The following is a 72,089-nucleotide window of genomic DNA, read 5'->3' as shown; positions in this document are numbered from 1 at the left end:
ATCTGACTGACTTATTTCACTTAACATTATACCCTCTAGAATTATCCATGTTGCAAAGGGTAAAATTTCATTCTTTTTATAGCTGAGTAATATTTTATATATATATATATATATATATGCAATATGCCATATATATATGTTTATTGCAGCATATTTTTTACATTTATTACATAAAAAATCTTCTTTATCCATTCATTTATTGATGGGTATTTGCATTGCTTCTGTATCTTATTTACTGTAAATAGTGCTGCAATAAAAATAGGGATGCAGGTATTTTTTTCAAATTACTGTTCTCATTTTCCTTGGGTAAATACCCAGCTGTGGAACTATTGGGTCACATGGTATTTCTGTTTTTAATTTTTTGAGGAACTTCCATACTGTTTTCCACAGTAGCTGTACCAGCATGCAGTGCTGCCAACAGTGTTTGAGGGTTCCTTTTTTCCCACATCTTCATCAACATTTGTTGTTTCTTGTCTTTTTGATTCTAGTCATGCTGACAGGTGTGAGGTGATAGCTCTTTGTGCTTTTTATTGGCATTTCCCTGAGATTAGTGATGCTGAACATCTTTTCATGTGTTCATTGGCCATCTGTACATCTTCTTTAAAAAACTCTCTCTTCAGGTTCTCTGCCCATTTTTAATTGGAGTATTTGTGGGTTTTTTGGCATTGAGTTGGATAATTTCTTTATATGTTTTGGATATTAACCCCTTATCAGATATGCCATTTGTAAATATCTTCTCCCATTCCATGGGTTTCCTTTTTGTTTTCTTTTTTTTTTTTTTTTTTTTTTTTTTAAAGATTCCATTTATTTATTTGACAGAGAGAGATCACAAGTAGGCAGAGAGGCAGGCAGAGAGGCAGGCAGAGAGGCAGGCAGAGAGGCAGGCAGAGAGAAGTGGAGGGAGAAGCAGGCTCCCTGCCGAGCAGAGAGCCCGATGCGGGACTCGATCCCAGGACCCTGAGATCATGACCTGAGCCGAAGGCAGCGGCTTAACCCACTGAGCCACCCAGGCGCCCCTCCTTTTTGTTTTCTTGATGGTTTCCTTCACTCTGTAAAAACTTTTTATTTTGGTACGTGTTGCAGTGAGCACTGGTATTACATGAGTGATGAATCACAGACCTGCACCCCTGAAGCAAATAATGCATTATATGTTAATTAACTGAATTTAAATGAAAAAATAAAAAAAAAACCTTTGTATTTTGGTGTAATCTCAATATTTTATTTTTTATTTTCTTACCAAAAAAGACATATCTAGAAGAATGCTGCTAAGGCTGATATCAAAGAAATTAATACCTGTGTTTTCTTCTAGGAATTTTATGGTTTCAGGTCTCACATTTGAATCTTTAATCCATTTTGAGTTTATTTTGTGTATGGTTCAAGAAGGTGGTCCTGTTCCATTCTTTTGTATGTTGCTGTCCAGTTTTCCCAACACCATTTGTTGGAGAGATGATCATTTTCCCATTGCATGTTCTTGCCTCCTTTGTCATAGATTAACTGACCATGTAATTGTGGATTAATTTCTGGGCTCTCTGTTCTGTTCCACTTTATCTGTGTCTATTTTTGTGCCAGTACCATGCTGTTTGGATTACAACAGCTCTGTAGTGAATCTTGAAACCTGGGATTGTGATACCTTCAGGTTTGCTCTTTTTCAAGATTGCTTTGGCTATTCAAGGTCTTTTGTGGCTCCATTCAAATTTTAGGATTATTTGTTCTAGTTCTGTGAAAAATGCTGTGGGTATTTTGATAGGGATGGCATTAAATCTGTAGATTGATTTGGGAAGTATAGACGTTTTAACATTTATTCTTCCAATCAAGCATGAACTATCTTTCCATTTGTCTATGTCATCTCCAGTTGCTTTCATCATGGCTTCTTAGTTGTCAGGATATCGGTCTTTCACCTCCTTAAGTTTATTCCCAGCTATTTTATTATTTTTGGTATACATGTAAATGGGATTGTTTTCTTAATTTCTTTTTTGGCTACTTCATTATTAGTGTATAGAAATGCAAAGATTTCTGCATATTGATTTTGTATTCTGCTACTTTATTGAATTTATTTATCAGTTCTAGCAATTTTTTGGTGGCGTCTCCAGGGTTTTCTGTATGTAATACGTCATCTGCAAATAGTGAAAGTTTCACTTCTTCCTTACAATTTGTATGATTTTTATTATTTATTTTTTCTTTTCTGATTGCTGTGGCTAGGACTTCTAGTACTATGTTGGATAAAAGTGTGTGAGTGGACATCCTTGTCCTGTTCCCATTCTTAGAGGAAAAGCTGTCAAGTTTTTCCCCATTGAGTATGACAGCAGCTGTGGGTTTTCCATAAATGGACTTTTATTATGTGAAGCATGTTCTCTCTAAACCTACTTTGTTGAGAATTTTAATCTCAAAAGGATACTTCATCAAACTGTGCATTTTCTGCATGTCTTGAGATGATCACATAGTTTTTATCCTTTCTCTCACTGACATGATGTATCATATTCACAAATCAATGTACCATATTGATTGATTTGTGAATATTGAACATTCCTAGAAATAAATCCCACCTGATTATGGTGAATGATATGGTTGGATTTGGTTTGCTACTATTGAGGATGTTTGTAAAATAGGATGAGGATGTTATATAAACATCTATATTTATCAGAGATACTGGCCTATAGTTTTCCCTTTTTGTAGTGTCTTTCTGATTTTGGTGTCAGAGTAATGCTGACCTTATAGAATAAATTTGGAAGGGTTCCTTCCTCTTAAAAGGGAAATGAGTCCTTTATTTTCCCTTCTGTTGTGCTTTTTCGTTTTGATTCTCTCATTTCATGTGTACACTACCCTCACATCTTTGGGAAAAGTGCCATTCCCAACCACAAAGTCTGGATCTGCCCATAACCTTCATTTAGGTCCCCAAGAGACATGTCCTTGCAGAGTGGCTCTCTTCTCACACATTCAGCCTAAACCACCCAATTTCTTCATGATATAGGATTTCACTCTTTGGCCTCCTCCTACTTATCAAGTGCCTTGACAGTGTTCTTGAACTCAGGAGGGTCTTTATAGTCCATCAACAACAGATGCATACTTTTAACAAAATCAGAACTCATAACTCAATCTTCAAAATTGGTCTACCAGAGAGTAACTGTATTTACTAGATAACTTTCTCACCTATCTATTGGAAACCAAACCTTTGATACATTCTCTTCCCTCACTAATGTGTTCAAGGAAAGGATGAAATATATGTAGATCCTAAGGAAAACATACCAGTAGGCAACTATACTGGAATAGCAAGTTCATTTATTCTTGCTAATTATTTTAAATTACCTAAACTTCCCAATAGTAACAAAATTCTATCGTCATTATCCATCACTTGTTCTTGTCCCTTACAATTTGATGTACGTGTCTTTTTTTATCAGAAATAGACATGCTTACATTAACCTTATGAAGAAGCCCATTTATTTGAAACAGGTCTTGGTACCCATTCCCTAAAGCAGTTGCATTCACCAGCTAAAGAGCATATGTGCAGTTTGGGTTTGAAAAGATTGAGGCTAAGTTGCTGATGTGGGCAAGTCACACAGTCATCTCATAAAGCCTTAATTAAATAAACATTGTGCTTTCTTAATTCTGGTATAGTAAAATCTACAGCATCCCTTAGGAACATTTAAAATACCCAACAGAGCCTTAGCACCTCATTTAGCAACCATTGACTTAGGCCAGTGATTTGGATGGATAGTGTTTGGATTCAATTACTTTGAAATAAGGGAACAAATAGAAGTCAAGTTAATTATCATATTGCCTTAGTTGGGATGCTTTCTTTAATTTAGAAAAAAGGGATGGGAGAACAACCTATGATCAGCTCTATTCAGTAGGCTCTCAGATACCAGAGCCTTAACATTGTAAACAATAATTTTGTTGCTGGTGTCATCTCTGTTCCCTGGGAACAATGGCCTCATCATTCCTAGCACCAGCATCATTCCTCCTAAAGACTTCCCGGAGTGAAGACGCTGCTGTGATTTTCATACAATCCTGTCTAGTAATAGCATGGAGATTGAAATACCTGTTGACACAACAAGCTTTTGTATATGAATTTAATTGCCTTATTTACTTATGTACTGGAAGTGCTCAGTTTCCAGACAAATAGACCAGTTCAAATTCCAGCTCTGCCCCTTCCTATTTATACACTGAAAAAATTACTGGACATCTATATCCTTCTGAGTTTTTTTTTTTCCTGTAAATTGGGTTAATCAGACCTTAGGGATATTTTTATAGTGATTAATATAATGAAAACAATCTTGGCAATATAATTGGCACTCAATAAATCATAGCTTTTGAGGTTAGAATAGTGAGGAGTGAGAAGGAGAGATCTAAATCCTAGTGTAACTTGCCAAACACACACAAGCGCACGCATTCAGCTATGTACTCAGAGTTGGTGAGATAAAGCAGGAAATGAGCTAATCATTTACACAGTTAAGAACTTGGGGATCATGTGCCATTGGAGGCAAATTGGAGGTTAGTATTGCAAACAACCATCTTGATAAATAGGACATGGAGCTGAAATCAATAAAAAGGGATTCAATAAAAACAAATGTAAACTACACAAACAACCGTTCCGTGGGGATGGAGAGGTAAGCTATAATGAATGATAAATTGAGTGTAAGTCAACAATATGATGGTGCCATATAAAATCCCAGACACTGCTTTGGGGTTCATTAATAGGGAGAGCATGAATGCAATGAGAGGTAATTATTTTGCTCTACCAGCACTCTTTCGGCCTCAATTGGATAACGGTGTTCAGTATTTGTTCCTCTGGTGAAAGAGAATCATAGATAAATTTGAATGAGTTCAGAAGAGAGTAACAAAAATGATAAAAGCCCTGGAAAATGAGCTCTGTATAGCAACATTAAGGGAACCGGGCATGTTCAGACTAGAAGAAAGATAACGGAGGAGCAGGGTAACTACTAACACGTAGGAAAGATACTGTAAATGAGAGAAGGGATCGCTTATTCCCGCCAGTCACTCCGAGTTAAGTAAGGGTTGGGCTGCAGGAGATAAAACCTAGCTTAAATGTTAGACATAATTTTGTGAGTAAAGAGCGGTTGAACATGGAAACAAGGTGCTGTTTGTGATTATGAAACTTACTTATTAAATGATTTCAAAGTGTCAAACCTGGAATTCTCCCCTGATAATTTTGAGTCCGTGAAAAGGGCCCGATTCAGCTTATCCCCAACCCTATTTTATATGACAGTTCTACAAATAGGCCTTATCACACAGCGCCTCTGCTGACACAATGACAAACAGGCTCATGATCAATCTGTCTTTTAAAAGGTGTTCTTTATTATTTAAACATTTTACTTTGTTGGATGTTTTGCCTTAATTTAGGTGGTAGAAGTGATTTTTTTCCCCTTTAATATTTTCCTGCTGATTCCTCTTCTTTATAACCTTCCTTTTGTTAGATTGAGTTTCTGATAAAAATATAATGGTACTAAATGATGTGAGCAAGCGTTCTGAGTCAAAAAACTGTATAATGAGGCTTGCTTTATTTTTATAACTTCCTGGTTGAGCAGGTTCAGTGAACTAAGGTAAGTAAAGTACTCATTAAGGGCAGGTCGTGGGCTTCCAAATGCAAGACAATTAGGCCTTTTGTATTAGCCTTCGCTATACTTATGATCAATGTAGAATTAAATAAGCACCACCATGTACGATGTGAACTTAGACATTACTTCAGCAAGTTGAAAGGCAATTGCCTTTTTTTTTCTAATAAAAGGAGAACGACACCTGCATTTAATGAGACTATTTAGAGTTCCTGGCATAGAGTCGAGATTTAATAAACAACTATCCTTTCTGCTTATCCTTCTTTAAAAGCATTTTGAGTGTCACCTCTCTGCACAAACTCAGCAGTGGCCTCTGTCTCCCATGTTAATTTCAGTCTCATTGGAGCCACTTCCAGGAGCTCCATAACCTGACTCTGCTTCTCCTTTCCAGTCTTTGTTTATTTGCTTCTTAGTTGAATAGTTTTGTTGTCGATGTAGAGGCCATATTTGAAATAGTCAAAACCTAGAACTCTCTGGAGAGCAGGTCGCTGAGGAACGACCAACAGGATAAGATGTAGTTGTGCATACAGATGGTACACGGGAAGCTTAGACACGGGACTTAGGTGGCATTTTTAGGTCACTTACTTAATTTTTCCATCACCGTGCTTATACACATTCTCTTAGAGACATTAACTTCGGTATTCCACCAAGCTCCTTCACTGGGTACAGCTAGCAGGAGCAGTGGGAATGCACATTTATGATTGTAGGCTTTATGAGGCTTAAATACCGACACCTCTGATCTCTGAAATTGGTGTTTGGACTTTGTCTTTCTTATATTCCAGTTTGATTTCCCAGCAGATGTTGACTGGCTGCCTCAGTTACTGAGTTTCCCGTGAGTCGGTTCAGTATTTACTGACAGGATATCCTCTTTGTTGTCTGCCTCTTCTGCTAGGCTGTAAACTAAAAGGAGGAGGTCTCTGTCCTTCTGTTGCAACACTGTATGTAGAGAGCCTTGACCAGTGTCTGGTTATCAGTAACAAGTACAGAATATGTGTCTTGATTACTGAAGACTCTCTGACACTCAGCCTCACAAGCTGAGCCCTTGGCTCTAGCCTGTTTGCTGTGCCTAAACCGTTATCAACTGGCTGTTAAGACTTGTTTTATTCTTTGCTCACACGGGGCTTTTTCATTTCTGGTTTCACTGGGCTTTCTCTAGCACAGTTGACCCAAACCAAGAGTAAGAAACTCTATGTCTCACCTAGTTTCAAAAATTCGTTACTAACTAATTAAGGATGTACTCCTTTACTACAGAGCTTTCAACTTAATTGTAAAGTGGAGGTGACTTATGTAACCTAGTTTCAGTAAATAATTCAACTTCTCCAAACATTTTTTTTTTTTTAATTACAACTCATGTTACTATCCTCATTAGTTTTTCAGGTTCTTTCTGATTGGCTCATAATTCACAAATTGCAGTAAGTATAAGCGATGCAATTTCTTTTATTTATTTATTTATTTATTTATTTATTTATTTTGACAGAGACAGAGATCACAAGTAGGCAGAGAGGCAGGCAGAGAGAGAGAGAAGGAAGCAGGCTCCCCGCTGAGCAGAGAGCCCGATGCGGGGCTCAATCCCAGGTCTCTGGGATCATGACCTGAGCCGAAGGCAAAGGCTTTAACCCACTGAGCCACCCAGGCACCCCCAATTTCTTTTGTAGTAAGAACACATTCTCACTAGAAACCCCCAAATTTAGCTGTAGATATGAAATGTTTAATATCAATGCTAATAAGAACTGATGCCATAGGAGTTTCCTTATCATGTAGGGAGGATTATGAAACTTTAAAGATGGAATTTGCAAGTCACTTTCTCCCCCCATTCTCCCAGTTCATACATAAACATTTCTTATGTCATTCACTTTATATAGAAAACTGTAGCTTAAACCACCACCACCACCACCACAACAACAAAAAAAACCAAGACCGCTGAAGTACTCTGATAATTCTTGGCATAAGGGATGATATGGTACATGCAATAGTGAAAATAGGCGTATTTTACTCTCTAACATAGCAATTGAGAACTAAAATGCAGATAATGAAACTATTTGTTAAATAAAATGACATATGTGATTTATGAAGGTCTAAATTTATGCATGTCGCCAAAATTTAACTTGTACTTCAGTAAATTTCGGAATAATATTTGTTCCGTAGAATGTAATTATGGATTTTAATGGAATTTTGACATGCTAAGATTTTAATATGGTTTTAGATCCAGCCTAAATTCCTTTAGCCTGGAGGAATGTGTCCATTTAAATTATGGTTTTTATCTTCTTATGAGGGATAATTATTTTATTGATCCCCTGCGATATCCTATTTCATATTCAGTATGAAAGAATAAATATTTTTGTGATCAAAGTATTCCATTATTTTTAGAAAACCATGATTCCATTCTGTAATTCACTTCTGACATCAAAACCTGGAATATTAAATCAGTGCTTTTGTTTAAACATGATAAGAGCTTATTGGAATCCTAAACTCTAGTGTCTGTGTAGATAATTGTGCTTTTTTTTTTAGCCCTGGAGTTTAGTAAGCTTTTGATGAAAAATACAGCATGTAATTCATCAAAACATTGTATAGTGGTGATTTTCACCCCAAACAATAGTGATAGGAATATTAACTTGTATCTGTATATACTATATGTATTCGTTATGTATTAATTGCACACACACATACACACACACACAAATGCCTTGAGATAGTTAAGTATTCTCTCAGGTTGAGGGCTAAAGGTATAGAGGAACAGAGTTCCTGACTAATTCTCTTAATTCACACAGCAACGTAGTAAAGAAGGATAACTTAGAATGTTTTTGTTTTGTTTTGTTTTCCGCACACTATGGTCTTTTCTCTGGTATGAAGACAATTCAGCCTAATATTTAACAAGGTTTCATTGGTACAAACTCTGTTACAAAAATTTGATTGGTAACTTGGCCTATAATATTTGATACATACTCTTTATATATCATAGTTTACAGCTGAACTAAGACTGTGCTTTTTAGGATAATAGGTTGAATTGTGTAGATTGTGCTCTCAGAGAAGAGAACACAAATGCATCTGTAGTCATATAGTAAGCCTACCTTATTCAAATGTAAAATAAAATAAAATAGAAAAACAGAGCCAATTTATTAAAAAGGGATGATGCTCTATAAACCGACTAATTGGACATGGAAAGTTATTTGTTTAAAACTGCTAGAAATAGGCTTACTTTCTATTCCGTTTTAGAGTCATTGGATTCAGGGGAAGGGGGGCAGAGGTTGTCAGCACAACTAGCATTTGTGTGAGAAAAAACCAGGAATGAAGTGATCATCCTGGCCAGTGACCACTGTCACTAGCATTACTCTCATTTACCATTTCTGCTGCACTCTGTATTAGCAAAATGCTTTCCAGCTGTAACTCCTTTTGGCTATAAGAGATCATAAAAATGTGCAGTTCCAGCCCCACTCCATGAGGTAGGCCGTGGTAGTCATCTCCCTGCTGGTGTCCGTTTGATGGGCCAGTGGTTGAGGATGAAGACGAAGAAGAGTAAGAAAAGAACCTGGGAAAACAGAAATAAGACTTTTTAAAAAATGAAGCAGACAGTTGCAGAATAAAGCAACTCAAATGAGAACAAAATCCCATCAAAGAAAAGTATCTGGTGAAGAAATCTAATAAACTGTTGACACATACACACACACACACACACACACACACACACACACACACACAACCTGGGAATGTATTTGTATAGTAAGTCAGATGACACATAGTATTTTATTAAAGATTATTTATTTTAGAGAGAGTGTGTGTGCAGGAGTTGGGGGAAGCCAGAGGGAGAGAATCTTCAAGTGACTCCCCTTTGAGCATGGAGCCCACACTTGCCTAGCTGATCACACAACCCATGAGATTGTGACCTGAGTCAGGCCAAAACCAAGAGTCAGAGGCTAATCAACCAGCTGAGACACCCAGGCGCCCCACATAATATTTTAAAGTAGATATCCTTCCAAGGACAGCTAAAATGTTATCACTTACTTGAGTTTAAATTATCAGCCATTCATTAGAAGGATCAGGGGAATCTTTAAAAAAATAATTTGGGACCTATGTCTTTCTCTGCTGTAAGGTCATCAACCAGCATTGTCTGGTTAAGCCATTACTAAGTCTTTTATCCCAACACAGTGTATAAAAATTTTATAGTTACATTTGACTTTTTGTTTTCTTCATATGGCCTCTGTTTTAAGACTTTTCCTATTCTCAGGTAGATAATAAAGGTGTGATATCATATGAAATTAATTGCTTCCATCGTAAGTGAATAAAACGGGATCCTCTGGGTGAAGAGAGCAGGCCTAGCATTGCGAACAGTTGGGTTTCAGTTCTGCCTGAGTCACTTCTTAGCCCTGTGACTGCCAATGAGACTAACAACAGACTTAACACTTACAGGCCTCAGTTTGCCCATCTTTGAAACTGATGGCCTTTAAGATTTTTTTTTTTTTTTCTCTTACAAGACTTTCTTCTTCTAAACCCTAGTATATCATCATGACCCCAGTCTTGTGTTTGGATATGAATAATCTGCTTGTCTCTCTCTCCAGTTTACTTCCTGGACATTCAGCACAATGTGTCGATGTTTTAAGTACATGTATACTAGAACATGTGAAAGTTCGAATACTTAGTGTGTGCCTTAGTCCATTTGGACTGCTGTAACAGAAATATCATAGACTGGGGGGCTTAAACAACAAACATTTCTCACAGTTCTGGGAGCGGCCCAAGATCAAAGCAGTGACAGATTTAATGTCTGCTGAGGGCCTACTTCCTGATTCAGAGATGGTCATCTTCTTGTAGTGTCTTTTTTTTTTTTTTTAAGATTTTATTTATTTATGAGAGAGGGAGAGAGCGAGAGGAGAGCATAGTGGGGTGGGGGGAGGGCTAGACTCCCTACTGAGCAAGGAACCTGATGGGGGGCTCAATCCCAGGACCCTGAGATCATGCCCCAAGCCAAAGGCAACTGAGCCACCCAGGCGCCCCTTCTTGTAGGCTCCATAGGTGGTAGAAGGGATGAGGGAGCTCTCTCGGCATCTTTTTCCTAAGGATATTAATCTCATTAATGTGGTCTCCACCTTCCTGACCTAGTCACCTTCCGAAGACCCAACCGCTTAATACCATCACATTGGCAATTAGATTTCAAAATCGGAATTTCCCAGGGGCCCAAACGTTCTGCCCGTTGCAGTGGAGACTCCAGCTTTTCCCCCAGGGACGCATGACCATGCCATGACAATAAACCACAAGATGAAAGAGTTATTCTCTTTTCATGGCATTTCAACTATTTGATTATACCAAGCTGAGTCTTGGTTTGGTGCTAATAAGGCCTTAATACCTTTATAAACACTTAGGTGGTTTCCTCTTAGAAGGGGAAACGGACAAATGCAGCGTAGTCCTCAAGCTCAGAGCTTTCAACAGAACCTAAGCTGATGATAATACCGTTATTCTGTTTGTGGAGTACTTTCATGTTTGTTTATGTGTAACAAGTGATACTTATCTTCTGTGAATAGTTATAATATTTTCCAATTAAATATAGTTAGGTAAAAACGTATGTATTTAAAAGAAAATATTAAATAGTGCAGATGGTGTGCGAAAGTTGCAAGAATTGTGGAAAATAGGACGAAATTTGAGAAAAACTGGGCTACTCTGCATGTTCTCAAAATAGCCCGTTGTGTTACTCCTTGGCAAACATGTTGGACATTTTGAAATCCTGCTCGATAAATTTAACGAGGATATTCTTTCAAAATCTGAAGTGTTTTAACTCACTTTGGCTGTGAAATCATTGAGTCAGTGTTAAATAAGCTAAGTTTCTCGGAGCTCATGAAATTTGTAATCTTATTCTGATGACAACCATTTACATTCCGAAATCTATAACTGTATTTCAAACTGTGACAGCTTTACACCACACAATTTCGGCACAAACTGTCTCTTCCTTATAATTTCAAAAGCCTTTACAGCCTGGAAAGTTGATGTCTGTAAATTACTTTATAAGCAATGGATTCTGCTAGACATGAGAGAATTATGTAAATTAATAGTCTAATAGTAAACAGACTAAAAGGGCTTACATATTTTTGCTTGTGATAGCCAACTGTTTTTAGAAATAGACTTGCTTTAAATGTATATTGTATTATATTTAAATGATACCTTAAGTCAATGTTTTGTTTTGTTTTATTGTGGCCTTAAACTTTTCATTACAAATTATTATAGCCAAGGTGGAATTGAGCGAGACTGCAGTATTTATTCAAATATTAATGCATTCAAAAGACAGACAGATGCTAAAATATAGGGCGATCAACATATAGTCCTCGTTGTCATAAGTGCTTCCCATGAAGTGAAGGAACCAAATAAACAAGTGATAAAAAACAGTTAAGAAAATGCTTAGCAGTGCGTAATGGGGATACCCACATTTATCCATGAATTATGAGGTCCTGAAATACTTTTGATGTACTTAATGTTTATTCTAGGTCAGACTCTGAGTTTATAAAAACATAATGAAGTGATACACCCAGGCAAAATATAACTTTCTGAACAAGTCTGTTGGAACCTGATAGGGAACTCTGCAACATTTATCCTCTACCATGTGGGATGGGAAAGGACGTTGTAATATTATACAATGTTACCTTACTACTTTATGTTTAGCTTCTTTAATACACTTTAGAGTTTATAACAGGTTCCCATGTATGTTATTCATCTCATCCTTGTAATGCCCTAGTGAAAGAGATATCATCCCCATTTCCAATTTTATAAATGAGTAAACAAATTCCACTAAAGCTAAGTAACTTGACCACTATTATGTAGAAACTGACAGCAGCTGTACTTGAATCTAGGTCTTTTCACTACACTGATGTTGATTCTATTAGTGCAGAATGTCAAAAGTAGATTATCCAGTGAATTTTCCCTTGATTTTATAAATGAGGAAACTCATATCTAGAAAAGATGTGCAATTCATCCAAAGCCACGTTCCTGGGTATTGGAGAAGACACATGCATTTAGGGAATGGATACTTATTCTAAAATCTGATATGCTATGAGTAATTTGAGAGGAGTTACCTGAAGTCCTAATTCAAATATGAAATAGAAGCAATGCCTTGGAAAGATCACTGGATGGGACATCAAAAGACCTGGATTAAGTTATGCCATATTTTATACTATCTGTGGATACTTTGGAAACAATTATTGCTTTCCCTTTTGCAGGATCTCTATTAACTTCACTTGCTAGAAGAGAGGAAAAGGCACCAAGTGGTGATACGTAGCTTTTCCTCTAAGTGAAGGATTATAGAGCTACCTTCCACAAGGTCACACATAGAGGGATGAATGGTTATGGATGGTTCCGTAACATCCAGTATCCAAAAGGAGACCACAGTGCTGGAATGAACAGAAGGACTATATTCATAAATTGCTGGAACATTTGTGCATCTCTGTGACTGTCAGTTTCCTTACCCAGGTTTCATCCTGAGTGGATATTGGCAGTAAAAATAGTTAAGTATAAGAAAGAATTAACTTGTATTTTGAAGACATTAAGGAAATGGAACTTTCTGTACTTTTCAGAATTAACTTTGTCCTTTCCTTAACTTTCCGCAATTGAGTTCCCTTAGTTTCCCTGGTAGTACATTGTGTTCGTTTTCTAGGGCTGCTCTAAGAAAGTACTGCAAACCAAGTGGCTTAAACAATGGACTTTTATTGTCTCACAGTCCTGAGGCTAGAAGTATTGGATCAAGGTGTGTGCAGGTTTGCTTCCTTCTGGGAGCTCTGAAAGAGAATCTGTTCCATTCCTCTCGCCAAACATCTTGTGGTTTGCTGGCAATCTTTGGCATTCCTTGGCTTATGAAAGCATCACTCTGATTTCTGCCTTCATCTTGTCCTGCCATTCTCTTTGTGTGCATGTCTGTGTCCAAACTTCCCATCTTTATAAGGACACCATTCGTATTGGGTAAGGGTTCACCCTAATGGGCTTCATCCTAACAAAAATTACATTAGTAATGACCCCGTTTCCAAATGAGGTTACACTCTGAGGTACTGGGGGTTAAGAGGTCAATATATGAATTTGGGGGTATTATAATTCATCCCAAATTCAACCCCTTATATGCCCACTTTGCTAAGCAAATCATTGCATGTGTACTTGATAAGTCTAACAGGGTTACAGTAGAGAAACCAGAACCAGTAGGCTCTGTGTGTGTGTGTGTGTATGTGTGTATACATACACATATACACAGAGATGAAAGGGGAGGGGAAAGATTAATTCATAATACAGTTATAAGAACTGTATTAAGTTATGTTAATACAGTTAATTGTATTAACCTATAAGTTAAGTGTCATAAGTTAATACAGTTAAGTTATAACTGTATTAAGTTAACTGTATTACAGTTATAAGAGCTGTATCTGTGAGTCTGAAATCCTTAGAATAGGCCATCACAGGGAACAGTTTGGAAACTCTAGGTCATGAGCTGATGCTATCATCTACAGGGAGTTCCTTCCCCAGGAAAACCTCAGTTGTACTGTCAAGGTCTTCAACTGAATGAGTCAGGCCCACCTCGATTATCCAAGATAATCTCCTGTGCATACAACCAACTGATTGTAGATACTGATCACATCCACAAAATACCCACACACCAACGCCTGGAGTACTGTTTGATAAATAATTGAGTATGATAGCATAGCCGAGTTGACCCGAAATCTGTCCATCACAGTACCTAACAGGAAGGGAGGCAAGAGGCAACTGCATTATTCCTCAGACCCAAATGAACTGAGGGCAATAATCTCAGACACGGTATCAAATAATGTGGACTGACTGGCCCCTGTTTGGGAGGTGGGGTGTGCACAAGGTGTGTGTGCTGTTTTGTCACAGTTCAGGACCGTTGGTGTGTTTTTCTTTTCTAACACAGCCTCACAACAACCTCTTCTCTTCCAGTGTATATCATGAAGCTCTAGCTTCATCCTTCCAATTCAATCTTGTGTTCTCTGAAGAAAAAATGCCCAAAGCAATTTTCACCCCATCACACACTGGTAATCATTTTATTTTTCTGATTATGTTTCCTTCTCTCTTCTAGCCCTTTGGTAAATTACGCAGGGACCCTTTATTCTCATTCTCTCTTTTTCTGTCTCTCTGTGTCTCTATGCTAAGTGCCAGCTGTCATTGCTTGGCAGATAATTACCATTTTACAAACAGTATTTAGGGAAATGACATCAGTTTCTGAATGTACGGCTGTCATGGCTTATTCACAGGGCTTTCCTCTGTTAACCACCTTCTCTGTGTGCAGGCTGAGTGGGAGCGGTGGGGATTAAGGGGAGGGGAAAAGGGAAGACCCCTTGGCTCCAACGTGGTGGAGAACAATTGCATCCCATTTGTCACTGTTAGTCTGACAACCCTCATTTCACTCCTCCCAAATTCCCCCTGCCATATTCTGTTGTTCATGGATAAATAAATGATTGCTTATACGAGTTCAGGGGACTGGCTCCCCCATTTGCAGTTTTTACAGCTTGAAGAAGCAGGTGGGTTGAAAGGCAGGAAGTTCTTGTTCCCGTCCCTGATGATAGTATCTCCTGAGTGACGCAGGTCTCTCTTTTATTGATGTTCTTGGTCGTGCTGCTGGATGAAGAAAAAAAAAAATCCTAAAATATTATAAAATAGAAAATGTGTTTGTTCAAATCTCTTAAATTAGTTTAGTGATCTGCCTCCCAGCCAATGTTGGTTTAAGATTCTGTTAAGTGCATAAGATTGAATAAGAAACGGACTAAAAACATAAACGACACTGATTAGCTTCACTTTAGGGGTCAACTGGTGTCGTGAAAATAGCACTAAATTTCAAGGAAGGTCCCTGCATTCTGTTCTGGATTCATTATTAAGAAAGGTAAGCCATTTGGTCTACACAGTCCTCGTTTTTCCAGTGTAAGTAATAATGATCCTTGATAATGACTTGTTTGTGTTAGGCACCATTCCAAGTACTTTATGCATGTTAATTACTTAACCTCTTAATCACCGTATGGATATATTATATATATACATATTCTAAAAAAGAGGAAATGGAGACACACAGAGGTTTCATTACTTGTTAAGTGGGTTTGAACTTACGTGGTGTGGTTCTAGAGATAGACTCCTGGCCACTGCAGGGGATGCTGATCTCAGCATTTTCAGCCAGGGTAGAGGCTGCAGTGGGGTTGGCCTCAGAGAGCATGGGTAATAATTATTCAGAAGCCTTTCAAACTGCGTCACCTCTGTTTTCCGCACTCTCTACCTCTGTGATCGAGGTTGTGATACTCTTCCCAAAGAGCAATATCACCAGAGGGGAGGGCTGTATAATTTGGAAAAGCTTACTCCTGCCAGGAGGTATAACTTAACTATCATAGTAGAGAGTTCCTAGTCCTTCTCAGGCCCGAGAGAAAAGGATGCTATAATGGCAGCAAACTGGGCTGAATAGCTGACACTTTGCAGATTTGAATTACAATTTTTATTGAGTCGGAAGTGATCAGAATGAACAAGTTTAGTGAGTTCAAGCCTATGGCAAATCATTTGGTGCCTTCTTACAGTAGGAAATAGAAGCGGTTTCCAATTCATGAATTGCCGAATTACCTAGAAAGATCTCTTTAATAGGAACGGTTCCTTAATCCCTAAGTCCCAGTCGGCTGGTTGCTACCCATCACAGATGGGTATGTTCTCATTTTTGATTCTACTGGAATTCCACATTGGCTTTCTTCTCCACCACAGCTATCCCTTTTCTTCCCTCCTTCTTCCTCTTCCTTCTCTGTGATGGAAGTGTAGCCAGGATTGCCCCAAAGGTAGATGTGCTTCTGTGCTTCACCTAGAAGAGAGAATGAGTTTGATATAGAATCAGTATGATACAATTGGCTTTAGAGTTTCTGTTTCCATGAACATTGTATCTCAGTGATATGACAGGAGGGTCTAAGTTGGATGCTATGGAGAGAACTTCAACCCCAAGAAAGCCAGTGAGTGGTTCGACAGACAATATATAAACCTGGGGACCTAGGAGGCTTCCTTTCCAATTCTGATCCTGCCACTTTCTGGTCTTACAACCTTGAGTAAGTCATTTAACATTGACTTTTCTCATCTGTTCACGTGGAGATAATTTCTATGGGGTATTGTTATGACAAAAAGAGGTAATATGCCTTGCTTATGTTGGAACTCAGTGAAGATTAACCATTATTATCAATCATGCTTTTATAAGACTAACTTCTATGGGAAAATATAGAGTCACTTTCCAAATAAACAACTTCCATCATAGTATTTATAAGAATTATTTTACAAACGGGATTATTCATACATTGTTGCAAAATATTCCTTTATTTAGTTTCTTTGTCCACGTGTATGTGGGTATGTGTGTGTGTGTTTGTGTGTATTTTTTTTTAAGATTTTATTTATTTATTCGACAGACAGAGATCACAAGTAAGCAGAGAGGCAGGCAGAGAGAGGAAGGAAGCAGGCTCCCTGCTGAGCAGAGAGCCCGATGCGGGGAGATCCCAGAACTCTGAGATCATGACCTGAGCCGAAGGCAGAGGCTTTAACCCACTGAGCCACCCAGGTGCCCTGTTTGTGTGTATTAAAGATATATGAAGTAGGGTACCTGAATGGCTCAGTCAGCTAAGAGTCTGCCTTCAGCTCAGGTCATGATCCCAGCAAGTCCTAAATCAGGTTCCTTGCTCAGCAGGGAGACCATTTCTCCCTCTCCCTCTGCCTGCTGCTCCCCATGTTTGTGCTTTTTTTCTCTCTCTCTATCAAATAAATAAATAAATAAAATCTTAAAAAATAAAAAAAGATGAAGCAAATAAATGACTCTGGTCCAAGCCACTGAGTTACATGTCATGATTCAGAGTTTATTTACATCCTACATGAAATTACTCATATTTGGGGCACCTGGGTGGCTCAGTCGGTTAAGCTTCTGCCTTCGGCTCAGGTCACGATCCCAGGGTCCTGGGACTAAGCCCCACATCGGGCTCCCTGCTAGGCGGGGAGCCTGCTTCTCCCTCTCTGACTCCTCCTGCTTGTGTTCCCTCTCTCACTGTGTCTCCCTCTGTCAAATAAATAAATAAAATCTTTAAAAAAGGGAGAAATTACTCACATTTGACACTGAGGTAGAGGATTGGTGAAAAGACCACATACACAGGTGTACACACACACAGACACACACAAACACACACACTGCTTCCATTTCTGAGCCATCTTAGTGTAACCTTTCTTTTGAGCTACAGTTCTCGTTTGGCATCTCTTTTCTGTCAGTGAAGAAAATGGCCCCACAACACACACACACCGAGGACCTCGAAAGACAGAGAGAGCCCCAAAATGGGCTTTTCTAGACTTTTTCCATTAACACATAAACAGGTATGGATTTATCAGATTAGCCAGTTATATGGAGGTGTTGAAATGTGAAGCAGAAATAAAAATGGCCGTTGGGCGTTGGGAAAAACAGCATTTGCATGAAAGACAAACTGCCTCTCTCAAACTTAGCCTGGGCTGGTGAGACTACAAGCCTAAATCTAATGCTTTAGGCATTCGTTATCCACAGATTCAAATTCTCTGTTTATAACATTCCATATTATTAATATATGACTCAATAACAAAAGGTCATAAGGTGTTTTGGCTAAAAAAAAATTCCCTCTGATAAAATAGGGTGTCTCCATTCTGATGAAATACTTCTCTGGGTAGATAGTTTTTACATTAATGCTGTGACTATAGGGGGGGAAATGAGATACAAAAATAAAGTTATTATTTATTTATACTCCATCTTGTTTTGAGGAAAATTTAGAGTAGAAACTAAGGTAATTATCTGATTATGCAAGCAAAACCAGAAAAGTAAACAATCCAGATCTTAAGAAAAGGAGACCTTCGCATGTATATATAATTTGTGTGTTTGTGTTTGTACATGTATATTATAGATTTCAATTTTGGCATTGTATTGCGTATACTTAAGTATAGAGAAACAAAATTGGATGAATACAAATTATGAATGACATGGTAAATTATCTTCTGCTGTGATCTGAAGTAGGTCATCTAGCGTAAAGTTGAGAGAAGACAAGGCTATGGTAGGGGGAGGCACTTTTAGGGAGAGGGGAATTTCCTTCCTTTCTCCTCTTCCTCTGGGAATCCATAGACCATCTCTCCTCACATACCCATCTGTGCTACCCAATCCAGCAGCCACTTGCCGCATGTGGCTACTAAGTACTTAAATATGGCTACTCTAAGATACTCTACAAAATGCACACCAGATTTCTAAAATTTCCTATGAAAATTTATACTACCTCATTGATACTTTTGTATTGAATATATATTAAAATAGTACTTGATATGTATTAGGTTAAATAAAATAGGCTTATGAAAATTAATTTACTTGAGTATATTTACTTTTAGTCTTACCACTAGGAAATTTAAAATTATATACCCGCCTCTCATTGGTTACGAGCTACATATTTCTATTTAAGAGTACTGGGCTAGATCTAGAACATCATGAAAGATTGTTAAGTGATGGTGTTAAAGAGCCAGAACATTTCTGTTGTGGATTTGATGGGAGTCAAGCTTCCATCTTGGTGGGAGAGGATAAAGGGATTTCTTCATCATTATCATACAGATCTAATTAGCTGAGATATACTTTTGCCAACTTCAGAGCCCATGGTTAGATATGTCGAGGAAAAGGGGAATGGATAATATGGAATTCTGCATGTTATCCATTTCACAGGGCATATCCATAAGTGAAAGAAAACTTAAGCAAATGATTTCACCTGCAGAATTTCCATTTCTTTCTTCAGAGAGAATTCATTGTGCCTAAATATTACTGCATTTGTTATTGCTGACTTTTCCATCCTAGACAGGGAGTGGTGATTCCGTTGGGCCAGTGTTCCTCAAAGAAGTTGTAGCTGCTGAAAAGAAATAGTACACCTTTTGCATTTGGAGCACAACTCTTTGATTTGGTGGCGAAGCTGACGTCGTTTATTTTCTGTCCCAGATGTGCCCTCTCTTGATGGCTTAGTTACTTCACTTCTCTCAGCCTTGTTTCCTCATGTGTTCCAAACTCTAATATTTGATAATCCTGTGCAATACACTGGAACACTTTTGTGCCCATTTGTAATTCACCTCTACCTCGTTCAGTAAAAAAAAAAAAAAAAAAGTACATGCAAATCTGCTCACCCACCTATCTTCTGCTTGTTGTACATCTTAAAACCACAAAAACAGTGGGAACCTAATTCGCTCAGAGGTTTTATGGTTAAAGAAAGCGTGTCTCGGTGGTCTCTTATTCACCCCTCATCCTCATCCTCTAAATTGGGTCTGAACTGGTAACTATGGCAACACAAGCCCTAGAAACTTGCTATGTCTTCTTTAATACATCCTACTTTGAGAAACCTATAAAAACAATATTTCTGTATGGTGCCAGGGTCCAACTCATTTTAATCTAAGATGGATGCCAGTTAGAAAAGAAAGATCCATCAAAATAAAATTTAAAATACATATGTATACCTAAACCTTTAGGAAACTAGGTCCTAGGTACAGTAAGGAGTAAGAAAGGAACTGCTGTATTAGAGAGAGACCCGCGGGGCTGTCAATCTACAAGTGTTTGGCAGTGGGAAATTTCCTTGGAAAAGAGAAAAATCTCCAAGAGATTTAAAGATCCTATTGAAATTCACACTGCAAATTGCCATTCCCCACAAAGGCCCTTTAAGCTGAGACAGTGAATGAACACAAGTCTCCGTAACTGGGCCAGTGCTGACAGCCTTGGCACCACTCTTCATATTCCAGCAGCCTCTCCTGTCAGCTGCAGAGCCTGTGGAACCGTCAGAGGCCCAGGGAGAGGCAGGCCGAAGGTTTTCTCAGGGCCTTGTGAACTCCTGGCTGAGCTACAAGCTAAGATGTCCCTTCAATCAGATTCCCTCTATATTTAAAATAAATAAATAAATAAAATTAAATTTAAAAAAATAGCTGATTTCAAATTCACTTTTGGATTTAAAATCTATTATGTCCTCCACTTGAGTTCTTTGCACACCTGAAACTCCCTTTAATCATCTTCTACCAGCATTCGAGTACCACTGGTGGATTGACCAGCAAGATTGCTCTTTATGGCTAAATGCCACCTGAGAGCGGCCTGCTTTTATTGCTTTCCTCATCAAGTCTTTCTGTTTTCAGCTCTCGGTCCATTCCCTTCACACACACCCCCTTTGAAGTTTCATCCCATTGGCCCTGGCATATGTCTTTATACTCCTTATTTCGTTGTTCAAAATGTATGTGGAAGCGCTAGATGGGGCCCCAAGAGAGGTGGCCTCAGTTCTGGGTTTTCTGCATTCTCTATCCATGACATTGAAAGGGAATGCTTTGTTCTTCTTTCCGTCTGACCAGGATCTGGTAAAAATTGTTGGGATATAATTGATCAGATCCTGGATGACAGTGCAGTTGACTAGGACTGAGCCCGTGGAGAGAGCCCTCAGTTAGGGATTAGGAGATCTGATGACTTGTGCTGGTTCCCAAACCTAAAAACAGACATGAAGCAAAAAATGGAGGACGCAGGAGTAGCTGAGATAACATAGGGCTGAACATACAAACTTTGCCGCAACAATCAAGGTTAAATACAAGGCAGATTTTTAAATTAAAATTATTTATATTTATCTAAAATAATTTGTTATGCATTTATGTATGATTCTACACATGCATCATGTGTAGATCTATTTTTTTTTTTTTTTTAAATGCAGTCACATTTCAGAGCCTCGCACCTGCCTGGCCAGAGTTCTTTCACTGAGGCCGCAGACTGGCAAGTATAATAATGCATGGTCCCAGGGAAAGGCCGATGTGGCAAGCGCTGGGGCTCGGGAGATCATTAGTCACTTAGTGAGATATTCCATGCAAACCTCTAAGGCAGTCTCCATTACGGATTTCTAAGCAACAGTCTCCAGCTACATATTAGGAATGACATCCCTAGGGACAAGCGAGTCTAATAGGTTATGGATATGTCAAGATGTCGGTAGCCCACCTAACAGTTGCTGCAGGGAGTGCCAGCCACCTTCCTCCATAAAGAACAAATTACTAACACTCTGGAGGCTTTTTTTTTTTTTTCCTCCCCCCTGTCATGCTTACTGGAGGGAAAGCAACATCCGGCTCAATACAAATGGTTCTGTGCAAAATCTCTCTCTTTTGAAGTCATTTTGGAAGTATAGAACTTAAGTTTGTGTGTATGGCAGACCTAATTATTTCCTTTTGCACTGTGATTGTTGAAGCATCTCATTTTTGGAATGGATACGACTCTAAACAGTTGTCTGTAAAGTGAGTTTTGCCAATTCTATATATGAAATATTATTTTCTCCATTATGTATCATTTAAATTAAGTTTAATTCAGCAAACATTTTCTGAGGGCCTATTACATGCCCAGCACTGTGCTGAATGTATGGGCTTCAGAGATGAATGAGATGCAGCTGTTGCCTTCAAGAAGCTAGCAATCTAGCTGGAGAATCAGACCTCTCAGAAATTAACTCTGGCAGAATGCGCCGCATGCTAGAACGGCTGTATGAAAAAAAATATAGAAACGAAAGGGAGAAAGTAATTAATTCCACTCCGATGGGTCAGGGAAACCTTCACAGAAATGAAATGGGGGCTGGACTTTTAAGGATGTTTTAAGATTTTTCCAAGAGTATAGAGTAGGATGAGGCAGTCCAGGCAAAAAGAATGCGGAGCGGAAGGCACAAAGACAAATCGCACAAGCGTTCATGCAGTGGGGGAGAAAAGAGAAAAAAACAGAAAAGTGCTGTCTCTGCAATGAATGGTAGAGGATTAGCAGCACAGGGGAGATTCTGAGCATCCTTGTCTGTGTCCTGTCACATGGCAACCAATGAGTCTCTTAAGACGGGGGGATGCCGTATTAGATTGCTTTCACAAATGTAACGCTGATGGCATATGGACAAAACCAGATTGAGGGAAAAGACTAAAACCAGAGAAACTAATCTGTAGAAATGATGTGGTTCTGAAAGAAGGGGATGGTAGTAGGGATGAAGACAGGAGGAAAAAAAAAAGGCCAGAGATGTTTGCAGCCTTGTGTGGAAATGACTTGGTTACTGAATGGATTGGTGAGAAAGGAAATCTAGATTTCCTGGCTAGGATAATTGGGTGCATGCAGATTTTTTTTTTAAGTTTTTTTTAAAAGATTTTATTTATTCATTTGACAGAGAGATACAGAGAGAACATAAGTAGAGCAGCAAGCAGAGGGTGAAGGAGAAGCAGGCTCTCTGCTGAGCGGAGCATGCAGGTGTTTTTGATGGAAATTTACAACACTAGAGGAAGGAATACTCACCTTTGGAGAGAAAAGACATTTCATTTAGTCGTGGATATTTGTAGTTTGAGATGTTTGTGAAATATCCAAGTAAGGGGGTCTGGTAGGAAGGTGTGGAAATCACGAGACGGGGCAGCACCAGAGGCACAAAGTTGGGAATCATCAGCTTATAGGTGGCAGTTGCAATTCTGGTAGAAAATGGCATTACCAAGGGTGAACTTCTCATGAGGTAAAAAGAGATAAGGACTTGGAGAACTCTGGTACACCCCACTATTTGAGGGGCAAATGGAGAAAGGGGATGAGTGGAATATGATGTCAAACAGGAATCAAATATAGAAGGAAAGCTCAAAAAAGTATGATTGGAGCCAGGTACAGAGAGCATATCACAAAACTAGAACACAAGGGAGGTGGGGTTCATTTTTTGTTACATCAGCTTAGGTAACTGAGGCAGTGTGGATTCAGGAGAGGGGAGTGGCTCAGAGGCAGACAGACCTCGACTTTGTTTCTCAACTTATCAGTTGTTCTCTGTAGAATCTTAGGAAATGGTTTATCTTCTCTGAACCTGTTTCTTCATCTGCAAAGAAGGGTTTATCATGAGGATGACTCGGGAAAAAAGTATATAAAGCACCAGGAAAAGGTGACATATGGAGTAGACAACTGGCAGTGGTAGTTCCTTCTAGCACCAAGGAGACAGCAGAGATTGTGTGAGAAACAAGTGAGTCTGAACATCAAGGTCAGAGAAGAACTGAGATAAGAATCCGGGTGAAGGAGCGCTAAGCCCTTGGGGCTTCAGGAAAATGCCCAGGAAGCCAGAAGGGTTGTTGCTTCTGCTTTTAGCAGCAGAGGGGACTCTCTATGATCAGTCTGTGTTCCCCAGTCTGAGATATTTGTTGACTATATGACCCCTAGCCCCTGGCCATGTCAGTATCCACCCAAAGTGTTGAGATATAACAAGTCAACAGGTGTGACTGAAATTCTTCTTGAGGTCCCAGTCTTGGGCTAGGTTCTGGGGGACACAGAGAACTTAAAGTGGGTCCTGTCCTGGAACTTAGAAGATAGTGGGAAAAAATACGGATATATAGACAACATTGAGGAAATTATACCAGGCTCAGGGATTTGTATATAATGGTGAATTAGGTATGAGGAGGAAGAGGGGAAGGCAGACAGAAAGACTTAAGGAAGTTAATTTTCAGAAGTTCAGAGGAGAAGGCAGATATACCTCTAGGTCAGAGACATTAAAATGGTAGACTGAATGGGAGAATTCAAAATTCATATTCTAGCTCCATGAACACAAATATTACGGCAAAAAGCCAAAAGTGAAGACTTCAAAAGACATCTAAATGGCTGCCTCCATCTTCCAAAGGAGCTACCAGGCATTGCCTTCCTTTGTCCTGATACAATGGTCAAGCTGCTTGGGCTCTTCCTCCTTATACCCCTCTCATATGTCTCCAACAGTTCAGGTTTTATCTGCTTCTTTTATTTATTTTTTTAAAGATTTTATTTATTATTTGACACAGAGAGAGAGAGATCACAGGCAGAGAGGCAGGCAGAGAGAGAGGGGGAAGCAGGTTCCCCGCTGAGCAGAGAGCCCGATGCGGGACTCGATCCCTGGACCCTGAGATCATGACCTGAGCCAAAGGCAGAGGCTTAACCCACTGAGCCACCCAGGCGCCCTTATCTGCTTCTTTTAATGGCAGTGTTTCCTTCTCAGTTCAAGAAACTTAAAAGAAAAAAAAAAAGGAAATTAAGGGGAAAAAAGAACAAGATCCAAAGCTCAAGAGAAAAGCCTGATGAGGAGCCATTTGCAGAAATACTGAGGCTCCAAAGCCTCAGAGGCCATGAGCTGCTTATAAGTCTGAAGTGAGCCTGAGTGGGTGCAGCTGAGGGAAATTAGTGTCTCCTGATGCACTTCATAGCACTTTGAGAACAAGCAGGCTATTTACATAAAATGGGAAGAGGCCCCTTATCCATGTCGCGGGGTGCTCAGGCACGCTGGAGGCAGAATGTTCCTGAGCCTTTGCCATTTACAGGGTCTTGAGGCTACATGGGGGTAGATTTAGTCCCCATGCCATGAAACAAATATCTGAGGGGCAAATGCCCAGAATTTATGAGCTTATTGCCGTTAACTATATATAAATATCCCCAGAGTGATATAAATAATGTGGTAGAACAAGCTCTGGTTTAAATCCTGGCTTTAGAGCCTACTGGCTTTGTTGTTTAGAATAGTTAGTCCCACGTTTTTAAGACCCCATTTCCTCATTTCTTATGCAAAACTTTGTCACAGGGTTTGTGTGAGGAATCTGTGGGATAATGTATTTGAAGGTGCCTAGCACAGATATTGGCATATAGTAGATGTTTAATAAATATTTGTTGGTATGATATAAAATAACTCTTCCAAGACCTTTCATGCTGACATTTGCTGACTCATGTGCCCCATCGAAAAGCCAGTGAATCCCAAATTACAATCTCTAATCTAAACTTCTTTCTGAAGTTCAGATTTGTATTTCACTGCCTACTTAATATCTTGCTAGAATATCTAATGAATACTTCAGAGTTAAAATACCAAAACCTCAACTACTCTTTTTCTCCATAGATCTTCTTCCATTTGGCTCTGTATCATAGTTGGTGGTAAATCCCTTCCAGTTGTATAATCCCAAATTTAAGATCTCTTGCCCTCCCCCACCCCATACAGCCTGTGAGAAATACCACCATATCTTGCAGCTCTGTCTTCAAAGTATGTCGAGAATTTGACCACCTTTCTGTATTGGTGCTGCTGCCATCTTTATCTGAGCTACTATCCGTACTTGTCTGCAGTACTCCAAGGGCTTCCTAATGGACTGCTCTGCTTTAACTCTAAACTCCCTAAGGTTACCCTCAACAGAGAAGTCAGTGATCTAGTTCAACATAGAAGAATATGCATTAATCATTCAAGTCCAAATGCAAACTCCTTATAGATGTGTGCTTTGCTTCCCACCCCCAACCCCCACTTTTGTTCTTTCTTTTGTGAAGGTCAGGAATGAGTGAATAGCGAGATATATAGAAAATCGAGGTATTAAAGGTTTTCATGAGAAGACCTGAGGAAAGAGGCACCATAAATTGAATGTTGCCAAAAAATAAAAAGGAACATGAAAACTAAGAAAGGATCACATAGTGTGACTACTATGGAACTACCAATGACTGAAAAATGCAGTCTCAAAGGAAAAGTGAAAGGACACAAGTTTATGAAGATTTCCAGATGATGTGACAAAGTTAAAAGAGAACCATCTATAAATTATTTTTCTGAAGTTTGGCATAAAGGGAGTGGCAGAAAAAAAAATGTCAGTTCAAGTACACCCTGTATACATTTGGACCAGTAGCATCTTCAAAAGAGAAATGTGCCTGTGGAAAATTGCCGGCAGGTTCAGAATTCTCTGAGCTTTCCTTCCTACCCTAAGCTCCAGAGCATTTTATCGTGTTTCATTCTGTCCTCTTTGTATGTTTTCATGGTTTAGCGGCACTGTCTGCATGTGGTCTGCTGGTCCCTTTGCCCTCAGAATTACCTTGGCTCCATTTTCTACAGCCTGTGTGCTATCCACCTGCCATCCCACATTCCATTCCACTCCACAACACCCATGACCAGTTTAGGCACCCCAGACCTCAGCCCTACTCACTGCCTTAGACTCCTGCTTGTGGAGGATTTCAGTCAGCTGTGAGTTGAGGGAATAATTTATATTCCATCTTTTGAGATGAGCACAGCCTGCAGGCGGAAGGAAGTAGCTGGCAGAACCCAGGAGACTGACAATGCAAGAGGGAGAGAGTTACCGATAGGAGAAGGTGATACAGGAAATGGGACATGGGATCAGGAATGCAGGTGGAAACTGAACATGAAACTCGGGCTACAAACCCAGGGCCTTTACAGCAGGTAACTCTTCAAGGCTCCTCAGCCAAATCTCTAGGGTCTCTCCAGCCACCAGAGCAATCCTTAAGCCCAGTCATTCGCTACTTTGACCTCTCTCCTCTCTCACTCCCCCTCCTCCTACCTACTCGCTGACTCAGGCTTATCTGGCTGGACCCTGGCTCAGCTTGTTCTTCCAATTAGAAGCTGGAGGTTAGCAAAGTCCCAGGTTCAGTGACACCAATGTTTTTTTTCCATTTCTGTTTGCCATGCCATTAGTGGCAGCTTCAAGCTGAGCTGAAGACATTCTAAAGAGTCATTGTTCTTCTCCTAGATATATTTTAAACGTGAGCAGAGGTGAGAGGATATCTTTTTTCCTCATCCCCAAGCCAATGACTTCCCTTTTCACATAAGCTGAGCTTCAGAAAACGAAACAAAGAGCAATAACAGTTTCCCTTTGCTTCTGCTGCTGGACCATTTTATGACCAGGACATTACCTAAAAGCCTTTTGTGATTATGAAATACATTTCTAGTTGGAGTTTTTTTTTTCTTTCATTTTCGACTCCCTTCATTAGCTGATTGTTGCTGCCAAAGCAATTTAGTCCTGGACACACTTTCACGGAAGACTCTTGAGTTTCCTTTTCCTCTCCTCTCAATGATCACTTCCAGTAAATGCCGTAATTAAAATGCACAAATTAGCTTCATCAGAAATCATCACATCTCAAGATTGAAGTTCAGAAGTGTCATGCTTTAGAATTGGAAATTGTTTCCCTACTGTTACACATTTTCAATCATATTTTTTGTGAGAATTGCACTTTACACCAAATATAAACTTCACCATACTGTAAGCAACAGTGAATGAAGTTGACATTTTTTGTTATTGTTTGTCCACGGTATTTTATATATGGCAAATTGCAAGTAATTAGATGGAATTTTTTAGCCGTAGGAATTATTTACTTCTCCTGGAAATCCCCTCAAGTCACTAGCTGTCCCATTGATAAAACTTGATTTTTTGTACTACCACTTTGAAGTCTAGTAACTCTAGGGAGGCAACTATTTATTCTTTCCCTGCACTGCTGTGCTTAATGGGTACGGAGGGCTCACTAATGTCATTGACAAAGGTACCCCACCTGACCAAGTACTGCATTATCTACATGAAGCTGGGCATTTTGCTGCTGTCTGTTGAGAGACGATGCCGTTGGCGTGAAACCTCATACAAAATTGAATCAATATAAGCTCTCTGCATTTGCTGAATTTATAGTGTCAGTTGTGTGTCTGTGATAATGACACTCAGCTCTTGGAAATACTGTAGACTCTTGAATCTGTTCTAATAGTTGTGAGGTGGATGATTACTGACAGAGACTCATTTTTCATTTTCTCTGTGAAAATGTAATAGGAGAAGGACGATTTTATGGAGATATACTATAGAATAAAGGCAGAAAAATTTCAAAGGCAATTAAGGCAGCGGGATATATACAAGGTGTGGCAAGGTGAAGAGTAAGAAATAGTGGGAGATTCTGCAGAAATAGTAACAGAGCTCTCAGTGGAGCCCAGACATTTACATATGGTGCATCTGGGGGGTCAAGAGGCTTTTTGTTTCATAAAGATTCCCAAACCTCATAAAGATCTAGAAGACATATACAAGGTTTGCCAAATGCATTTCTCACATTTCATTAATTCAGAGCTCTAGTTTGAAATTTGTGATCAGAGCATTAAGAAAAAGATTTCTTTAGAAAATTAATACTGTAAACAATATTATCATGGGGCCTCTTATAAGTTTTTCAAGATAATGGTTTTTAAGAATTTTTAGCATATTCATAATATGGAAATTCAACTCCTGATTATACATGAGCTTCCCTTATATAATAAGGTAAATTAAAGCAGCATCTCTGCTTTGGAAATACTTTGTCATTAAGTAGAATTATTATGACTTCTTATAGACCAAAGCTGTTTTTAATTTTTAAGGACATACCTAATATAGACCTTAACTGATTCTGATAGGCTTCCCCTGCTGAGGTTGACATCATAATTCTTAACTTTTTTTTATTGTCATCAATAATGTAATTATCAATTAATATTTATCAATTTCACTAATATCCATGTCATTGCTCATTTATTTAGCAAAGAAAACTTGATATGGCTTATCACACTTAAATTATTTCAGAGTGTTTACAGATATTAATTAAAGTTTCTTAATTGGTGTTGAGTATTGAATCCTTTTTTTTTTTTTTTAATACAGTTGGATTGTAAGTAGGTACATTTGTGGCTTCTCCCTAACCCCCTTGTGTTTAAAAATGAGATTTTAATTTTTAAAACATTTACATATTTGTATTATATTCAGGCACTTAGGGCCCCCTTTCAAAAATTTCTGGGCTCTTTTTTGCCAAATATATAAATTTAAAATGTATTCTTTAATAAATTAGGTTGTATTTACACTATAGAATACTGTGCAGGACTGAGAATGATCTAAAACTACATGCAATAATATGAATAAATTTTGCAACATAATACTGAACAAAAAAACACAGATTCCATTTATTTCAGTGTATAAAAGACAAATTTAAGCTATGCTCATAGAAGTCAGGGTGGGGCATAATGACTAGAAGGAAACATGAGGTAATAAACCAGAGTGGTGTTTCTTTTTTTTTCCAGATCTGGGAGTATTTACAAGTTTGTAAAGATGCATGAAGCTGTACAACTATGATCTTTGGAGCATTTGTGTCTGATATCCTGTAATGAAAACTTTTAAAACATAATATTAGTACAAATATAAAAATTTCTGACTTCATACTCCATATCAGCTCTCTTAGAACTCTGTTCAGATGCCATTAGGCTTCAGGAACAGAAGGAATAGGATAGCATTTTTTAAATGCCCTTTTTTCATGTGTCTGGAGACTTGTTAGAGAAAATAGTTTATACATCTAACACATACTGTGAAGCAAAAATAGAAATATATGCCACATGTCTCTTGCCATCAGACCTTGATTATTTTGACCTCTCTTATCTGAAATGAGGTTATATCCCCTCAAATGTGCATTTTTCCTATTAAAATATATTCACTAAGTAATTATTGGATTTAATTAATATCTCCTCACTGTTTTTGAAGAATTGAGACAGTTTACTGGTTTGAAAAGAAAAAAGTACCTTAAGTAAATAAAATTAACATCGTAATATATACATAGGTGTTTGATTTATAATCATGTCTCATATGTCTATAACCTATTCTATATCAAACTTGGCTTTGACTTAATTCCAGTCTTGGTTTGGTATTTGTTTTTAATCCTGAGCATCATAAATTATTCTTTTATATGTCCACATTTATTGAGTGCTCTTTGCTTAAGGAAAAAGGCTGGGGTGGGCAGTTCACAGACCAGAATCTTTGTGCAGAACCACATCAAGGACAACAGAGAAAATAGCTGCATTACGATCGTCACATACCTATCCCCGCTCTTGTTGTTTCCTCTAAGAGTCTCATTGAAGAAAGGCCTACCTAAGTTTATTAGAAATAAGTTTATTAGAAATAAGCATGCTCCACAAGAGCAGAATTGGCTGTTGCCAAACCTCCAAGTTTACTTGAACTCCCTAGTAGGACATAGAATACCAAACAGGGAATTTTCTACAGATTCTCCACTCTTCACCGTGCTAATTCTGAGGGGCTGCAGCACTGGCTACATAGCTTCCAGGGAAACTTCTTCCAGATTTGCTCCGCATGGTCGCCACAGGGTCTTTAACCAAAGCTCTAGTCAGGTTTCTACCTATGCACGAAGAGGATCAGTTACGAAATCAGCAAATAATCTATAATCATTAAATCCATCTATAATTACTGCATGCAGAACAGCCCACCTGTGATCACTACAAGATTTGAGATGCCTCCTTTCCTCCAGTAGTGTATTAATTTTGTTGGTTGGTTTTGTTTTGCATGAAGTCATCATATCAACAAATGTCTAACAAATAAAATGATTATGTTTTAGTTAAATGGCAGTCATTTGGAAGCGTGTTTCCAGATATAAATCTAAAATCTTGTGAACACATGAAGATGTCTTCCTAGAAAAAAAAAATTCTACAACTTTTAAATATGTTGTTATCAGTTTATTGTTATTGTTGTTGTTAAATTGTTTTAAATTTTAGCCTTTATCCTAATAGAAACAAATAAATGTACATGAGACATGTGACTTCCCAGTTCCGTTTCATAAATTACGGAAGCTGAGGGTCCTCTTCTGTCCTAGGCTTTCAGTCATCAGCTATCTTGCACTTACAGAGGCCTGTAATTAGATCTTGTGTAAGACTATGACAGAATTTAAGTGTTCTCTTTTATGCAAGTGAATCTTCACCACATTTAGGTCACCTGTATTGTTAATATCTAAAAGAAAAGCAAAATGAAAAGAGCAAGGGAAGAAAAGATGACTGTTGAAGAAACCATTTCTTATTTGTCAGTTTAGCACTGAGGCCAGCCTTGGAAAGGATTTGGAGGTAGATGCAGCCTACTGTAGGTGTGTTTCTTCTTCATCATAGCCTTTGTTCTTGGGTCTAAGTTGGTCCTCCGGGACTCCTGTCTAGGACTTAAGCAGTACCTCATGTTTTTCAGCATCCCCTGCTTGAAAAAACCAGTGTATGGTGTGAGAAGTCAATAAAAAAAGTACTAGCTACTAAAGTGCTACCTCATTATAGTGGTCCCTCCTTACCCATGGGGGGATACATTCCAAGACCCTCAGTGGATGCCTGAAACTGCAGATAATACTGAACCCTCTATATATCTTTTCCTATACATCTGTGCCTATGATAAAGCTTAATTTATAAATTAGGCATAGTAAGAGATTAACAACCATAACTAATAATAAAATAAAACAATTATGAGAATATACTATAATAAATGTAATATGTAAGAATATGAATGTGGTCTCTCAAATATCTTACTGTACTTGTATTTACCCTTCTTTTGAAGAGGTAAGATGATAAAATGCCTATGTAATGAGATGAGGTGAAGTGAATGACATAGGTATTATGACATAATGTTAGACTATTGCAGACCTTCTGATGGTATGTCAAAGGGATCATCACCTTCTGGGCCATGATTGACTGTGGATAACTGAAGCTGTGGAAAGCAAAACTGAGGATAAAGAGGGCTACTATACAGTCTCCTGATGGGTATTTTAATGTGATTTTATGAAACCAGTGGTTTAATGCAATAACTCTAAATAAAGTTTTGGGAACTGTAGCACATATTAGGAGAATATTTTTAATGCAGGAACATTTTCAGGCAACTCAGATCCTAGCATGTACATAGCTGGGTTAAGCCTAGGCTGGAGCGAATCCAGTTTATTAAAAATTTAATCCTGATTTCATTCATCATCATTACCTCTAGCAATTGGCCAACATATTTAAATGAAGCAAGTTTTGAAGATTTAGGAAGCAACCAGCAGCTCTTCCAAGACACCAAGAATAATATCCACAGTTAAAGAAAATTTGTGTCGACCCAAATTACAGGGAATAAAAATGTCATGAATCACATCATTTTGTGTAAAGTACTTTGTGTCATCCTCAACCCAAAGTCTTGCGTTGCTTAATGGTAAAAATGAATTAAGATTGATCATCAATAAATGAAAGCATTTTCTCAATCACTTAAATGACTCCTTCACACAAATTGAGATTTCAACGAGACCCCATATTTAATAATAGAAAATACATCTTTAAAATGCTCCCCTTTGGAATGTTTTTGTCATGCCTTCTGAGCAGGCTGATTGCTGGAGTAATGTCTCCGTGCGTGTGTGTGAAGAACAGCATGTGTTTCACATGTTTATTTCTCTGAGATTTCCATTTTGACTCTATCTCTTATGCTCTAGTTAATGGGTACTTAAAATAAAGTGGTACCCATTTTGCTTTATTACTTTAATTTCTTCAAAAGTGAGTTCTTTTCCTCCTCTATTTCCAGTTCAAAGGCAGCATGGAGTCTTAATAAACTTCGAATGTATTTGGATAGCTGATAAATTTAATGATCTCATCAACTTAAAAAATACCAAGTAAAAAGTAAGTGATCTTGAGAATAATTAACAAGGCAATGATGGGAGAGGAGAGTATTAGACAAAATAAATGGAGGTGCCCTTCTTTCTGTCATGAATTCCATGGGGAGAATGTAATCGTATTTTGCCTTTGTTATTTGTAACTTAAAACGTACTCTACATATATAGTACAATTCATTTTAGCAGTGGAAAACAATACACAAGGACAACGTTGCTTTATCTATCCTCTTTATATCTCTGTAAACCAAGAAGTGAATGTTTGCAACTAGAAGTAAATGTTCGCAACCAAAGCCAAAGATTGGCGCACGCAGTTTAGCGATAGCTGGGGGATAACTCCTATGAAAGAGATCGTGCATTTCCAAATGAGAGCAAAGCTGAGACTCTTCTATCTTTCTGCAAATGTCTATGGTTTTCTCCCCAAATATGTTAATATGATACATTAGAAAGGCTATATATTTCCTTTGTCTAATGCATTTTAATTCTTAGCGTATTCTTACCATAAGGCTTTATTCAGTGTTATGCTGAGAGAAAGAGGTTGGAAGCTTCTACTCCTGAGGCAGGAATTTTTTTTTTTTTTTTTTGGCTTTGTTGTGAATTGCCAAGCACATGGTTGTAATAAAGAGGAGAATGACTTTTAGTTGATTGTATTATGTTTTACAATTCTTTGCATTTGTGAAGTGTACTGCACCCCCTTACTGTCTGCCCTGGGAAAGCCCCCACTGTGCAGTTCTCAGTCCATCACTAATAAGGCGAGCATTGCTTGAGGCACAGGATAAGCCCGTGAGAAAGTGACTTTTGTCCTAACACTGAGGTGGAAAATGGTACTTTTTCACAACAACTCGTAACGTGTGGGTGGTGGAAGCCAGCATTCTGATCCAGACTGCCCTTGACGTGCTACCTGCTACTGTCCGTGTAAACATTTAGGGTGTTCACGCTGGGTTGTGGCTATTTAATCATAGTCATCTAATGCTAGTCCTACATTCCGTTTTCCTTCTGAATTGATATTATGCTAGAATTAGACTCATGTCAAAGTGAAGGCAAATTACAAATCCTGGTACGCTGGTATGAATTTGTACATTGGGTTTGGCTGATTTTCTGATCATTCTGTTACATGTTTAAATGTCGTTAGAGGAGATCCCTATCACCTTTCCACAGAATCGTGTAGCCCCCCCCCCCCACTAGTTTGTTAGTATACTTAGTTGGGTAGTTCATATAATCAAAATCGTCTGTCAGGTGACTCAGGTTGTCTTATGGCTTGAAATTACCCAACAAATACTCAGCGTTGCTGACAAGTAGGCATTTTATTGGGTAGAGGATTGCCATTCACTTGTAAGAGTTGTCAACTTGTCTTCTGAATCAGGCTTTAGGGCACATCCAGGGGAAGCAAAATGGTTTGTGTGAGCTTATGGTATATAGTAATTACACAGGTGTATTCAACTCTAATCTGAGTCTTTTCATTACTCCTGCAGCCATTACTGCAACTGGAGGGACTCTTGCTGAGGAGGTTTTGTGACAGGCTTAGTTTAGTGAGGCATAAATCTGGTCATGAGGCGATTGTCTTGGATTTGTGTGTAATATAAGAATGGCAGAAGTTTTAGAATTGTCGTTTTCCACTACAAACTTGGTTTCCTCCGACTTGTGTCAGTGCTACCATGCACCACTGTACATAATTTCAGCTGCTGTTTTTACATTCTTGTTATTATCAACGTCATTAATATGCTTTCTATGTTCTTTACATTTATATCATTTCTAATTTTTCTTTATATTACATGTCTTAAGATATCTTGAAAATCTTTTTAAGATTTTATTTACTAGAGAGAGAACATGCATGGGTGGGAGGAGGGGTAGAGGGAGAGGGGGAAGCAGACTCCCACTGGGTAGGGAGCCTGATGTGGGGCTCAATCCCAGGACCCTGAGATCATGACCTGAGCTGAAGGCAGACGCTTAACCAACTGAGCCACCCAGGCACTACTTGAAAATCTAAAATTAGATATATATATGCTTTAAATAAGATTTAAATTCCTGGTTTAGTTGATTATGTGGATGCTTAGGGGGTAAGAAATTTAGGGACTGACATTCAAATAGATACAAATTCATGATTTTAGCATTTATTATGCATTTCCTGTGACCCAGGTAATGTATTAGGTGTTGTAAGTACAAAACCAAAAATAAAGTCTTTTCACAAAGCTCGTGGAGAACAAAGTGGGGAGAGACCAATAAACAGAAAATAAATATGATATGACAAATGCTGTTATAAGGTCAAGAAGCAGACAGTTCCTACATACTAGGGCATGAGTTCAAAATGGTGCCCTGGATTATCTCTTGATATTATAATCATGTGAGAAATAAAAAGGGCAATTCAAATTTATCCATATGGTATATTCTCATGGTTTTCTTGCTACAAAGGCAGAGTACAGGGTCCTCCTGGCCCCACCTATAACCGAGTCTAAAGGCTGAGTGAGCAGAACGTTTATATTCCTCTCCAAACTCCTGATGCACTCGAGGACATGCTTTCAGTTGTCTAGAAGCTGAGTCCTGGAAGAGAGGAGTGTAAAAGTGTGGTAGAGTTGTCAAGCGAATGTTAGCCAAAGAGAGAGGAGGTTATGAGATCTTCATATAGTCTGACAATAATACCACAGTATATGGAAGAACAAATACCGTGCAGTGTCACTAGTGTCTATGCCTGTGTTTCCTTCCTTCTCTGTAGAAAGGGTAGATAGACTGTTGGCGTTCATAATCTAGGAGTTGAATAAATGAGAGCTTTCTTTTCCATCTGGATGACCATAGGACACTAAGGCAGGTATTCCTTTGTTGTTGTTGTTATTGCTGTTGTTTTAATGATATCTGCTTCTTGCCTGCAAGTAATACTTAAAAATCATCTTTGCCTATGTGGCAGACACCATGCAACACTTGGAGCCAGAGGCCTTGGACCATTAAGATGGCTGCCATCATTGCTTCCCTAAGCATTTTCTTCTGCTGACAGTGTTTTGTTTTGTTTTTTTTTCTTTCTTTCCTTTTTTCCCTTCCTCTGAAATTTTATCCCATCAGCAGGACTTGTCTGGGATTGTTTATGACAAAGACTACTTGTACAGCATCATTTCTACTTCAATTTTGGGCCCTTGGGGCTAAAATACGCCCTTTAAAATCTCATTGTCGAGATTAGAATTCTAGTTAATTTTAAATAGCTAAATAAGGTTTGTTTTTTTGTTTGTTTGTTTACCTCCTGGATGTCTCAAATCTGATTTAGATAGTATATTGTCTGCTTTTTTAGAAAAGAGCTTTGGTGCTTAGCTCATACCTTTTTTCAGACTTTGTGGGCACCTGCTTCTTCTTTATCGTTACCACCACTATAATAAAATAGGTAAGAAAAACGAGATTTCGATTTGGTCCTTGATAGCAAACATAATCAGTTTCTAAAATGATCCAGATGTTCTAATGATGTTGCACTGTCCATTTCCGCTTGGATTATAAGCATAGATCAGGTTTTATGCCTCAAACCTATGTTTTGTTACCTTACTTTAGCTTAAATTTCTTGACGTTTCATTATATGAAGTATTTTTTTTTTTTTTTTGTCACCATGGTTCCATTTCACAGTATTGGGATTCTAAGCAACTAGGGGAAAAGAGATATATCACCATGACAGTAGGCCATAAATAGGTTTGTGTTCATGGTGGACTATTACAAAAAGCAATTGTATAGATGTATGGCCCATATTGCTATTGTCATCATGTAACCAAGCCTCCTAATCTTCAATTTGAAATGCTTTTTCTTCTTTTCCTACTCCAAAGTCTTGCTGATATCAAGCTCACACAATACCTTCTTCCCTATTACTGAACACTGATGGTCTTAAAATTTTAACTGGAGGCTAAGTCACTTCACTTTTGGAATAGGCGATAGATAGAAAACATACAAGCTTCGTATGTTTGATGCCTGATGGATATTACTGCTTTGGCCATATAGCTATATTTTTTTTAGGATTTTATTTATGTGACAGAGAGAGCACAAGCAAGGGGGAGTGGCAAGCAGAGGGAGAGGGAGCCCTATGTGGAACTTGATCCTAGGACCCTGGGATCATTACCTGAGGTTACTTAACCAACTGAGCCACCCAGGAACTCGCCATGTAGCTATCATAGAGATGTAGTCATGCATAGGTTATCAGCAGAGGGTGCCCTGTAAGAAACCAGGGATACCAGAGTCAGAAATATGGGTCACTTCCGAGCATGATGTGAATGTATTACAAGCTGAGATGAATTTCCTTTTTTCATTTCTCAGTCACTACTGAATATTGATTTCTTCCCCTGCAGTTCTTCCCTATATCCTCTAATTTCCCCATAGCTCCTAACAACCTCCGATATTTAAGGGGAGAAAAAAGTACATTTGTATTTATATGTATGGATGAATGTGCCTACATATATTATATAAAATATATAGAGTTTTAATATTCATAGTTATACACACAGAGACATTTGCATATTCATTGCTGCAGCCTCTGTTAAACACTCTGGCTTACTTCAAAACCCAGTTGATGTGAGTCGGTATTACCTTATCATGTGGCAGGAATCTCAGCAGGCTGTTGGGAAATATTTGTTTAAAATGTTTTCCTTCTAGACGGGCTGAGGTACTATTCTCTTGCCCATTCTACACCATGCTGTTCTTTCACATTCTCCCAGTAGTACCCATTGGGTCAGTGTAGACACACAGATGAGTGCTGGAAAATAATTGTAATTTTACCATCTTCTCCTAACAGAGTACACCCTCAGGCCAAGTGGTAAAATACCACCTCCGCCAGCCCCGACATCCATCACTTTAATGAGCTACAAAATCAATCTGTAATTGACAAAAGCATTTTTAATCAAAGTATGAGGCATTTAGAGTCTCCAGACACTGCCTTTTTTTCTTACGTCAGTATTTACTTTATAGCAGGATGGGAGATGTTTGATTTTTTTCAAGAGCATGAGTTATTTCTGCAAAGGAACAAAGATATGCTTTTTAGAAACTCCCCTCACACCCCCCTCCAAAAAAAGTAAAATGACATAATCCTTGAGGTCTGTCATGAAACAGCAAGTCAGAAAGATCATGCTGTACTATTTTGGGGGTGGGGGGGGCGAATTTATTGTTTCTAATGATTGTTGATGCTTCCTACCATTTGCCTCTCTGCATGAAATTACTGTCCTTGGCCTCAAACTACCACCATGTATTTGAAAACTGTAATCCAAAAGCCTACCTTTTTTTTTTTTTTTTTTTTTGTATCTACCTCCTACTTACTTAGATCTGTTCTTAGGAATTTGCAGGTAACACACAACCTTCCTCTTATTAGTACTGCTCTTTCTTGGTCAGGTCAAACTCCCCAAAATGTAACAGCATGTGGACACATCAGATGACTACACATTGAAAGTTTTAATGTGTTTCCAAGTAGTGGGAGTTACAGCCAAAGACAAAATTTTTATAGGTACATTCAATGACTTTCTGGGCCTGAGTTCTTATATTTTTATGGAATGTGCTCTAGATATTTAGTACTAGGACATCTTAGTATCATCTGTTGGAAAACAAGGTTTTTGCAGACTGAGCTATGCTCAGAATCTCTTACATCCTTCAGCCTTGGTGTTTATGTGTGCGAGAGAAGCTCCATTACTATCTGACACTGGGCATAGAGTATTTTCAAAGGAAATTACCTAAAGGTTGCAGGAATAACTGAACAGTCTACACAGTCTGAGGTTCTCATTTGCAGACTTTATAGTTGATTATTTTGTGCATCTATATGTGTTTTATGAATCTGAGCTGGTTTTGCCTGTTTCAAATTAAGTCCTTGCAATTCTTATCTAAATGACTTTAACATTCCAGAACCTGAGTTTATTAAGTACTTTGAACATTTCTTCACTGCTCACTTGTTTAGAATATGTGATCTCTATGTAAATTAGTGGATATTACAATGTAATATTTAAGGAGTACTGAAGATGAAGTGCTATGCTAAGTACCTTATACATTTCGTCACATATAATTTTCTCAATTCTGTGTGCTGGATCCTATCATTACTGCCACTTTATAGGTGTAGAAATTGAGGGTTGGTGAGTTGATGTAATGTGTCCAAGGTCACATAGTTTATAAATAGTGGAAATATGATTGAACCCAGGTCATCTGACTCCCAGGCCTAAATTCTTAATCCCTTATACTGATGGAGCATTAGCACAAGTATCAACCCAGGTTATTTATCATGCTATACTTTATTACTACTTTCAGGCAAGGCCACTTTCAGTTATATATTTTCTTGACTTTTGCCAAGAAAGCACTACTCATTTTATTTAAATTTGTTTTTTAGGACATCAATAAAGAAACCATATTACATCCTTGGTTTTAGTTGGGTTTTACAATCTAGCTGAGTAGATATTAATTATTAAAATTGAAACTATGTTGCCAGTGCAAGTAAGTATACTAATGGTGCTGCTTTGGGTCTCTGGATGGTTTTTCCAAGAAGAAGAAAAATCACATTAATAAAAACTACATTAGCCCAAGAACGCTTAACTTTTTCTTAGAACACAGCAGCTGTTAAAGGAGATGATGGGTATGATAATAGAGTTGAAGTAAATACTTTGATTCTGGTAGCTAGCCCTTAACTTGTCTGGGGCAGTTTGGTGAGTTTTTAAATGAAGAAGTAGAGTCAGGATTTCCTTGGCTATGAGATGTGCTCCATGGCAAAGATACCTGGATGTTCGTTTTAGAAATCCTTGTTCTCACTATAAAGACATTGCTTCTTAGTACGTACTTGCTTTTCCAAAATATGTTTTTGTAACTAATATGTCTCTTGAGTACAGCATGGACAATTCACACATAGTTAACCACACTTAAAAATTCCTAATTCCGGGACATTCACCACAGTAGCAGATACCACATTCTCATGTTGGTGAAAATTTATTTACTAAGACATTGTGATAAAGACCAAATACATGCCTCTATAATGTATGTTGTGCATTTGAAAATGTATCGAACGGGGCGCCTGGGTGGCTCAGTCATTAGGTGTCTGCCTTTGGCTCAGGTCATCATCCCAGATGATGATCCCAGAGTCCTGGGATCGAGCCCTCCATCGGGCTCCCTGCTCAGTGGAAGCCTGCTTCTGCCTCTCTCACTCCCCCTCTCTCGCTCCGTCTCTCTCTGTCAAATAAATAAATAAAATCTTTAAAAAAAAAAAAAAGAACATGTATTGATCAACCCAAATACATATAACTTGCTAATTGCTATTTTAAAGACCAGGTTTTTAAAGAAATAAATTGCAGTTTGGATTGTTTATCCTCCTTCTCAGCTTTTAATTGGAAGAGTAGATGGCATCAAACTATAGATTATTACTTTTTCAACATATTTTAAAGGTCAGTAGTCGTTCTTCCTCCAGAACATCTGTCTTGTGTTTCTTTTAGAAATATATAATTTAATTGCATCTTCTTATTTTCTATTCCTATTATGTCATCTTAAAATATACTGAAATTATTAGGGGCTCCTGGGTGGCTCAGCCAGTTAATCTTCAGCCTTTGACTCAGGTTATGGTCCCAGGGTCCTGGGATGGAACCCCACAATGGACTCCCTGCTCAGCAGGGAGCCTGCTTCTCCCTCTCTCTCCTGTTCCAGCTCTCTCTCTCTCGCTCTCTCTCTCTCAAATAAATAAATAAAATCTTTAAAAATACATATATATTGGAATTATTTTAAAAAATTTATTTCATAAAGTCTTCTTATTTGTCTTAATTTTTTAAAATTTATATTCCAGGACACATAACCTACAGTGCTACACTAGTTTCAGGTGTTGTTTATTTTAATTTTGAAGATTCCATCAAAATAATACTCTTACCTTCTGACACCTAATCATTCTTTGATCATCCAGTTCCATTGATGCCTGGTCAATTTTCAGACAATTATAAACGTGTGTCAGTGTAACTGTATCTGAAGATAGCAATAGTTATTAATGGCCATGAATACAATTCCCTTAGCCTATATCCAGGTCCAAACTATTCCTCAGCTTCCCCTCACAGGCATACCCAGCTGCTGCAGAAGTACATACATAAGGTGATACACAAAGATTAAAGAAATGTGTCAAAATGCCTTGAAAATAAGAAGGGAAAAGTCCATATTTTCATTCCAGTCAAGATAAGTAGTACGTGGTCTCTATCTGAAGCCCTTATTGGAATTGACAAGAGTTAGAATTCATAGCCACCTATTGATGTGAACTAGACTCTCCTTAATGACATTCAGATCAGAATAACAATAAGAGTAAAGGGCACAGGCCTCTCCCATCAGTTCCAATGAAGACTGCACTAACTGGGATGTACATTACCTTCTCTCTTAATATTCTTCAGAGTTGATATGACATATTATGGTTCCCAACACCTTTGGCTGCTAATGAATTAATCACAAGTCCTCTGGGAATTGGCGAGTGTTTCACAGGCAATTCTTAATTATTCAAGTTGATGGAGGAAAGCTATCAAACTACAGTCCGTTGAAAATCATTACATAGCTCTATAATTCTCTCATGTCTCACCTCTCTCTTCCTTCAACTGTCCCGTCATTCCCAAGAATAGCTTGCAGTCAAACTGATGAAACTGATTTCCAAAAAATAAAAACACAGATTGGGAATGAAGTGAAAGGAGTCTTACGGCCCACCGTCGGTCTCACTACTGACACAGCTTTCTTGGACCTCAGCTTTAACAGTAGCCAAATGGTCAAATCACTTCCCCTGTGAGCATCAGTGGTATGCTGGAAAGTAAATAGCACATTAGCAAAGGTATTACAAGTACATTAACCAAACTCTTAAGACATGCCAGGCACTTTGAAGACTTTGTTTCAAGGCAACAATAAATAAAATGTATTATTTCATGTCTCTCATTATCATGCAGTTTTCATGAGTGGGATTCTCTACAAATCAAAAAGAATTAGCTGAGATCATCTTAGCTTTTATAATCTATGGTCTCTAGACCTAAACTTTCCTGCATTACACTCTGGGATTTTTTTGAGAAGTCCACCTAGTATGGTGCTGTGGGAGAAAGGACACTGATTTGGCATTTATAAGATCTGGGTTCTGATATGGCCTGAGTTACTAACTATCCATATGATCTTTGGCAGGTGTCTCTATTTATTTTAGTCTGTTTCTGCATTTATATAATTTGGCAGTTTGATTACATGGAACCCTGGCATATTCAACACAATAACTTATTTTATTTATTTCTGTGGACTTGACTTGGAAGTATTTTGTTTATCAAATTGCAGTGAGTAATTTACTTTCCTATTTTTATTCATCAATGATGTTTTGCTGGAATATATATTAAAAACAGGAGGAAAGACCATACACAAAAAAAGGTAGGATGATTGCTATTTTGGTGATTCTGTAGGACTATATGAAGATAAGTGCTAATTTCTACTAGCCTTCGAAATATTAGAATAGATCTGTGACTCTCTTGACTGCCCTAGTAGACCCTTGAATAGACAAGAGTCACTGAGGTCTGTACCATTGGACAGGACTATCTTTAAGGTCTCTTCTAGTTCAAATAACTCATAATTTTAAGTATCCAACTTTATCCATCCACCAGCTGTTTTTGTTCTGTGCTTGTTTTCTTCTGTCTTCTAAATGACCAGCATGGATCATTGGATACTCTGAACCCAGTTCCATAAAGTCAGCAACCTTCCCATTTGGTAGCTGAGTGTTCCTGTGTAGTTTAGAATCACAGACTAATTCATCCAGCTGGTAATAATGAAAAATACTGAGGTAGATGGTGAAGTCAGTTAAATGTTGTGTGTGGAAATAAATGCAAATAACAGCTCAAGGCACTTTCTATAACCACGACTACTGGCATTAGAAAATATTCCTGAAAAATATAATTCTAGCAATAAATGTTTAAAACTGTTGAAGTTTTCCTGGCAAGGCAGCAGGGGAAATGAAGCGTTCAGAGGTTGTCGCTTGCACGATAATGTGAATGGCCTTAGCGTTGGGTTGCCTAAATTAGAGAGTGGGTTATCTTTCTGCACTTCCAGGTCCAAAAAAATGTCAGGGTCTTAGCCCATCAGACCTCGCCTCATATTTGCCTTCATTTTTTCCACCCTGGATTCTCGGACCAAACTAAGTAGCCTGCTGTTTCTCAAAAGTACCAAAGACTTTCTTTCCTCAGTGCCTTTGCTCATACTGTTCCCTACACCTAGATATAACCATACACCCAAATTCAACCCACTCATCAAAGTCCTCCTCAAAAAATTGGTTCATCCATAAAGCCTTACTTTTTCTCTCATAATACAATAGTGCACCATGTCATACCATGCTCTGAATTCATAGCACTTTCTTGTAATTCTGCTTCATTCATCCCAGTTGACATTTCACTCACACCCCCGCACCTGTCTTCCTTCTCTTTCTCTTTCTTGCCAGGCGCCTATCTTCCCTCATACAAAAGCTACCTCATATTCATCTTCATATTCTTATACTATCTTGTGCTTTGAGTCACACAATTAATATTTGGTGAGTGACTAAACGAATGCCATTCAACCAGAAGGAGTTAACTGATTATGGTTAGAATTATTTAGAAAGGAATCACTCCAGAACCGTGTGTGTAGTTATTTTTTCCTGACGATAATTAAAGGAGACCCATCAATTCTCCTTCCTGTTAATCCTATTCCCCACTTGGGTAGTTTTGTTAACAAGAATTTGCCAGTGAAGCAACAGAGCAAATTTGAGAGATTAAGGAAAAAACACATCAGACATATAGCGCTTGGAAAAAAGAAAAAAGATGTTATCATTTATCCTCTAGTCTCTTGTCCTACTTGCCAATTGGGTATAAGGACAAGTCTTTTCTATCCATCCTGTACTAACACACCATATTATTTTCTTTGTAAATGAAAGGGGAAAGAAGGGAAAGAGTTCGCACTTAAAAGATAGTTTTAGAAATGCAGTGATATATTCACAGTTATAATATAATCCACAAGGATAATGCCAAGCACATAGCTGAAAGGCCATGCTCGGTAGTCTTTGCTGACATTTTTTTCTATCTGAACAATTTCCAATTTTTCTTCCTTTTCATGATTATAAAGTATGATTGAAAATCATACATGCACAGTTTTAAAAATTTTCTTAATGAAGTAATTGAAGGCTACACAAATATGGTATCACATTTAAGAAAGTAAAAAAATCAATACATCCATTTTTTGGTTCACTGAGGTATATGGGGGAGATAGAGACAATAAAAATATTATTATATTATCAGTTGGGGAATAGCTTCTCTATAATTTATAAGGGAGTGGTTTTTTTGTACCACATTTTTCTGTCAATCATTTGAGATTTGCCTTGCACTCAAGCAAATACTCAACAATGATCAGAAAGCCAGAGAACCAGAGCTCACCACTCCTGCTACTGTTTCTGCTGCTCATATTGTACTGCTCTCCCTTCAACTACTTTTATTCTCACTCCAGTTGACATAGCTCAATCACTGCCATTGCATATACCACAATACGGACTAAAAGTATGGACTCCAGAGTCCAGGCTCAAGCCCTGTTTCCACCAATTACTGGTGGTCCCAAAGGTACTTTAAACTTAGGGTTCCCCTCTGTAAAATGCACCTGGTAATAGCATCTGCCTTGTAGGGAGATGTTTGAGGACACATTGAGATGATGCATGTATCCACAGTAGATGGCAAGTGAGCACTACCTCAATAGGCTGTAGTTCCTCATGCCAATCTTCCCCTTCACTCATTTGCCACTGCCTGAATCTATACTTGTTAGTGTCCCTAGCCACTGTGATGAGCCCCTCATCTGCCTCTCTCCCTGATCGGAGTCCTCAGATAGCAGGCAGGGCAAACTCATGCTCACCTTCTATCTAGCCTAGTCATCTCCTTCAGATGCCTCTCTTCTCGTCTATATTTTATTACATTATCTGTCTGGCGATGGCTCCTCCATAACTTATTAAGGGAGTATTATCTTTTTCACTGTGCTTTTCTGTCAATCATTTGAGGTTGGCTTAACCAGTAGTTTCCCTGTTACATTCTTACTAGCCTGTGCAGTCTTGCTCCCACCAAAATCAGTCTCAGATTTCATCACTCTTTGTTTAAGGAAGCTTGATTTGGCTGCCACCATCAAGGCTGGGACCAGTCTCACCAAGCTCTGCAGTCCCCAGACAACTCAGGACTGAGACCACAGTCATCTTCAGAAAGTTTCATCTGGAAGGTCCTAGGTGACTGGGAGTGGGTTATGCTTAGCACAAGGAAGAAGTACCAATGAAGGGAGAAGGGAAGGATGCATCAATAAAGCATGAGTGATCTGGAGGAAGTTGGGGGAGGGCATAGGGGACGGAGAGGACAATACAAGGAAAGTGGGAGGCATTCTCAGGTAGAAACTTGGGGAGGTGTCACTTTCCAGGTAGTCATGTGGGGGCTACAGAGAGGTAAAATGTGAAAATGTTTTAGAAAGCTACAGAGAGGGGGCACCTGGGTGGCTCAGTGGGTTAAAGCCTCTGCCTTCGGCTCAGGTCATGATCCCAGGGTTCTGGGATCGAGCCCCGCATTGGGCTCTCTGCTCAGCGGGGAGCCTGCTTCCTCCTCTCTCTCTGCCTGCCTCACTGCCTACTTGTGATCTCTATCTGTCAAATAAATGGATAAAATCTTTAAAAAAAAAAAAAAAAGAAAGCTACAGATAGACAAATATGAAAGCTACAGAACGTGCTAACCAGAGGAAAAATAATGTGAAGATAGGTGTAAGCATGAAACGTATGAGATGGGGAAGGTCATGCAGAGTCAGAAGTTCACAACTGCTAAGATATTTCGCTCCATCACAGTTCTATGAGATGCCTAGTCTGGAAAGCTCCTATGGGGACTGAAGTCAGGATGACATGGTTATAGGAACTAGTACCAAAGGAATATCTTTCCATTTTTCAGAGTTTCTGCAGGAAAAAAAAAAAAAAAAAGCTTAGGACTAAATCAGCATATCAAGCAAGTATCAAGCACATAACAAGGAAAATTGTATGGACTTTTGAAGGAACAGTATGAATGGATAATTTGGAAAATAGCAAATGTTTTTATACTGAATGAAATGGATTAAATGTATGGAGGTGTATCATGAGAAAAGCAAAATATTACCCCAGTGGGCAGTAGAACAGCTCCTGAAAGGGAGTAATATAATTAGTATTATTACCTTTGCTGATTTTTTTTACTGTTATTGCTCTTCTAGAAGTTACCTGGTATTTTGTCGTTATTGTTTCAGGCTTTCTGAAGGTAGATGTTTCTGTCTCCTAGAGCTGTATCTTGAGTTATTTATGATCTTATTAATGTCAGTTGTTGAAGTAAGGAGATAAAATATTTCCCTAAAAGATGGGAGTCATTTATATTTTCAGACCTAGTTTTGCAGGTTGACACTGTACTCAATGCTTTTGTCACTGGTTTGTTCTAAGCCCAGTTGAGCCACAAGAGGTAACCATTACGCAGGGCATAGTAAGCATTGGATCACATTGGGGTGTGCCATCTGTATTCCGAAAACGTGATAAGAGACCCAAAGGAGAACACCACTTAGAATGAAGTAATGCTTGGTGACACTTTATATGGGGCTATAAGTGAGAAGCCACATTCGGGCGCCTCTGTTGGGGACTTTTCTGCCTTCTATGGCTATTTAGCCCCATTCAAGTTTTTGACAAATATCATTTGAAGGAAACTTCAATTATTTGCTTTATATTATTTCTAGGTAAGAGAGCACCTTGAATTCCTGCTTCCTTTATACCCTTATAACCTTCAGTCTATAACCTAAATATAAAAGGAATAAATTCCTTTTATGGGAAGCCAACTCTTAGTTTCTTTTTTGGGATTCTCTGGTGCCCTCAAACTCATTAGAGTTGAAAGGGATTTCTGAGAAAAAGCTATCCTAGGAAGAGATGCCCCCAAAGTCTCAGGAAGTTCCAAAGTTCCAAGTTTTAAAGTTTTCCTTCTGAAAAAATTCCAAATACACACTCACACACACCCACACACACACAGAGCCACAGTCCCTCAAAGTTTTGAAACCTTCCACACTTCCGACCAAAATTTGTCATGTTTCCACTAAAAAGTCACACTGTAATGGTAAAGAAATATTTTTCTAGTTCTTGTCAGACGTTCTGTTAGGATAACCTCCAGTTTATGTGACAAAGGTACAGCTGACTAGCATAGTTAGAAAGACTGTGAGATTTATCATGTTTGGCTCAATATTTAAGTCCCTTTGTGCATTAATTCCCATTGTTAACATCCCTCTATATTCTCTTGACCAGTCGCCTCAAAATAAACTTTATGGATCACAGAGTTCCAAGAAATATAATGTGCTTAATTAATGAGCTTGTAATACATAACACACCCAGACAAAAATAGCCCTTCTTATTTTTTTTTAAAAGATTTTATTTATTTATTTGAGAGAGACTGAGAGGGAGAATGAGAGAGAGGGGAAAAGGTCAGAGGGAGAAGCAGACTCCTCATGGAACTGGGAGCCCGATGCGGGACTTGATCCCGGGATTCCGGGATCATGACCTGAGCCGAGGGCAGTCGCTGAACCAACTGAGCCACCCAGGCGCCCCCAAAATAACCGTTCTTATAACAATGTTCGGAGTGGTTACTCTTTGCCTCATTTTGCTTAGTTGGAAGAGCAAAATTTTGACTCTGATAGAAAATGACTAATCATTCTAGTTATTTTTATGTTGAAAATGCTACGACAGATACTCATCTTGCAATCCCATGAAAATCTCAAAATAATTTTTTGAGAATGACTGTTGGGAGAATTTGAAACACTATTTACTCTAAAACTGTGTACACAACATCAGAGACAGAAAAGCCTCGGACTCTGACACTGTCTTGTTTTGTCTTTCAGGAACAAGTAAAAAATGACAACCAGATGAGACACGAGAATTTTCTCTTGCTTGATCTAGATCCTCATCTGTGTGCGTTTTTGATCGTATTCAAGTGCAGATTCTCAGGCAGTCCACTGATGTGCTATGACGCTTGTGTCTTCCCTCAGGGTTCCATATAAAGTTCAAATCTTTTATTATTCCCTTTTTCAGAATACGTCTTTAGTATTGGGCTACACAAGCTCATTCCTACAGAGAAAACATATAAGGCTTCTGGTCCATCCTCTCCTCTGTGGAGTCCAAAGCCTTTCTTTCTGTTCTCAGTGATAATTGCGTTCTGTAGTCATATAATGAAACTGAAAAGGTATTATTCAAGCCTTTTTGGTGGAATGACTCTTCCTGCCTAGATCTGAACTGAAAAATGGATCCCCTGTCTCTTCAGCGCCTTCTCTCTTCCGAAGTAACAGCATTAAACATCGCCCTGACGACAATAGCTGGGGATGCTTCCATTCCATCACTTCATATTGAACATAAAGTAGATTAAGCACATTTGTGACTACTACACTAAAGACAACTTAAAACATTGGATCACCTTTTATCAGAAGTATTTTTCTGGGGCGCCTGGGTGGCTCAGTGGGTTAAAGCCTCTGCCTTCGGCTCCCGTCATGATCTCAGGGTCCTGGGATCGAGCCCCACACCGGGCTCTCTGCTCAGCAGGGAGACTGCTTCCTCCTCTCTCTCTCTCTCTCTGCCTGCCTCTCTGCCTACTTGTGATCTCTGTTTGTCAAATAAATAAATAAAATCTTTTAAAAAAAAAAGTCTTTTTCTGTGAGAAGGAGTATTATTAGGGCCAAAAGGGCCAATTAAAACCACCTATAATCCCAACACCTAATGATATCCAGTGTTAATATTTTGTTGCATTTTTCAGTCTCTTTTGATAAATATTAAAGCATTTTATTTACAGAAATGGAATCCTTCTACAGAGATAGTTGGTAGCCTGCTTTTTATAAGGAACGATACATGAAGAACATTTTTTCCAGCTCAGTATGTGTTCTACTGCAACGTCTTTTTCTTTTAATTTTCATGTGCTCTTACCTTAAATCAGGTTCTACAAAAAAATAAGCAAAAGTTAAAATTGGAGCAATAACTGAAGTCTATATCCCTGAAGACTTTGTACATTGATGAAATGACCAGATTACCCCTTTAGGCAGGACATTACTTGGCTTGGTCCCAGGAGACTATTACAAGTTGATTCCCCAAAAGGCCAAGCACTAGCTGAATAGAAAGGACCACTTCTTCACTAATGTGTTAAGATGCTTAGAAACAGAAGAGGAAGTATTAAGAAAGAATGGATTAGTAATTTTAATCTAAATGTAGGGTTTGGGTTTTTTTAAGATTTTATTTATTTATTTATTTATTTAAGAGAGCGCCCATGTGAACAGGAGGGTGGGGCAGAGAAGCAGATTCTATGCTGAGCAGGGAGCCTGAAGCAGGTCATTCTGGATCCCAGAACCCCGGGATCCAGATCATGACCTGAGCCAAAGGCAGACAGCAGACTGAGCCACCCAGGATTTTTTTAAACATTATTACTTTGATCCAAATTCAGTTGCAGAGAATAGAATGTACTCTAGCTTTTTTAAGCAGGAAGTACTTTATCATAGGAAAATAAAAAAATTACGGAACCCATGAATAGGTTACACAAATAAGTTTTAGACTGGATTGACATGAGGAACCCCCAGAGACTTAGCATTAAACCATCATCCCAAAGGAAGCGGTGCCTCTTCTATGACTCCAGAAGCTGCTACATTAAGGAAGTTTCCATTAGTGCTGACTGCTCTGTGTGGAGTCTGATGGAAGAGTGTCTCAAGGAGAGGTTGTTCCTCACCCTGCTTCACAGCACCTGTGACCTCTGCTAATGCTGCTGCCAAGTAACCAAATGCCTCGAGTCTCCTTTCCTTTCCAAATCTAACTGAACTGTTCCAATTAGACAATATAAATAACGTCTAAACCTGTACCTACAAAGAAGTCTGGGAAATACCATTTTTAGCTTTTGCATCTTGTGTTTCAGGAAGGTATACTGCAAAGATTATCAAATGCGATTTGAACACTAATCCATGATATCCACAGCAAATATCTAATGTACTTTGGAAAGATTATTTTCATTTATCCTTTTAGAACACTTTTTGATTTGCTTGATAAGAAATTCGTAGGCCAGTTTTGTAAAAGACTCCAAAAAAGTAAACATGGTCATTTTAAGAAAGTTGTCCAAGAGTGTTAGGTTCCATAAACACTGTATCTATTTGGTCCATAGTTCTTATAAGGATATAATTCCAGTGACGTATTATTGATAATCCATGTGTTATTTGGGTGGTTTCTCTGCTATTGAGTAGTTGTAGCTTCGTCGATCTATCTATACACCATCATGCAGTCTTCCTTAAGAACTTGCAAGAGGATGGGGCACCTGGGTGGCTCAGTGGGTTAGGGCCTCTGCCTTCAGCTCAGGTCATGGTCTCAGGGTCCTGGAATCCAGCCCCGCATTGGGCTGGCTGCTCGACAAGGAGCCTGCTTTCTCCTCTCTCTCTCTGACTGCCTCTCTGCCTACTTGTGATCTCTGTCTATAAAATAAATAAATAAAATCTTCAAAAAAACACAACTTGCTAGAGGCTTCAAATATTTATTTATCTGTTTGTTTGTTTGTTTTTGGTGGTAAGACAATAAAGCTGACTCCCTTGCAACTTTATGAGCAAAATCTTGGACACCAACAAGACACTCAGTCTAGGCAGGAGAAAACTAGACCTGTCGTGAGTTGCTAGAGATCTGAGTATTGTGTAATGATCAGGGTTAAGCAAACACACTCTGAAGCTTGTCTGAAGTGATTGAGGGATTTCTGTAGGTTACATTGTAGGGTTTCTTCAACCACTACAACTTCTTTTCACCTATTCTCAGCGACTGAGGTAAAGATTCCGTTTCTTATATATTGGGTTATTTCGGAATTACTGCTGTGATTTGAGAATCATTTGAGAATAACCTGATTTGAGAATAACCTGAATTGGTGTCTCTGGAAAAGTGTAAGTGTTACGAACCAAAGGGCCCCACTAATTTTAAAGTTATAGCTGAGACTGGTTCAAAATAAAGGAAGAAAAGGGGAAATAAGGGTTTATTCTCCACTCCTTGCAGAGCCTTGTAGGACAGAACTTTTTGAATTCTTTCCTGCTTCCTGTTAACAAATACCCCCTCTGTCTTACATGCAAACACACAGTTCAGCCCTTTACTTCTTGCCCTGTGCTCGTGTATCTCCCTGTATGTCCATATTACGCCTTGTGATTATATAAAATGAGGTGCAGATATCTAATGTCTTTGATTACTTAAGCGTTCTTTTAGAGTTAAGTGTTTTTCTTAAGAAATGGAAAATAGTTAATCATTTAAAGATTGGGGGTAATGAAACAAAGTTCTTTTGTTGAAATATTCTACTTTTAAAATCCTAAGTTTAATTGAAATTTCAGAGATGGTTAATTCATAATAGAGGTTAATTATTACTAGTAATGAGATTTGTCCCCAACAGCTTGAATACTTGAACTTTATAAGCATAATTCACAATACTATTTATTAAAATGTAGATTAACAGTTGGAGTAGTTTTTGACTTTCTTGAGTTTTTTTGTTCCTTTCTCATTAAACAACTTTTCCAGGCTAACCTGGATAGGAATTATTTCAAAAAATAGCCTGGAATCATGTATGCACATGAAATAAAGTGAAGTATTCCATTTAGTCCTCAGGGCTATGAGCAAATCTGGGTTATTTTTCATTGTTTTTCCTTCATCAGCTGAAGTTTCAGATACTAATTTAGTGATGCTACCAATCTTTTTGCAAAGCACACCAGATCAAGAAACTTTGATTAAGAAGGTCGAAAGAAAATTCTTCCTGTTGATTAAATTGCACATTGATGTGAGGGATTATGCTATTTGGGTTCTCCTCAGTGATGTGTTGATGACCTTGAATTTTTCTTCTGTAACTCTCATGGATTCATGGTGATGCATTCTCATTTCTCCTATGGTCCCCCCCCCCCGCCCTTTAAAAATGATCTTTCATTTGCTAATTCCTCTTTTTTTTTCCTTCCTCTTTCCAAGATCTAATTCTGGGACACTGTGTATTCTCTTTTCCTGTATGTTCTTCTTCTGATGACTTTTCTTTAGTTATATCTTATTAAGTTCTATCTCTTTAAGTTATCTCTTACTAAGGCTTCCTTTTCATGCATATGGCCCATTAGAATTTTGACATTCAGTGAACTTCTGCAAGTCAAGATTTCTCATGCTGAACTTTAACTGAAATCCAATCAGAACTTCTCTATTTATTCAACAAATATACTGAAAAATTAACTGTTAGTCACTGTGTGAGGTATTCAAACTACAATTGAATGCAAAAAGCAAATGTAATTTTTCTTTTTCATAGATCTCAGCTTGACTAACATGTCCTCTGTCTTCTCCTCCAGATAGTCTTGTGTGAATCTCTTATAGCTGCTTGTCTTCAGAGGGAAATAAATAGATATTTCTCCATAGGAAAGAGCGTGGAGTGACTCACAAAGAAAAGAAAAAACATGAGCCTGGAGGAGGGAATGAAAGTGAAGGAAGAGAGTACATTGAGAAATGAGAGAGACAAAAGTGGCAGAGACTAATGTTTTGAACAGTTTTAAGCAAATGCCAGGATGCATGGAGCTTTGGGAAGAGAAATGTGGGCAAGGAGAGATTTTAAGACATCTTTGCTGTGTATGTATTTGTCAGTATAATCTATTCTTTCTCGTTCTCTCAATAAAAATTTCAGTATAGAAATATAGTACTAGTCAGAGTTCTGTGAAGTAGATTTGTGGGTTGGTTTTTAGTTTCAGTGTGTCCTGAGTTGATATGGCATTTGGGATTGTGGGGTTACTAAGCCCTGTTTTATTAAGGTTATTTCTGTGATGAAAGTACACTCTTGTACTGCACATGTGTATCTCTTGCACCCATGTTGAATTTATTGTGTTGTGTTTTATATGGTTGACCTTTGGGAGTCATAAACTAAGATTCAACCCCTACGTCAGCGGAGGGAGGCAGGTTAAATATCACGGAAGGGAATGTATATTCCCTAGGCCAATCATCTGCAGATGAAAATTGGCCTTAACCAGCCAGAGAAAGAGATCCTACATCTCTCAGGTCTCTTTTTTTCTCTTGGGTTTGAGATTTGAGGAGTTCAGCTATGTTGGAGGAGTTTCTCCATGGTAGTGAAACATCATGTATATTTATGGGGAGATTCATCAAATTCTCAAAGCCACCCAAGGAGGTTAAATGTCATTGACCTAATTATATGTTATATACTTTGTATTAATTTCCATTTTGTTACTCTGAGCCATTAGTCATTGGGGAATATACTTGCCTGATCTTGACTCTGAATTGGAAAATTGAGAGGATAGGCTCAGGTGAGGATGTTCAAGAAAGGATGTGTCCCACTGCAAGCCAATGCAGTCGTGGCAATTTGCACTTAAGATAAATCTCCAAGGGTGAGATGAGTCTCAGAAACACACAACAAGGATAAGAGATGGACCATTTTCCACCCTTCAACCTGTTATAGAGACTGACCACATTGCTTACCTTGAAGAATTCAGTTTTTATCTGATCTGGAAACCAGCAGTTTTCCTTGTAGTGCTTGCCAGATATTTTCCCTTCTGAATACATTACCACAAACTCAACATGTTCAGGAGCAAGTTAATAGTCAACCCACCATGTCCCCGTATAATATTGCATGGTCTCTCCTAGAGGTTCCTATTTCTCTGAATTTTCCAAATCATTTAGGCTCATAACAATTTTTGCTCTTTCTGCTTTGCCTCAGTATTTCCCACATCCCCACCATTCTTCACATCGTTACCTTTCTCCATCTACTCTTCCTGCTGATCTTTAACACCATCACCCTTGAGCATCCAAGTAGGGATTCCTCATTCAGGCAATAGCTCAAACCCATCTAGTATACAGAAATGGCTTAAAAGATTTGGGGTTTGTTTTTTTTTTTCTCTTCAACTCCTAAAAGTGTGTTTTATTTTTTAACATGGAAGAATGACACTTAATTGCCAACATTTTAATTTTTCCAAATAAGCATATATAAAAGCAAAATAAAACTAGATTACCCTGTGCAATTATGATTCTTTCAAAAAACATGGAAAATACACTCCTTTCTAACTGAAAAAGTTAACTTTTTGAAATGTTTCTTTCTAATGCTTATTTTTCCCATTTGCCTTGAAGATTGCTCCAAGTTTAAGAATTAGCACCTGTTCTACACTGGATTTTGGAAAACAACCCACTGACCTATTCCACTGAATATGCATGAAGGTTAAGAGTCAGTGCCATTAGGCTGTCACATACTAACACTGAGACTTTAGTCAAGTTGCTTTTACTTGCTAATCCTAATCTGTTTTGATATAAAACAGCATAATTTGAGGGTATGAGAAATATTTGCCTCATAGAATTGAAGTATTGATAACTGTATTAACTAATTGAAGACATAATAATTACTGTTACTGTTTTTAAAATCATATTATTTAATTTTTCAGCAATGAAAAGTTGTTGTTTTTTTCCCCTGAAATATATGTGTTGATTATTTAAACTATTCCAGTCGCTTGGAAACCTAGTTTATCTTATGAGGGATCACTAGTTCATTAATTCTTATACTGAGAAACTGTTGCTCTGTTTTATATATTTAAGGTGAGACACTTTTCCAGAAAAGTTGTAATTTCATTGAAGGTTACTTTCTTACCATTAGAATTTTAATTATGTGACTGTTTTCAGAAAATGGACTTCAATTTGGCCTTGCTGTGACCAAAAAATGAATGAGATTTTACTGTCTGATCCAGGTTTAACAAAATAACCTAAAAGAATCCCCTTTGGGCAAGACTGCAGATGGGTTTTCTGCACCACTGAATTCCACATTTCCTTATAATTAAAAGGGTGGGTAAAGCCCTCCTTACTTACATCTTAAACCCGAGAATATTTACCTATACACATCCAAAAGAATACTGGCCTTCTTCCAACATAGAGAGAGAGTGAATTATTAATAATATTCCTTAGAGTGATAAAAGATTATAAGAACAAAGACCCATTGCAACTGAAAACCTTTGGCTTTGACAGCAGATACTGAGACAAAATGGGTGAGTAGGCTTTAACTGTTTTTGGAGAAAATAACACAGCTGAGTGAAGGACTATGCAAATAGTAAAACCAAATGTATATGAAATAGTAAATTTATTCCTTGGAACTCATTGAATATAAAAAGCTTATCTCATTAAAAGAGAATTATCCTTGTTGCATACTAGCATAAATCTTTATTTAATTGGGGGTGTGAAAGGGAATAATTAGTGCTCCCTGTTGCATAACTAATTTTCTCATAGGGATAAAAAAAGAACATAGAAGAGATAATTATGCATGTCTTAACTCATACCACATATCTAGGCACAGAGGAGCTGAAATGTAAACGAGCCGGGAAGTATCACGGGAGAAACAGGGATTGGAATGTTGATCAGGTCTGATCCTAGCACTGACTGGCCTTGAACCCAGCCAGCTCGGACACATTTGAGCTCTCATTTCTTCATCTGTAAAAAGAGATTAGGAATCATATCTTTAAAGGGTTTGGCGTAAGGTATTTCATCTGACTAGTAGCTGTAATTAGTGGAACATATCCTAAGTATAATGAAGTGAACTTTGTAGATGGAATCAATATCATGCACACACAGATAACTCCTCAATTTACCAGTTAGTATGGAGCATAGACATTGGAGCAGAGTGTGTGCTAGGCACTGGTGGTAAGCAGTATAATTAGGGACCCTGAACTTATGGTGCTTTTGAGCTATTGGCTGAAACTGGATCACTAGATGTGGTTTCCTTAATATGCTTTATTAAGGTAATTAATGTGTATATGAATCTACGTAAATTTTTTTCACAGCACTTTAGCTAATGACTTAACTCACATTTTCTTAACAGAATGCTTTCTCCTTTTCCAGAAGTTCAAGTCAGCAATGCAATTTTCACACAGACCTAGGACAAAGCATGACTCTATTGGGACCACACATAAAGGTTAATGAAAGTAAATAAATCAGATTAGCTTAACTATCCTTTTTCTGTGTGTACCGTATTCAAAAATATATGTAAGATCTAATTCATTTGTCTCTGGAAATAAAGCAATGTTTAAACCATTCCATGAACATTATTATCTTTTTGCAAAGAAATATTTTCACTGGGAGTGTTAATAAATCGCAAACTATAGTATATTCCATAACTATTCTGCACGGGCTCCAACTTGAGAAGCTGCTGTATTTCTGCTTTCAATTAAAATAGGTAGTATTGGGGACAAGTGTAAATCAGAATGTGCCAAATCATATGCACTATTAAAGGTAATATTAATATCCGGCATTTATTAAGCATATATCGTGAGTAGGCAATATAATAAGAGCTTTAGGAGGAGTAATTCATTTGTTTCTCTCTACAACCTTGCGAGGCAGGTAGCAAGGTAAACTTTCTGTATACACTAGGAAACTGAGGCTTCGGGAGTGTTTGGGAGTGACCGGGTCCAGTCCCACAGCTCATTAACTGGCCATGATCCAATAAGGAGCCCAGGCCAGCTATCTTCAGAGTCTGCCCTCTTAACTACTATTCTTAAACTGCTTCCCATGAGACTAAGGTCTCTGCTGGAAGCCAAGGTATCTTTCATACCAGGTGTTCTTTAAGTCTCACTGTATTTATCTCTACTTTTCTTCTAACCTCTATAATCATCCACTTACTGAGTCGCCGCTCACAGTGTGCGTGTGGGAGGTTGCAGATAACACACGGCCGTTCGGGCTCTTACTCACGCTCGCCAGCTGTTCTGGCACAATATTTATTTGCCCCATAAATCCCAGACTGTTCATTTTTATAAAAAAATCTGTCAATTGACAGTTCATCTTATTTTTCTACTGAAAACATTAGAGCATGAGGTATCCTTGACTTCAGGTTCCGAGTCTCCAAATAAATGGAGTTCTGGGCATGGAGCCTGACAGCACGGAAGTCTGACACAGCAATGTGAGGTCTACTCACGGAAATTCCACTAAGTCTAAAATTAAGGTCCCATCCCCACCTGCCCCCAAATTGTGAATGACTCTTTGTACCTTTGTCAGTATAGGTAGGGACCAATGAAGGTTAAATTATTCTAATTTAGATGGACATGTGCCAGCTCTGGGTTTGGGCTGTGTGACAGGTATGAGGCAGGCATGCGTGCTTCATCCAAAAGGGCCCCTTCACTGGCATCGTTTTTATATCAGCTAATCTCATGTGATAGAAAAGCCATTCACCTGAGGGAAGAGACTAGACCTCTTTCTTCTTTTTCCTATCACTTTTCCTCTAGTCAGGAAAACAATGGGATATGGTTGTGCTGAGGTTATCGGTCATAATGTGATAATGAGACATTACATCTTTGCCCCCCAAAGTTTAGCCTTTAAAACAGAGTGCTTTGAGTTTCTAGAAAAAAACATTTTGATACATCCATTTCCCCTTGGGAGCCATTCCATCTTTTCCTGGATTTGTGGAGTGATTATTGGTCCCTTGTTAGTTCATTAACTTTTCTCTTCCATTAAGCGGTCTGTCTTTTTTGACATTACCTTCTGGCAGCTCAAATGGTAAATGCAAAATAATTTGGGATTAAGGGGAGTCTTGTGCAGTAGCAAACAACAGCAGCAAAGTAGACCTCTCTCTTTAGGATGGGCTTTGAAAGGTATATCCATAGTGTCATTACATTTTTGAGGAAGTTCCTCAAATATATCAGAGCTCGTAATTTTCTAGAGAGATTATTCTAAGAATTTAAAAGAGAAAGTAGTTGCTATGGGAGAACAAGACATTGGTTACCCTTTTTCCAGTAACTGAAATAACTAATGTTTCTGTTATTTACTGTGCCTCTGAGCTAGCTCTCAAATTCTCTTGCATGTGCCAAACATTTTTATAGCCCTGCCTTAGCCTCCGGGTATTTTTGATATGTTTATATAATAGGAAAACTGTTGAAAGTCGATATGATAGACAGCCATATACCTGTAGCCTATTTCCGTGTTGGGTGGATTTTATGTTCAACATTTTAAGGAGGCGCATAGTGTTTAGGGAAGAAAGGTTTTAATTATGTTCTGTTTTTAACACCTGTTGGGTAAGCAGGAAAGTCTTTGAAGTTGGATATTGCCTTACAGTATACATAGATCGGCAAGCTGAAACCAAAAATGTACACTGTTTTGTTCTATTTTTGTAACTCTGTGCATGTTCTAATGCCTGGGGGCTCCATCATTTCTGACCATTTCCTCCTAAGCTGCAAATTGCAGATTCAATTGAGTGGCATTTTTAACTTTAATGGATATTTACAGTAATCTTCATCTTTAGTGTTCTGTGAAAACTTGTTCACTCCTGTGGACACGGTTGTAATACCGAGGCTTTTGTTTTCGATTTTGGAATTTCACTGGGGAAAATACTTTATGTGTATATGTATAAATAAATAAATATATATATATATATAATTTATATAATGTAATATTACATATATATGTATATTATGTAAATACATATGTATATACATAATATATATTTATATATTACAAAGATATATAAATTTAAAAGATTTTATTTATTTGAAAGAGAGCAAACATGAGCAGAGGGAGCAGCAGAGGGAAAGGGAGAAGCAGACTCACTACTGAGCAGAGAGCCAGATGCGGGGCTTGATCCCAGGACCCTGAGATCTGATCTAAGCCGAAGGCAGATGCTTAACTGACTGAGCCATCCAGGCACCCCAATATATTCATATTTTACAGTTATATGAACCCATATGAGTAAAGCTACTTAAAACTGGGTATGTATATATATCTCATATATTAAAGTATGTATCAGTAAAATATACTACTGGGAATATTTCCCACCAATATTTAAAATAATGTGTTCTAGACATATTCAGCTGATGGAAAGTTAGTCAGTGGCCCTCAGTTCCCATTTGTCACATTTGGAAGTTGTCGTGGTCCCTTCAGGACCATGGCCCATGTCTGTTCCATTCTGGGACTTAAAGATCTCTGTGTTGCCTCCTTTCCTAATGGAAAGGATCCTGAAATATGGTGGTGAAAAAAAAAGAATGATCCTAAAGCACTTCACACTGCTGGATAACATCTGAATTAGTAACTTTAGCCATATCTTATTTGAAAAGAAGCAGTGACCCAGTGGAAGGGATTTAAAGGAGGACAGACATTCTATATAACACACTCAGAACAGTGGAGTTCTTAAGAAAGGTTCAACCTGAAAGAGAAGATTTAAGAAAGGCACATGGAGGCACTATGGCTGCCTTCACATAATTGGAGAGCTGCCCAGTAAGACATTTCATTTGGTTCTAAACCAAGAAAACAGAATTGGGACAGTGGCATGGCAGTCATAAGGAGGATCATCCTGCCTCAGTACACAGAACTTCCTAACAAAATGCCCTGCTTTTAGATGCAATCAGTTGCCCTGTGTTAGAGAGGTGTCCCTCCCTGGCTCTATTCTATGAAAACCGAAGGGATTCTGTAGAGGAAAATCTTACATTGGGTTATGCTGGATAATATCTCTGTTAATTTGCTAGGTCTGCCATAATAAAATAGCACAGATTGGGTGCCTTAATCACCCACAATTTATTTTTTCACAGTTCTGGAGCCCAGAAGCCCAGGATTGGGGTATCAGTAAGTTTGGTTTCTTCTTAAGCCTCTCTCTTTGGCTTGTAGGTGGGTACCTTCTTCCTGTGTGCCCATGTGGTCATTCCTCCATGCATGCTGCCCTGGTGTCTCCATGTGTCCAAATTTCTTCTTTTAAGGAAACCAAGGCTCTCTCCAAGAGCCTCATTTTCACGTCATGACTTCTTTAAAGACTCTGTCTCCAAAGACAGCCACTTTCTGAGGTATGGGGCGGGGGTGGCGGTTAAGGCTTCAACATACAAATTTGGATCTGGGGGACACAGTTCAGCCCATGACAATCTCTAAGTTCACTTCTCATCTCTTTGAGTTCTTCGTGAGGAGAGAAGGGGAGTTTCAGTCCATACAAACACCTGCTCCCTGGAAGAGGGAATGTATCTCAACCAAATGAAGGATTGAGTCACTCAGCACCCTTCTCTAAATTAATTCTTATCACCAGAGAGGTTTCTTGTCATCGCTCCGCAAATGCAGAGTTAGCCATAAACTGTGCTCTTTGGCTTCTGGTTGAATGTGGAGAAGATTAAATTCATTATAATATTAAGGAGATCAGGTGGAATTAGTTCGCAGCAGAGAGCAGCTGCTGGCTCCAGCAGTGTTGTGACAGGCTCCGCCAATTATGCAATGCAAATATAATCGTCTGACTTCCACCAGGCCCTGACAAGCCCCACAAGTCTGTTGGGCAATTTCTTCTGATCTGGTCCCACACATGTTTGCTTGGCAGTGACCCTCTTCAAGCACAATGTCTTTGATGGTCATTCAAGACTAAAGCTAAAATTAGAGAGCTTTGGACCTAGAGTGTTTAAAGAGAAATATCCAGGGACATGTGTTCATTTTGCTCTTATTAATATAGTTGGTATTGATTTAGCCACTAGTGGTGCTGCCTGCTTTTTACTTATAGCAGCAAAACGAAGTTGGGATGCAGATACCTTAGCATCCACTCTATTATGAAGGAGGTATAGTTTTGCTGAGTGTGTGCATGTATGATTTCCTAACAGTATATTCGTTTGAAAGACCGTGCTGCATTTTTATAGGCAGAAAGTGCTGGGAAAAAAAAAAATGAATCTTTGGTTTTGTTGGATTGGATAGATCTAGTTGGGTTGAAATTACTTAATTGGGAACTAAAATGAAGTCTGACCAATTTGAGCAGATGGAAGTGGACCCTCACATAGGGTTTTAGAACAAATTTAGATGTTAATTAGTATATGAGAGGAATCTTTAATCTGGAGAAGAAAGTTTAGATGTTTGGTCTGCTTGTAAACTTGACCATTTAGAGAGATGGGGTACAAGACAAGAAGAAGATTGTGTCTACTGACATTACCAGTAAATGCAAGTAAAAGAATCTGTTATCCAAATTCCTTTGTTGGGGCACCTGGGTGGCTCATTCGTTAAGCATCTGCCTTTCCAGCTCAGGTCATGATCCCAGGGTGGTGGGATCGAGCCTCGCATCAGGCTCCCTGCTTGGGGACTGGAGGGGGGACGCTTGCTTCTCCCTCTCTAATCCCCCTGCTTGTGTTCCCTCTTTTCGTTGTCTCTCTCTCCATCAAATAAATAAAATCTTAAAAAAAAAAAAATACTTTGACCCTGAAAACCTAGGCTGCAGAGATTACATGCTTCTGTAATAAGGGATGGTTTCGGTGGAAATGGATCATAGTATCAGGCCAAAGTAATGCCATTAGAGAAGCTTTCTTCTTAGATGAAAATGAGTTTGGTTATTTTGGCGTGTGTATGCGTGCCTGTACGCGCTTTTCCTGGGGTTAGATTTCTTTCAGGAAGGTTATCTTCTGCTATCATGTTAGTATCTCAGGAGACAATTAGAGAAATAAAAATAAAGACAGATGATGTGTGCAAAGTTTGAATCTTCGATTCAAACTGAGTTTATAGGCAGCCTCAGAAGTAGAAGGCGGCATTTTCTCTGTTACCCTCACGTTGAAAAGAATCTGCTCTGCTCTAACCACCTGACAAGTTAGCATTCTGATGAAGATGAAGATGGTATGCTCTGCTAATGTATTAATAAGAAAAATGTATTGGCTCAATATTTACATTCCCCCAAGTAAAATATGTACATTTTGTAAAAGGCCTTTTGATGACACAGTTTTTTCCTCCCTCCAATCCACTGTACACACACACACACACACACACACACACACACTCAAAACTGTTGTTTCAAATGTGGAACAATTGTGATAGGCACTTCCAAGAGTGAAGAACATGCCAGAACTAGTTATCTAGGTTCAGAATCCTTAGGGCTACCCCATGGAGGTGAATGTTTATTCGTGCTTGTAAGCCCTCTGAACTGATGGATATTTGCTCATGAGCACGGCAGGTTGCCTTCTAAAGCTTCTTTTGTAAACTTGTCATCGGAATTTGAAATAAATTCCCACGTGAACACTGTTCTTCTGTCACCAGGAGTTTCATTTAACCTTAATAATACAAATTCAGAATTCATCCATATCTTCATACTAGGTCAGTTTTGACCTTCACTGGGTTTTTTGCCCCACTATTGCCAAGAATTGTGTTTTCTTCACAAGTATAGTGGTGCTTGTAAAGGAATTTCTTCTTCTTCATTCTTTTATTTGTGCTAGAGTGTACTTATGGAGCATCTCTTATATTCCAGATGCTTAAGGAGGGGCTTGGAAATAGAGATGAACATGACTCGATTCCATTTTGAGGAAAGATGCAGGCAAACCAAATATGCTAGAATGTGACATGTATTTTGATGGGGCATTGGCAGGTTCTAGAGACCCAGAAAAGAGCACATGTCCGGGAGCATGGATCTTTCTGCACAACAGTCTGTCCATTTCATCATTGTGGACATATTTACAAATACGTTCTCTTTTGTTGTAACAATGCCCAAAAGGCAAACCTGCTTTTCCTCCCTCTGTAGTGGTCATCACCTGGCACTGGCCCTTCAGGATTATGTAAACACCCCTTCCAGCAATCCCTGCTTGTCACACCTGACTTCAGAGGGGGATGAGTTCTCCCTAGCACCACTTCCTTGCCTGCCCTTTGAAGGGTTTCACTGCCAGTATCTATCAGAAAACAGACAAAATCCTAGAGGTGATAACAAGAGTCTCATAAACTCAGGAAAGTTGTCAAAGGTGAATGGAGATAACGGGGTTCCAGGAAGATGATATCCTAGGCAGAGGAAAGAGAGAAGGGACATGGAAGTGTAGAGAAGAGAGAGAAGATAGTGTTTTGTCTGGAGTATAGGACCATCCGGAGCATGGAGTGCAACAAGAGGGCCGTGCTTCCTAGATTTCCAGTTTACCAATATATTCACAAATACACGTTCCTCTTATTTGAAGATGTTTTGTTGATATCCTGGAAGTAAATTTTAGAACTTGTCACATTCCTCTCTCCCCTATAGACAAAATTAAAACAAGTAAAAAAAAAAAAAAAAAAGTCTTCCTATATATTATCTCCTATATATACCCCTTCCCTCCCAACCCCACCTTTCTCTCAATGTCAGTCAGTCTTAAACACTCAATCTCGAAATTTTCAGGATAAGATGATTGGGAACCAGAAGCCAATGGCATATTTTTACTAGTCTGCATTGAAGATAAATTTGGCCTGCATTTTAATGAACGACCTAAGCTGAAGAATCTCTTAGAATATTATCCAAGGAACCAGGGTAAAGGGACAGGAGTTGAGCAGAGAGAAGCATATGGGCAAAGAAGGAACACAGAGGTGACCAGGAGGCTTGGGATGTAGTTTATCTGTCAAGTTTTGGGGTACAGGATGGTGTTTACTCGTTCTGTTACTTTCCTGTCTTCTATGCCAGCTCTGTAGGCATGATGTCCACAAAGGACTCATCTTGGAGTGAGACTCAAAGCAGGAGCACTATGATAGTGATGGGACAGGTGTCTTATTCAGGCATTCAACTGGTGTTTATTTATGGCCTATGCTGGGGAGGCAGTATGAAAAAAGTAAACCCATCTCTTTAAATAGCTTTATTATATTTCTATCTTTAACAAAATAAAAGCCACTGTAAAGCAGCTTCCAAGGCAATTGTATATACAAATGGTGGGAAAGTATAGGCATCGGAGCAAACTACATCCATATTTAAACCCCATCTATATCTTTAGCAGATTACTTAATATCTCTGAGTCTCAGACTTTGATGATTAAATGGTGCTAGTAAGACATTTCATAGCATCAGTGTAAGGATTAGCTACTGCTTGTTAGAAAAAGGCATCCAAAATGGTACTGAGTTTCAGACTTTGATGATTAAATGGTGCTAGTAAGACTTACTTCATAGCATCAGTGTAAGGATTAGCTACTGCTTGTTAGAAAAAGGCATCCAAAATGGTACAGATCATTCTGTGTGCTATAAAACACTGTGGCATAACAAGGCAAAGGCTCTTGAGATATGATGCTATGACACGTGTGCACACATGGATAGCTTCTGCCCTTGGCAGAATCTCAGTTTCGATCTACTATGTCCACCTTCTGAGTATACTATTTTGCAATCCATATATCATCTTCATTCCCACTTAATAAACCTAAAGCCATTCAGGTCTATTGGTGGGTTCTGTGAGTAAATATGAACACACTGTGTGCATGTATCTGTACATAGGTCATGACCTCAAACTCAAGAGACTGTCCTATTATGACAGAAAGAAGATGTAAGGTGCTTTGTTGCACCATAAGCCTAGAAGGTTTTATGATTGTTTCAAGGAAAGCTTCCCTTTTCATTAGGATTTATCTTGAAGCACTCCTAGATATTACATGGTTTATCAAGTCTGGATGCATTTTATTATTTTCTTCATGGTGAACCACTATCAGGATTGAACAAACTCATGATATGCAGCAAAACAAACCCATAAAATTGCACCTTGTGAAAATCGTAAGAAAAAAAATGGAGGCGGAGAAAAGAAACAAAAATTAGAGCTATGAATTACCAGGAAGAGTATGACAGTGAAAACCAGAGCTGCAATTTCATTGTTTTTTTTTTCCCCTTTTCCTTGACCCCTAGAGAATACACAAATAAAATCAATTAATGGGCCTTGAAGAAGAATCACTTTAAACTGTTCAATTAAACCCCGCAATGCAGAGAACAGAAGGGAGAAAAAAAAAAAAACAATAAATACGTCTTAAAAAATGGACTTGTCAGAGGCGCCAGGGTCCCGACATGCACCATTACTGACGGATCGAATCGCACTTCCATTAACACCATAATCTTATAGACTCCACAGGCTGTAAAAAAGGGATTTACTTTAATCAGATTTGGTTAGGACTGAATTTGAAAAGGGCTACAAGTGAAAGAAAACATGACCTCCACCTCTTTGATTTTTCTCCAGCATTGGTCCCCCAGTATGTAATTTGCTGTCCGCTGATGGGTCATTTTTTAATGACTGTGATCTGCTGGTACATTTCTCTGTCTTTTAGTGGTGGAAATCATTAATTCAAACCTGCAATATTCCTTCTTAACTATTTTTCTTCATCTCATTGTTTGGTTTAACGATCATTACCAAGTTTCAAATCCCAAAATAGTTCTCCTGCATGAGATCTTCTGCAAGGCAAGTGCCTACTCCATGCTTTGTAAAGTTTTCAAAGAATGATCATCAATTTTACTTAAAGTAAGAATGCCATGGACTTTGGTTCAATGCTGAGTGAAACACAGCTCAACAGCTTTCTTTTTGGTAGCACTTCTCAGGGCTCTTACTATGCTACAGGACTCTGCAGACATGTTAGGGCATGAAGCGTTGACCACACTTATGGGCTGTGGGACATTTTTAGAGTTTCTCCTGAGACTTATATTCCAGAGAAAGCACTGTGAGAAACACTGACTGAGGCAGCTTTTATTTATCTCACTCAGTAAATTCCCTACCATAATTTGATTGCTGCCTTGTAGGTAATAAGCACTCACCCAGAGGGTGGCTAGAGTGACTGTGGCAGGCCAGGTGAGATGAATGGCCATTAAAGAGCCTGGGAAGTCTATAAATCCAAAAGGTGTCAGAATAATCTTTTCTCACTGCTTTTCGCCTCAGACTTCGCCTTCCCAATTTATCAAAAAGAGACCAGCTCCATATTGAGTTGGATTTCTCCCTTTCTTCATAGAGCAGTGATTCTAAGAAGACAGGCCTTCCTAGTGTCAGTTGTTACTCGAGCATGTATATTTTTCAATGTTAAGATGAACTGTGTCTTATTCAATACAGATTTTTAATTTGTAAGACTGATAAAGGCCGTGGGGCCATATTGTTTTATTGGGCCGCATCATGCTACGTGGACTTGCTTGAGTCATAACTGAATACTGTTTACACAAGGGTGGGGCTGTGATTTTGGATCACTTACTTTTTTTTTTCTTTAAGATTTTTTTGTTTTTTTATTTGACACAGAGAGAGAGATTACAAGTAGGCAGAGAGGGGGGCAGAGAGAGAGAGAGGGAAGCAGGCTCCCCGCTGAGCAGAGAGCCCAGATGTGGGGCTCGATCCCAGGACACTGAGATCATGACCTGAGCTGAAGGCAGAGACTTAACCAACTGAGTCACCCAGGTGCCCCAGATCACTTACTCTTAATGTAAACCCTGACCCTTCATTATAATGCTATGCTTTCTGTGTTTCTATTTACTATGTATTCCTGTCAGGATTTGATTAAGGTGGGTTTTTTGTTTGTTTTTGTTTTGTTTTTACCGAATGAAGTCAAATTTCTTCATTATCTTGATGTTCTTCTCTTATCAAAGAGAGCCACAGGTGTAAGAGAAGTAGAAGTTTATGAGAAAGGGATGGATGGGATTCAGTTGTGCCTTGGAAAATTCTGCTGTGGGAGGAGGATAGTGACCATTCCGCTAACTGAAAAGTTCTGCATCATCCGCATGGTTGTCTAGTTAGGATTATCTGTCTGAGTGACAGAGACCAAAGGCTGTCTTAGAGGAGGGGTAACTAAAAGTATATGTGATAAAGGAAAAAAGAAAAGGAAGAAAGAAAGACCAAACAAGATATACTGGCAGAACGATAAAGAGGTTGGAGCAAGAAGCACATAGAGTATTAGAAAGCGTTGAGGAAACAAGTTGAGCAAATATGAAAATACTAACATAACAAAGACCTAAATTCACAGATCTGATGGAAGAGTTGGTCATAGAATTTCAAGGTTGATTCTGGAAACACTTTTAAAAACCCCGAAAAGCATAAAATTCACTTTTAAAAAAGCTCCAATTTTAAAAGCTCCCTAGAGGCACTGTAATAGAAGAGGGCTTTTAAATGCTATTTCTATTTTTTCCCTGTTTTCCTTAGGGGCTGTCTCAGAGGGATGATTTATTGTCTATTATATTTAAAGTGACAGGGCCAATTTTGAAGGCCTGCTGCAGTGATGCTAGCACCAAAGTACATGGGATTGCAGAGTGTACCTCGTACAACGGCCAATCAGTACCTGAATTCTGTTTGGTTTGGGACAGCATGACTGACAGAAATGGAATGAGGGGCACAAGGGCCTCTGTTATTGTGAACAGACGTATATCCTATTGTTCACATGCAAGTGAGATAATTATTAGAGAAAAATATTTTTTTTTATCAAGGAAAGGATTGTCGGGATTTTTTTTTTTCCTGAAAAGGTAAATGAACACAACTTTTTCATAAAGGAGACCCAGAGTCCCAATTTTTCAAACCAATATGAAAAGTCTCACTTTTATTAATTAACACATGCAGCATGTGCTCTGGATTCCAGGCACCAATCTAACTGCTTTGTGGAGAACTAAATAATATTGCCCTGTGGAGAAAAGAGAGGGTTGGGGGCAGCGGTGGGGAGGGAAAGAGAAAAAGACATAGACAAAAGGCAGTGAGTCTCCTGTCCCATGATTCCCCTAAAGAGTTTCAATCTAAAGACATGAGTTAGTGTGAGTTAGAGTCTAGATTCCACACGAGGCAGCTGTAAATGAGCTTGAGTGAGTCGTGCAACCTCTTTGAGTAAGAAAAGCATTAATACACAATTTACGTACCATGGAGAATGCCACAAGAATCAATTTGAATCAAGACAATTTGTGCCAACACACTGAAAAGCTCCATAGTGATTGTCAAATTTTCTGTCCGCGATTTTTCCATAATTTTTAGTGATTCGTGGAATTAGGGATGTTTGGGCTAACGTGCATTATATCAGAACTCAGAATCATCTTAAATACAATCATTTCAGCTTGTGATAAAGTGGAGTAGTAATTCCTTTGCCAACACATGTTCTCTAATAGAACTTTCTAAATTGGAATAATATCAGTTATTGTTAGCTTATGGTTTCTCCCTTCACCTTTGATTTTTTCCCCATATTTTTATTTTTTCTGACTAATGCGATATTCATTACATAAAATTAGAAAACAGAACAATCAAAAGCAAAAGAAGGACCACTGGTGATCCTATTGCCGAGATTGAAGTAATATTTAACATTATGGGGATACCTGGCTTGGCACCGTAGGTTAAGTGTCTGACTCTTGGTTTGGATTCAGAATCCTGAGATCAAACCCCAGGTTGGGCTCAGCACTGAGCGTGGAGTCTGAGTTTCTCTTTTTCTCTGCCCCTCCACTTTCCTCTCTCTGTCTCACTTTAAAATAAATAGATAAATATTTAAAATAAATATTAACATTATGGTACATTTTATTCCAGTCTTTTAAAATATTAGGTTTGTCTAAGTAAGATTTTTCAATGTAATTTTAAGCAGAATTTACTTCCTGTTGCTTTTTTCCACTGTGCGTTATTCTTTTAAGTAAAATAATTCCCTTAAATATATGAGAAGTTGAAATTCTCTGTATTTCATTAGTTCATGATTTCCTTTGGTTGGAGATATTTGCATAAAATATTTTTATAATTTTATGCTGCAGTGATTATATTTATATATAAATTTTTATCTTTACTTATGCTTGTTTTCTTAGAAATAATAGCTTTCGGGGCACCTGGATGGCTCAGTGGGATAAAGCCTCTGCCTTTGGCTCAGGTCGTGATCCCAGGGTCCTGGGATCGAGCCCCACATCAGGCTCTCTGCTCAGCGGGGAGCCTGCTTCTCCCTCTCTCTCTGCCTGCCTCTCTGTCTGCTTGTGATCTCTTTCTCTCTGTCAAATAAATAAATAAAATCTTTTTTTAAAAAAAAGAAATAATAGCTTTCTACAAATAAAATTTCCTTTTTAATTAGTTTTACCTATTTAAGGCCACTTATAAAGATTTGCCAAATTCTTTTTCATCATCACCAGGCCACAATCCAGACTGCTTTTTCTTTCTACACCCATAAGTGAGTGTTTGTTTATTGTTTTTGAAAGTTTATCAGTTTAAATAATTTTAGTGTATATATAGCATAAGATATAGAATATATTTTATTTTTGTGACATAGGATAAATTAGAGTCACATTGTACTTTTGAAAATAATATGTTCTCTGGAGTGGATATTTCAATCAGCTTATTAACATGATATTTGTGCGATATTTAAATACAAAAAAGTATTCAAAAAGTTATGGAACAAATATAAATAAATATAATCTGAGTTTCCTAGCAGCCAAAACAGAACAAACAAACAAAAAAAAAAACAAAAAATAACTCTATTTTTTCATTATCTGAAAGAAGAAAAAAAATACCAGTTCTCCAAGAAAGACAAATATTTTTCAGGGTAATACATGCTAAAATATATTTATTTTATGGCATCTTAAAAGAAGTTAATTAATATCACATCAGACAATGTATCTAACCCATGTTATAACAAATCCCCAAAACATGCTTTGTTGTAAAGTTTTATTCTATCCTCAGTAAATTATTTTTATTATATCTTTTAATTTAAATTCAATTAACTAACATATAGTATATTATTAGCTTCAGAGGTAGAGTTCAGTGATTCATCAGTCTTATATAGCACCCAGTGCTCATTATATCACGTGCCCTCCTTAATGGCTATCACCCAGTTACCCCATCCCTCCACCCCCATCCTCAGTAAATTATTAAATAATAGATGATGAATTTAGTTCTGTGAAAGATTATGCTATGTTTGTCCAAAATTAGTGAATTTCCAGTGATTGACCCATTTTGATATAAAGACAATTTGGAATACCTGTGTGGTTATGGTAAGCTCTTAATGTGTCCCTGTATTCATCATAAAATTCGATGAGGTATGTGCTCATGTCTCCATTTTACAGACGAGAATACTGAGGCTTAGAGCAGATAAGACATTTTCTGAAGGTCATACAGCTAGATTACACTTGAACTAGAACACTAACCGAAGGTCACATTCTCAATGTCACTAGGCAATGCTACTTCCTAATTTCTAGAAGCAGAATTGTTCACTGAAATGATATTATTAGAGTTTCCATTAAAGGTGGTAAAGAAAAAAAAGGAGAAATCAATGAGTGACTTTTCTTTTGTTTGTTTTTGTCTTTTTGTTTTTGTTTTTTATCAGGCCTATGGCAGAGTTTTTTCCTGCAGAGCAAAAGAAAAATAAAAGCTTTGGTCTGTTTTCCAAAGAAAGATGCACGATATTTTCCTGTGGAATTTTTCGAGTGTGTCATCTTTTCTCCTGTCTCTTATTTGCTATTGTCTATGCTTCAGTCTGGGCAGACCAAAAGAAAAAAAAAAAAAAAAAAAAGGACATCTTGGTTTTGAATCAAGAAAATATTTGTTAGAATTCCCACGTTGTGGACAACTGTGAGATACTCTGCCAATTTCTGCTGTATTAACTAGTATTTAGTGAATTGATGCTGCATGTTTCATAATGTGCGTTGTTGATGTTGTTCATTTAAATATTTTGACTTTTGCAGCTTATTTTCATCTCATCAAATCACCCAGTTTGAATGTTGTTATTTTAAAAATACACTTATCCATTTTTAGTTAACCTGTAATTTATACATATAATCAACTCCCATTTATGCAGGAGTCAATTATACAATTTAATAATTAGATGAGCTGCCTTGTGACTTTTCATCTTTTGGCCATTCATTGACACTACTACCTTAGGGTACAGTTAGGGGGGAAAAAAAGCATGAATGACTCCTACTGCAAGTTGTTAAATTTCAGCTGTTGCAAAAGTTAGGTAATAACTAAAATTAGTAGACTTCAATTTTCTGTGCTGTAACTTCCTTCATCAGTAATGACAATGACAACAGGCCGAAAATCACATTTTAGCACATAGCCATCCCAGAAGGCTAGTATCAATACCACATTCAATAGTGAAATAAAATATTTATCTGTGTCGTTTGTTTAATGTATAGCAATTTTGAAAGCATACCCACCTTCACTTGAATACCTCCTGGTTTTTTGAAAATTCTTTAAACAGTTGTTATAATAGCTAACACTCATACAGCCCTTACTGTGTTTCAGGAACTGTTCTAAAATCTTCATATACATCAACTCATTTAATTCTGCAGTAACCCAATGAGGAAGGTATATTAATCTTCTGATTTTACAGATGGAGAAACTGTGGAGAAGTGACGTGCCCAAGGTTCTGTACACAGCAAGTGACAGAGACAGGATTTGAATGAGAGCACCCAATCTGGAACTTGTAACCTTGAACATTACTCTCTGCAACTCTATCACATAAAATATTTTCATAGTAGTTAAGATTTATTCTTCTTTTGTAGATGACTCATTCTCTCAAGAAAGACTCTATGACGGGCTATTCTTCAATTTTATTCCTATGGCCATATACTCATCAAATCTGTTTTCATTTAACTCTATTTCTCATGATTATAGATAACTGAGGGATTTGTGTATCTCAGGACTTACCATGTTTCTTCTAGATATGCAATAAATAGTTCTAGAATTATATTGTGATAGAATCAAGGAGTTGTACAGTTGGAAATAATATCATAAGTCATTTGGCCCAGATGCTTAATTGGCTCATGATTCTCTTTTACAGTGTGGGTTTTTATATAGTTTCTTTTGAACCCCTTCTGTCAGAAGACTCACTATTTATTAGGAAAATTCTGCTTGTAAAAAGATCTCTTCATTTGAGTCAGAGTCTATGTCTTTGAAATGTCTATCAATTGATTTTACCCGCAGACCCATTGAGAATAAGCCTAAATCTTTTCCCCATCAAAAAGCTTTTTCGCCACATAAAAATCCCCATTATCTTGTCATTGTTTCCCTCAAACACACTCTCCTTTGAATCACTTCCTTCAGTTTTTCTTGGACAGTGTTTCAAGTCTTCTCTCTCACCCTACATTCTCTTGACTTACCTGAATTTGTCAACATTTTTAAGTGTGGTATCCAGAGTTACAGTAAATGTTTGATCTATACAATGACAATCATGGCCTATAGCAGATCTATGACCATCCTTGCTCAAACCACTGTACTTATGTTGGGCCTAAGAATGCAGGCATTCTTGGCACCATCAACACGTTGCTGAATCATAAATGAGGGTAGTCAATTACAGTGACTAAGGTGTAATGCTGTGCAATTGTACTCACTGGTTGGTACTTTTGGTGAAGTGGTGGGCCAACGTGAAGAAGTTTATACTTGTCCATCTTGGGTTTTCTTTTGTTGACTTGTTCAAAATAACCCGGAGTTCATTTTGTACCTTGCTTCTATTATGCCTTAGCTTTACTTCTTAAATTTTGGGAGGTGGATTGGTGATCTTGCCAAAGACAAGACATAGATAAAGATTTATTTTAGCTGAGTCATAATAAACATGTTGAGTAGGATAGTACCTACAGTGCAGTCTTTGCTAGGCTGTCAGTATTTCCCTCAGAGTTCTAGAAATCTCTGTATTAGTACTCTTAGATGGTTATTCTAACAATTAAGAACATACCTAACTAGTTTGGATCCAGCCTACGTTTTTTCATTATTTTTAACAACTGAAACATTTGCTATGTTACTCTTTCAATCATAAGCATTTGTTATTTAAATATCCATTCTTTCCCTTTCAGGGTTTAGGTAAATTACGGGGAACTAATGCTA

Source organism: Martes martes (assembly GCF_963455335.1).
Source record: "Martes martes genome assembly, chromosome: 1".
NCBI classification, from domain to species: domain Eukaryota; kingdom Metazoa; phylum Chordata; class Mammalia; order Carnivora; family Mustelidae; genus Martes; species Martes martes.
Note: the sequence above shows the minus strand (reverse complement) of the source record.